Source organism: Arachis hypogaea, chromosome 6 (assembly GCF_003086295.3).
Source record: "Arachis hypogaea cultivar Tifrunner chromosome 6, arahy.Tifrunner.gnm2.J5K5, whole genome shotgun sequence".
Lineage (NCBI taxonomy): Eukaryota > Viridiplantae > Streptophyta > Magnoliopsida > Fabales > Fabaceae > Arachis > Arachis hypogaea.
The window spans coordinates 23,699,025-23,771,113 of NC_092041.1; the positions used below are offsets into that span (position 1 = coordinate 23,699,025).

The 72,089-nt window shown below is 38.4% G+C and overlaps 2 protein-coding genes across 2 annotated transcripts; one reads left to right on the top strand and one right to left on the bottom strand.

Moving 5' to 3' along the window:
• The first annotated feature begins 38,541 nt into the window (after positions 1-38,541).
• On the top strand, positions 38,542-40,267 carry LOC112696472 (mitochondrial import inner membrane translocase subunit TIM14-3). Its single transcript, XM_025749264.3, has 3 exons — positions 38,542-38,658; positions 38,859-39,031; positions 39,857-40,267. Exons 1-3 carry the CDS (start codon positions 38,566-38,568, stop codon positions 40,011-40,013), a joined length of 423 nt encoding a protein of 140 aa, XP_025605049.1. The 5' UTR covers positions 38,542-38,565; the 3' UTR covers positions 40,014-40,267.
• A 273-nt stretch (positions 40,268-40,540) lies between these two features.
• On the bottom strand, positions 40,541-45,060 carry LOC112696471 (uncharacterized). The gene is made up of 6 exons (XM_025749263.3): positions 43,777-45,060; positions 42,970-43,158; positions 42,584-42,823; positions 42,263-42,480; positions 41,902-42,156; positions 40,541-40,944 (listed from the first exon to the last, which is right to left on the bottom strand). Exons 1-6 carry the CDS (start codon positions 44,192-44,194, stop codon positions 40,687-40,689), a joined length of 1,578 nt encoding a protein of 525 aa, XP_025605048.1. The 5' UTR covers positions 44,195-45,060; the 3' UTR covers positions 40,541-40,686.
• Between the last annotated feature and the right edge of the window lie 27,029 nt (positions 45,061-72,089).

Below are 72,089 nucleotides of genomic sequence, written 5' to 3' on the forward strand. Positions count from 1 at the left end.
CCAATCCACGCATTCACATCAAGCACGCGAGCACGTCACTGCGATTTTCTCCATTTCGCGCGGTCGCGTGAGCCACGCGTCCGCGTTACTTCTCGCTGGTCATCTCCTTAATTTCTTGTGTTTCTTCCATTTTTGCAAGCTTCCTCTCCATTCTCTAAGCCATTTCTTCCCTATGAAGTCTGAAACACTTAACGCACAGATCACGGCATCGAATGGTATAAAAGAGAAATTAAAATACACAATTTAAAGCTTTAGGAAGCAAGTTTTCAATCATAGAATAAATTTGGGAAGGAATTGTAATATCATGTAATTCATATGAATAAGTGGGTGAAAAGCTGATAAAAACCACTCAATTTAGCACAAGATAAATCATAAAATAGTGGTTTATCAACCTCCCTACACTTAAACATTAGCATGTCCTCATGCTAAGCTCAAGGAGATAAAATAAATGAGTAGGGAAAAGGCAAGACTCATGCAATGCAACCTATGAATGTGAATGCAACTACATGCAAAATATTTTACCTACTTGGTTAAAAGCAAACAAGTTCTTCAAGACAAATACAAACCAAATTCCACTAATTCAAATCGTACAATAGAAAGCAAGTAAACTTGTAAGAAGATAGCTCATGAAAGCAGGAATATAGAATTAAGCCCTGAACCCTTACTGGTAGTGTATATCACTCTAACTCTCAAGTGTCTAGGGTCAATCACTCAACTCTTCCCTAGACATGAGAATATATATATATATATATATATATATATATATATATATATATATATATATATATATATATATGTGTGTGTGTGTGGCTAAGTGAGATAACAAAGTGAATCCTTGATTAGTCTAAGATCTCACCTAACATATACATACTTTATATGATTTAAAATGCTTTAACTAGCTACCCAAAATTTTCCCACTTTTGTATTACATGCTCATGTATCAAACTTATTTTTGAATTTTGTCCCATGTGCATTGATTCTTTTTATTTTGCAATTGGGGTAATATTATTATTTTTTTTTGTATCCCCTTATTTAATTACTTAATAAATTTTTGTTTATCAATGCACATGGTAATTTAATTATTTTGATTTCATATGAGCATGCTTCCAAATTTTTAAATAATTTATTCAATTTAATTCCCTACTTTTTCCTATCATCCCATGTTCCCATAAAATTCTCCACACTTAAATTGTACACAATATCTATCTTAAGTTAACCAAGGATTCAACTTGGAATTTTTATTTTGTTTTCTGCTTAAGGCTAGTAATGTGGTTATGAAATAGAAGGGGATTAAAAAAGTTCAAAGTGGCTAACAAGGGTGACATAAAAGGGTAGGCTTATTTAGGAGAAGTGAGCTAAAACAAGTAATGGCCTCAATTATATGCAAGCATGTAAATACACTAAATAATGGACATATAGACTGAAACAAAATAAAGATTGCAATCATGGAGAAGAAAACACACAAGAATAAAATATTTATGGTTAAATAATGTAACCATATAAATAGCTCAAAATCTCATAGGTTGTGTGTTCTTTGGCTCAAAAACCATGTTCCAAATACAACTTCAAACAAATTTAACACAGAAAATTTTAATTTTTAATTTAAATTAGTGAAATTTTTCAAAAATAGGGTCCTAGAAAGAAACTTATTATTTTTCAACCAAGTAGTATTTAAATGCAAACAATCAACTACACATGCAATCTATTATGCAATGCAACAATGAACTAATAAAGAAAATAAGACATTGGTGTTGAGAGAAGAATAACTAACCCATGGAGATCGGCATCGACCTCCCCACACTTAAAGATTGCACCGTCCTCGGTGCATGCTAAGATGTACAAGTGGACGGGCTACTCCAACTGATGCTTTTTCTCTAAAGAATATGCGATAGACTTGTTTACTGCTCCAGTTAAAAACTTTTCTTTTTCCCTCTTGGTGGCCAGCCTGAAAGAAGAGGAAAAAAAGGAAGGGACAGAACCCATAAGCAAAGATATGAAAAGAGATAAAACATATGTGGGTAGCGCCAAAAAATAAGGTGCTCAATTAAATGGTAGCTACAACATGTAAGTGAAAAAGCAATAGAAGCGCATGGCATGTCAACTGAATAGCAAACAAGTTAAGAAGCACCTAAGATAATGCAGGAAATATGCAACAGATGAGTAAGAAGATTTTAACACCAATGTAAAAACAACAAATATAGAAAAGAAAGGGAGAAGAAGAGGAAGAAGAAAGGAAGGAAGGAAGGAGGAAAGAGTAAAGAGAGAAGAAGAAAAAGAATGAATAAGATAAAGAATGGAGATAATAGAAGAAAGAAAAGAAGGAAGAAGAAATAATTAAGAAAGGGGAAAGAAAAAAGATTAAGAAAAGATAAGATAGTTGGCGCTGGAATGGATAAGCTGTGCGGCGCAGGTGACGCGGACGCATGCGTCACGCGATCGCGTGGACTGCGCTGGGCTCATGTGAAGCGAACGCGTGGGACGCGCGGTCGCGTGGTTTGGTTGGTGCTTCCAGCACCATTCTAGCAACATTCCAGCACAACTTTCTGTCTAAATACATTTTTACGTCGATTTCGCAGGCCACGCGTGTGCGTGGGTGATGCGGACGCGTGGGGGCTGGGCTTTGCAAATTGTGCGGACGCGTCAGTGATGCGTTCGCGTGGGCCAGTTTGTGCCTATGGCACGCCTCCAGCCACACTCCTGCGTAACTCTCTGTTTCTTTTCTTCATTGTTGCGAAGGCACTATGACGCGAGTGCGTCAACGACGCTGGCGCGTCGCATGCCTTAATCCCCCTGTTTGTTTTTTTATAATAATGCAGTATGCAGAATGCAATGCTAATATGAATGTTATGCATGATTCCAGGTCCAATCAAAACTAAAAAACAAACAAAATAGACTAGAATTAAAACTGAAAAAGGAACTATCATACCATGGTGGGTTGTCTCCCACCTAGCACTTTTAGTTAAAGTCCTTAAGTTAGACATTTGGCGAGCTCCTTGTCATGGTGGCTTGTGCTTGAACTCATCTTGAAACTGCCACCAACGCTTGGACTTCCAATAAGCTTCAACATCTCCAAATAAATTCACCAAGCATTGATGAAGTTCTCCATAAGCTTTGAGCTCCCAAAGTTAATCCTCATATATTCCCGGATCCCAAATCTTATTTCGACACCCGTCTTCAAGTTGATCATCATTGTTCCAGCCGGGTGGCAAGCAATTTGAATTCTCACTGAAGCGGCCAAACAACATCCTAGACCCATTCAATTGAGCTCTGCACCAACACTTGTATTTAAACTTTGAGCTTTCAGCCATAATGAACCTAGGATTGTGTTGTCCACCACTAACCATCTTCCTCTTATTCTTAATGCCAGAAAGAGCTCTAAGTTGACCATCCGTCTCCAGTAGCCCATATTCAAGTGGGAAGGTAAAGGTCAAGGATAAGAATTTTACCCACTTGAACATTGTGTTAGACGGTAATGGCCATGAGAGAGGTGTTTCTAATGAACTTGCAAGATCCACTCCCTTGTGCTCTTCTTTGACATCTTCCACCTCTTTGCAAGCTTCTTCAATTTCAACCTCTTCCTCTTGGTAGCTTTCTTCCAATTCAATCTCTTCTTCATTGCTCACCAAGGGCATGGGAGGTTGTGCCTCTTCTTCTTGAATCTCCATCTCTTAATCAACCTCTTCCAAGTCTTCAACCATGATATGCCTTGGAGGTTGTACACCCTCCTAAACATCAAATTCATCCGTCTTGGAAAGAGGCTCTATGACTTGACTTTTCCATGGAGGTTCAGCATCTCCTAAGTCTTTAACCACTTCTTCCTCTTTAATGGCAGGCGTAGCTTCTTCCAGTTGTTCCAATACAAAATCATGTTGCTCACTGTCCACCGGAGTTTCTAACTTCTCCTTCCTGCCACGTTCTTCAGTTGATTCTCCACATGAAGCCATGGGGGTTCTTTGAATGTCCAAACGTCGGAAAGGTAATCGATTTATCGCTTGATCCAGTTGGCGAAGGGTTGCATGAAGTTTTTCCACTGTTTTCTTGAGACGATCCCTTGATTCTTGTTGCGCTCTACTATCATAAGTGGGATCATAGTGCTCTTGGAATGATGGATATGCAGATGGTAAATATTGAGGTGGTGGTTCTTGGGAGTAATTGGGTTGAAAATGGGGTGGTTCTATATATGGTTCATATGGCTCATAAGGTGGTTGGTATGGTGGATATGGGTTAGGGTCATATGGAGATGAATGGTGGAAAGGGCCTTGTGAGTATGGTGGTCCAAAATCATGTTGAAGAGGGGCTTCATAGGCATTTGGTGGTGGTTGTTGATAATCAAAAGAGTGCTCACCATAGCCATTGCCTTGATATGCATCACAGAATGGTTGTTGATAGTCCATTGGAAGTAGTTGTTGCCATGAGGCTTGATCAAATCCTTGTGGCTCCTTCCATCTTTGATTGTTCCATCCTTGGTGCATGTTCTCATTGTAATCTCCTCTTTCTGCAACATAGTTGTAACCATACTCATAGCCAAAAGAGTGAGAGTTCATAGTAGTAGGAGAAAATAGAAACAAAACTAACCAAAAGAAAATTTTTTGAAAAAGATATGATTTTTTGAAAAAGGATAAGATAAGATTTTGAAAAAGATATGTGTTTATACCCTGGGTTGAGCTGTCCGACCCGGGATGTTCTACAGACAAAGCAACCGACCTCTTCAGGCTAGGACAACCCGACCTCTTCTTAAAGAGCTCGGCCAAGTCACAGGAAAGCCCAATAAAAAGGCCCAAGCAGAGGAACACGACCCGAATCCAAGGGTGGCCCAAGCCTACAAAGATAAAGGCGGTTCCCTTAAAGATAAGATGACCTCATTCGAAGATAAAGATAAAATAAGATAACTAACTTATCCTATCTAAGAAGGTCACTCTACGCCATCATAAATACACTGGAGCACCCAGGTATAACTCATACTCTGATACTACTCAATACCTGCTTAATGCCCTTGCTAACTTAAGCATCGGAGTCCCTTGCAGGTACCCCCACCCTCTGAGGACGAAGGATCAGCATTATCATCAAGTCTCAGACATCGGACACCGTGACTCCAAACACCCCCATAAGATCGGACTCAGCAGTTCCGATCAATATAAAAGATCTCGTCCGAGATCGACCTCTAGTTTCAGGTAACCCTCAGAACATTGGCGCCGCTGCCGGGGAACCTGGAAGTCATCCCATTACCATGGTGGACGACCATGACAACGATCACACCTCAGATCTAGAAGAAAGAACGCCGCACAAAAACGTGGGCACAATACCAAAGGATACTCCTCAAGTCAATGATAAAGCAACTTGAGGAAGACGATCTACATCAACGAGAGGCCAAAAAGGATCTACAAAGAGAAATAAGACGACGCCGGGAATTGGAGAACAAACTCCTAAAACTTGAGGCCGATGTCAAGACGAAAGCCAGCCATCCCACCCCCGAAGATAGCACCCACAAGGAACAAGATCCATTCACCAGGGAGATCATGAAAACAAGAATCCCAAAAGACTTCAAACTCCCAGACATGACCTTGTACGACGGCACAACGGATCCCAGCCATCATCTCAGCAACTTCAGAAGCAGAATGTACCTCACAGATGCCTCAGATGTAGTTCGTTGCAAAGCCTTTCCAACCACTTTAACAAAAACAGCAATTAGATGGTTTGACAACCTCCCTCCTAGGTCCATCTCAAGTTTCGACGACTTGGCTAAAAAATTCCTGGCCTGATTCTCCATCCAAAAGGACAAAGCAAAACATGCTCCGAGCTTACTAGGAATCAGACAAGGGGAGCGGGAAACCCTGCAAAACTACATGGAGAGATTCAACAAAGCATGCATGGATATACAAAACCTTCCAACAGAAGCTGCCATCATGGGTCTCATTAACGGTCTGTGAGAAGGAACTTTCAGTCAATCCATATCAAAGAAGTATCCCACATCTCTGAACGAGGTGCAGGAGCGAGCAGAAAAGTACATCAACATGGAGGAAAACTCTCGATTAGGAGAGACTTCAAAACCAGGGTTCACCCCTCGGGATAAAGACAAAGATTCCAGAAAAAAGGAAGATCGACATGGAGAAAAAATAAAAAAGTACCATAATTACACCCCTCTTCGGGTGTCTTTTGTGGATGTCTACAGAGAAGTTTGCAACACAGAAAAAATACCACCAGCTCGACCACTCAAAGGCAAAAAAGGAGGAGGAAACCGGGCTGAATACTATGAATATCATCGGATCCGCGGACACTCCACCAATGAGTGTTTTGATTTAAAAAACGTCATAGAAAAGCTCGTACGAGAAGGAAGGTTAGATCGATACCTGGTGATAAACCACTATTTTATGGTTTATCTTGTGCTCAATTGAGTGGATTTTATCAACTCTTTACCCACTTATTCATAATATTTGCATAGTTTTATATTTCCTTCCTGATTTTGTACTATGATTGAAAACGTGCTTCTTTGATCTTATATTTGCTTATTATTAATCCTCTCTTATTACCATTAGATGCCTTAATATGTGTGTTAAGTGATCTCAGAGATTACAGGGTAGGAATGGCTCAAAGGATGGAAAGGAAGCATGCAAAATTGGAAGGAATACAAGAAGTTGGAGAAATTGCTAAGCTGTCCAGCCTGACCTCTTTGCACTCAAACAGCTATAACTTTAGCTACAGAGGTCCAAACGACGCAGTTCTAGTTGCTTTGGAAAGCTAACATCCGGGGCTTCGATTTGATATATAACTTGCCATAGCTTCCCCGACGCCAGGTGACGCGAACGCGTGGGTCACGCGGACGCGTGACCTGGCAGGAACACAACCCGCGCGGCCGCGTGAGCCATGCGACCGCGTCACTTTTCTGTGACCTGTACGTACCAGAATACGCTGGGGGCGATTTCTGGGCTGTCTTTAACCCAGTTTGTGGCCCAGAAAACACAAATTAGAGGCTATAAAGTGGGGGAATCCATTCATTCATGAGGAGGCTCTCATATTTCACTTTTCATGTTTTAGATGTAGTTTTTAGAGAGAGAGGTTCTCTCCTCTCTCTTAGTATTAGGATTTAGGATTTCTCTTAGTTTTAGGAGTGGCTCTCAATCCCGGGTTCTTTATTTATTCTATTATTTTATTTCAGTTTGTTAATGTTGGTTTACGAACTTCATGTTAGAATTGATTTCTTTTATTAATGCATTTTGAGGTATTTTAGATTATGATTGTTTTATTCTGTTTAAGATTGCTTTCAATTCAATTTAGATTTATTTTTCCCTTTCGGCTTTAGTTAAATAATTGGTGACCCTTGAGTTATCAAACTCATTGTTGATTGAAAATTGGAATTCTTCAAGAATTAATTCAAGTTCCAATAACTCTAGTCTTTCCCAAGGAAAGACTAGGACCTGAGGAATCAGAATTAATTCATCCACATAACTTACCTTCATAGTTAGAGGTTAACAAAGTGGGAGAAGAATCCAATTCTCTTTACAATTGATAAGGATAACCAGGATAGGACTTCCTGTTTTCGTACCTTGCCAAGAGTTTATTTTATAGTTATTTATATATTTTATTTCTTCTTATGCGACATACTGCTCCCTAATTTCTAAAACCCCTAATTTACAAACTTATAACCAATAATAAGAACATACCTCCCTGTAATTCCTTGAGAAGACGACCCGAGGTTTGAATACTCGGTTATCAATTTCAAGGGGGTTTGTTACTTGTGACAACCAAAACGTTTGTATGAAAGGACTTTTGAAGGTTTAGAAACTATACTTGCAACGAGGAATTATCCGCAAATTTCTAGACCACGCAAAAGTTCTCTCATCAAAATGGCGCCGTTGCCGGGGAATTGCAAACGTGTGCCTTATTATTGGTTATTGTAAATATTTACTTTTTGATTTGTTTTTATTTTTTATTTTTATTTGCTTTTTCGTAAATTAAGAGGTTATTGATTTTTATTTTAAAATTTTTATCTTATCTTATCTTATTTCAAAAATCAAATTTAAAAATTTTCAATTTTTAAATTTCAAAAAAAAATTTTAAATTTCAAAAATTAAAAATTCAAATTTCAAAATTTAAAATTCAAATTTCAAAATTTAATTTTCAAATTCAAAATTTAAATAACCTTTTAATTTCAATTTGTTTTTATTTTTGTTTTTAATTTTTTTTATTTGCTATCATGAACTCTCACCCCTTTGGCTATGAGTCTGGTTACAATAATGTTGCAGGAAGAAGAAATTACAATGAGAATAGGCATCAAGGTTGGAACAATCAAAGATGGGAGGAGCCACAAGGACTTGATCAATCCTCATGGCAACAACCACCTCCAATGGACTATCAACAACCACCACCATATGCCTATGAACCCTTTCCTCAACATAACTTTGGACCACCAAACTCACAAGCCCCTTTCCACCATTCACCTCCATATGACCCTAACCCTCAACCACCATACCAACCACCTTATGAGCCATATGAACCATATATAGAACCACCCCTATTCCAACCCAATTACTCCCAAAAACCACCACTTCAATATTCATCATCTCCATATCCATCAATCCAAGAGCATTATGATCCTACTTATGAAAGCCGAGTACATCAAGAGACAAAGGATCGTTTCAAGGAAACAGTGGATCGATTTTAGGCAACCATTCAACAATTGGAGCAAGTAGTAATTCAATGGGTTTCTAGGCGCTCAAATATACAAGGATCAGCCACAGCTCCATGTGGACAGTCTACTGAAGAGCGTAGCATGACGGAGATACCAGAAACCCCAGTGGACAAGACAGAGAATGAATTCGTACTAGAACAAGTAGAAGACGCTGTCATTGTTCAAGAAGAAGAAGAAGTGGTTGAAGACTTAGGAGATGCATAACCTCCATGGGAAAGTCAAGACATAGAGCCTCCTTCCAAGACGGTTGAAATTGATGCTGAGGAGGGTGTACAACCTCCAAAGCATATCATAGTTGAAGACTTGGAAGAGGTTGATCAAGAGATGGAGATTCAAGAAGAAGAAGCACAACCTACCATGCCCTTGGAAAGCAATGAAGAGGAGATTGAATTGAAAGAGAGCTACCAAGAGGAAGAGGTTGAAATTGAAGAAGCTTGCAAAGAGGTGGTAATTATCAGAGACTACAAGGGAGTGGAGCTTGCAATTTCATTAAAAATACCTCCCCCTAAGTTGCCATCATCCTTCACAACATTCAAGTGGGTAAAATTCATATCCCTTAGCTTTCTAATCCCACTTGAATATGGGCTACTGGAGACAGATGGTCAACTTAGAGCTCTTTGTGGCATCAAGAGTAAGAGAAAGATGGTCAGTGGTAAGAATTGTCCTGCAAGGTTCATCATGGTTGGAAGCTTTAAGTTTAAATGCAAAGGTTGGTATAAAGCTCAACTGAATGGGACTAGGAAGCTATTTGGTCGCTGCAGTGAGAATTCATATCACCTTTCACCCGGCTGGAAAAATGCAGATCGAGACAAAAACGGGTGTAAAAGTAAAGTTTGGGATCCTGGAATCTGTTCTGGCATTTGTCACCCCGGGAGCCTAAGAATCTGTTTGAAGCTTCTTAAGGGCTTTACATGCTTAGTTTGGGATCCCGGAGGACACTGGAATCACAAACATTGGCGGAGATTCCTGGATGAGTTCAAGCACAAGCCACCATAACAGGAAGCTCACCAAATGTCCAACTTAAGGACTTTAACTAAAAGTGCTAGGTGGGAGACAACCCACCATGGTACGATCGTTCATTTTTCATTTTTATTTAGTTTTATTTGTTTACTAGTTTTATTTTATTTTATTATATTGAACCTGGAGTTTTGCGTCACATTCATATTAACACTGCATTCTTCATTTTTCAAAAAAAAAGGGATTTACGCACGCGACGCGGCAGCGTCGCTGACGCGTCCGCGTCTATGTGCATTAGGAGGAAAAGAAATTGAACAGAGAGTTACGCAGGAGCAGGGCTGGAGGCGTGCCAAGGGCACAAATCGTCCCACGCGACCGCATCGCTGATGCGGCCGCGTCATTTGCAAAATGGCTTCCCCACGCGTCCGCGTCACCCACGCGATCGCGTGGCCCTGGATTTCGACGTAACAAGGTGTATGGCCGAAAGTTGAGCTGGAATTGGGCTGGACTCGTGCTGGAAGCCCAAGCCCTACAACGCGACCGCGTGCCCTACGCGGCCGCGTCATTTTAAGAAAAAGGCCACCTGCGCGATCGCTTCGACCACGCGACCGCGTCACCCTGGATTTTGGCAATACTAAGTTTTGAACAGAGAGTTGTGCGACCGCGAGGCTGCACTCGCGCCACTAGCACAAATCAAGTCACGCGATCGCGTGCCCCACGCGTCCGCGTCGCCTAACCTTATTGCGCACCACGCAACCGCGTCACCCACGCGACCGCGTCACCCACGCGACCGCGTCGCCAGCGTCACACAACCTCTCCAGATTAGTGCCAATTTTCTTATCTTTTCTTCTCCGAATCCTTATTCTTCTTATCTTTTCTTATTTCTTTCTTCTTCCTTTCTTATTTTCTCTCACTTCCATTCTATTTTATTTAATTTATTTGGATACTTTCATTCATTGCATTTTTTTTTATTTTGTGCATATTTTTATTTTCTTTTCTAAATTTGTTATTTTGGTGTTAAAAATTTAATTGGGAAATTATTTTCTTGTAAATTATTATGAAATTGTTTGACAATTATATATTACTTTTTGAAGGGTTGCTTGCATGTTCAATTTAATACTTTCAATAGCTTATTTACCATACATGCTATGTGTTTGTGAAAAAGCCCATATGGCATTATGCACTTCTTTATTTACTTTATACTATTCAATGCTTGCTTTTCATAAACTCCCTTTACTATTTTATTAATTGAATATAATTTTCAATACAAACATGGTGATTTATTACAAGTAATGCTTGGTCTATGCTACTCATGCCCTTTGCCGGCATGCCAATAAACACCTTGCATTCACTTGTCCTTATATGCATTAGCTATTTTCAATTGATGGCTTTTCACATGTACTCGCGAGCATGTGTTAATGTCAATTACATCCTAATGTGCATCCATCACCACTCTTCCGTTCTCTTCCTTGCTATATATCTATTTGAATTTAATTTACTTTCTATTCCCTTCTTCAGGATGGCCATCAAGGAAGGAAAGGAGAAAGCTACTCCCAAACCGCCGGCAAGGAAAGGAACAAAAAGAGCTCAGCTGAGAAACCACAACCCTCATCCACTTGCACATCTCAGCATGCACCGAGGACGGTGCAATCTTTAAGTGTGGGGAGGTCGATACCGATCTCCATAGGTTAGTTATTTCTTGACTCAACACCAAAAATTTTTTATTTTATTTGTTTGTTCATTGTTGCATTTGCATAATTAATTGCATATTTGTTTGATTTTTTACATATTTTACCACTTGGTTGAAGTAATATTTTCTTTTCCAAGAAACCTTTTAAAGTATTTCACTAATTTGAATAAAATTTTTTGTTACACTTGTTTGAAGAAATATTATATTGCATTTTATCAACCAATAATTTATTTTTGATGTGTGTTTTTCTCTCTAAAATTGTGATCTTTGTCTTGCTTAATTCTATATTTCTATTATTTGATGTATACATGCACTTACATGATTGAGGTCTTTGTTTCACTGAGCTCACATACCCATATGGCCTTACCTTTCATTATCCCTTGCAAACCAATTTTGAGCCTATTATACCCATTTGTTCTTTATTTTAGCACATCATCAACTCTAAGCGAAAAACAATAATGTCCTTAATTTGAATCATTGGTTAGCTTAGACTAGTGAAAGTGCTTATGATTTAAGTGTGGGAAAATTGTGTTTGGAAACATTTGGTTTGAGAATTGAGTATGTTAGAAATTTCTGAAAATGTGAAAGAAATGTTTAGGACATGTTTATGCATTCAATAATTTAATCATATGCATTGAGAAAAACAAAAGAAAAATAATATAAAAAAAGAGAAAAAAATAAAAGAAAAAGAAAAGAAAAAAAAAAAGAAAAAGAGCAAATAAAAGGGGACAAAATGCCCCAAAGTGAGTGGTGAAAGCAATGCATATGAGTTGTACTTGAAATTAGAATGTATGAATATGTGGAAAACATAGTTAATGGATGGTTAGATGTTGTATTATGATTACATGGATTGTCTAAGTTAGGTGGAAAAGTTTAAGTTAATTAAGGATTAAGATTTTTAGTCCACTTGGCCAAATACAATCCTACCTTGACCCTAACCCCATTACAACCCTTAAAAGACCTCTTGATATGTGTATTTATGCATTAAATTTTTGTTGATTGTTAGATGAAGAGCAAGCCTTAGAAAGCAAGGTTAGTAGAGAATTGAGAGAGTCGAACCTTAAACACTTGAATGATTAGAGTGTATACACTTCCAATGAGGGTTCGATGCTCGATTCTTTGTTCCCGGCTTTCATGAGCTATTTTCTTCTGCAAGTTTACTTTTACTTCATTTTTATGATTTGAATCAGTGAAATTCAGTTCATATATGTTCTTGAAAGATTTATTTATTTTTAACTAAGTAGGTAGAAACATTCTGCATGTAGTTGCATTCATATAGATAGGATTGCATTTCATATTAATCTACCATGCCTCTTCATCTTTATAGTTTCTCTTGAGCTTAGCATGAGGACATGCTAGTGTTTAAGTGTGGGGAGGTTGATAAACCACTATTTTATGGTTTATCTTGTGCTCAATTAAGTGGATTTTATCAACTCTTTACCCACTTATTCATAATATTTGCATAGTTTTATATTTCCTTCCTGATTTTGTACTATGATTGAAAACGTGCTTCTTTGATCTTATATTTGTTTATTATTAATCCTCTCTTATTACCATTAGATGCCTTGATATGTGTGTTAAGTGATCTCAGAGATTACAGGGCAGGAATGGCTCAGAGGATGGAAAGGAAGCATGCAAAAGTGGAAGGAATACAAGAAGTTGGGGAAATTGCTAAGCTGTCCAGCCTGACCTCTTTGCACTCAAACGGCTATAACTTTAGCTACAAAGGTCCAAACGACGCGAAAGCAAACGTCCGGGGCTTCGATTTGATATATAACTTGACATAGCTGCCCCGACGCCAGGCAACGCGAACGCATGGGTCACGCGGACGCGTGACCTGGCAGGAACACAACCCGCGCGGCCGCGTGAGCCATGCAGCCGCGTCACTTTTCCGCGATCTGTACGTACCAGAATACGCTGGGGGCGATTTCTGGGCTGTTTTTAACCCAGTTTGCGGCCCAGAAAACACAGATTAGAGGCTATAAAGTGGGGGTATCCATTCATTCATGAGGAGGCTCTCATAATTCACTTTTCATGTTTTAGATGTAGTTTTTAGAGAGAGAGGTTCTCTCCTCTCTCTTAGTATTAGGATTTAGGATTTCTCTTAGTTTTAGGAGTGGCTCTCAATCCCGGGTTCTTTATTTATTCTATTATTTTATTTCAGTTTGTTAATGTTGGTTTACGAACTTCATGTTAAAATTGATTTCTTTTATTAATGCATTTTGAGGTATTTCAGATTATGATTGTTTTATTCTGTTTAAGATTGCTTTCAATTCAATTTAGATTTATTTTTCCCTTTCGGCTTTGGTTAAATAATTGGTGACCCTTGAGTTATCAAACTCATTGTTGATTGAAAATTGGAATTCTTCAAGAATTAATTCAAGTTCCAATAACTCTAGTCTTTCCCAAGGAAAGACTAGGACCTGAGGAATCAGAATTAATTCATCCACATAACTTACCTTCATAATTAGAGGTTAACAAAGTGGGAGAAGAATCCAATTCTCTTTACAATTGATAAGGATAACCAGGATAGGACTTCCTGTTTTCGTACCTTGCCAAGAGTTTATTTTATAGTTATTTATTTATTTTATTTCTTCTTATGCGACATACTGCTCCCTAATTTCTAAAACCCCTAATTTACAAACTTATAACCAATAATAAGAACATACCTCCCTGCAATTCCTTGAGAAGACGACCCGAGGTTTGAATACTTGGTTATCAATTTCAAGGGGGTTTGTTACTTATGACAACCAAAACGTTTGTATGAAAGGACTTTTGAAGGTTTAGAAACTATACTTGCAACGAGGAATTATCCACAAATTTCTTGACCACGCAAAAGTTCTCTCATCACCTGGCCACCCACGAAGATGAACAAAGAAAAAGAAGAGCAGAAGATGTCGGACCTACTATGCAATCATCCCGAACACCAGAAATACATGTCCACATGATACACGGCGGATTCGCCGGAGGAGGAATCTCCAAGTCATCCCGCAAAAGACATCTCAAAGACATATATCACGTCGCAGAAATGAAGGAAGCACCCGACATCCCGGCGATCACTTTTACCAAAGAAGACGCATCTGGCATCACATCAGGACATGACGATCCCATGGTCATCACAATCATACTGGCAAACGCAAATCTCCATCGCACACTGATAGACCAGGGGAGCTCTGCCGACATTTTATTCAAAATCGACTTCGACAAACTTGGCTTGGAAGAAAAGGAACTTAGAGCATATCCGGACAGCCTGTTCGGGTTAGGAGATACCCCGGTTCAACCAATGTGATACATTCCGCTCCACACAACTTTTGGAAAGGGAAGTCAGTCAAGAACACTCAAAATAGACTACATCGTCGTTGACGTAAGCTCAGCCTACAATGCTCTAATAGGTCGAACAATGTTAAATCAACTCGGCGCAATAGTCTCGACTCCGCATCTATGCATGAAATTCCCAACCGCCGAAGGAATAGCCACAGTAAAGGCGGACCAGAAAATGGCACGCCGCTGTTACAACGAAAGTCTAAACCTCAGAGGCAGAGGTGAAGAATTCCACACAATCGAGCTTGGTGGAGCTCGGAGGTGGGAGGAGCTTCGCCCACAACCTGAAGGAGAAATAGAGAAAATCCAGATCGGAAACACCCCGGATCAAATAACCAACATCGGCACACTCCTAAAAGGGGACACAAGAGAATCACTCATACAGTTCCTACACGATAATGCCGACCTCTTTGCATGGAAGGCCGCAGACATGCCAGGTATAGATCCCAAACTAATGTGCCATAAGCTAGCAGTCTACCCAGGATCTCGGCCGGTACAACAAAGGTGCAGAAAGCTAGGACCAGAACGCTCTCAAGCAGTGGAAGAACAGGTACGAGCTCTACTGGAGGCAGGCTTCATAAGAGAAATCAAATACCCGCTATGGCTTGCTAATGTCGTTTTGGTAAAAAAGACAAATGGGAAGTGGAGAATGTGCACCGACTATACCGATCTCAACAAAGCTTGCCCAAAAGATCCTTATCCGCTCCCAAACATCGACACACTGGTAGATGCCTCCTCCGGATACAAATACCTCTCCTTTATGGACGCATACTCGGGATATAACCAAATCCCAATGTACCCACCCGACCAAGAAAAAACCTCTTTCTTAACCCCAAAGGCAAATTACTGTTACATTGTTATGCCTTTCGGTCCCAAAAATGTGGGAGCCACTTACCAAAGATTAATGAAAAAATTTTTTTCGGATCACATCGGAAAAATCATGGAGGTCTATGTAGACGACATGCTAGTGAAGACGCAAAATGAAGAGATGTTACTATCCGACCTGACACAAGTATTCGACACCATAAGACGACATGGCATGCGACTCAATCCCATAAAATGTACCTTCGCAGTAGAAGCCGGTAAATTCTTGGGTTTTATGATCACACAGAGAGGAATCGAAGCAAACCCAGACAAGTGCAGGGCCGTACTCGACATGAAAAGCCCGACTTGTATCAAAGAGGTGCAACAACTCAACGGGCGGCTGGCAGCCTTGTCCAGATTCCTGGCGGGATCCGCAATAAGATATCTCCCCTTCTACGCCACTCTAAGGAAGGGAAAGGAATTTGAATGGACAGTCGAATGCGAGCAAGCCTTCCAAGACTTTAAAAAGTTTCTGGGACAACCACCTATATTAAGTCGGCCTCGGAAGGGAGAACCGCTCATCTTGTACCTCGCAGTGGGAAATCGGGCAATAGCTTCAGCACTGGTCTGAGAGGACAACAGCGGATAGCAACTCATATACTTTATCAGCAAAGCATTGCAGGGATCCGAGCTGAACTACCAGAAAATAGAAAAATTTGCTTACGCTCTCATAATAACATCTCGCCGACTTCGCCCATATTTCCAGTCTCACACCATTAAAGTTCGAACTAACCAGCCCATAAAAGGGATCTTACAGAAAACAGACTTGGCAGGAAGAATCTTGCAATGGGCAGTCGAGCTGTTCGAATTCGACCTTCAATACGAAACTCGGACGGCAATCAAATCTCAATACCTGGCCGATTTCATTACGGAATTTACGAACACACCGGAAGTCCCCACAGAATGGAATCTATACGTGGACGGATCCTCAAATAAAACGAGAAGTGGGGCAGGTGTAATAATCGAAAGCGACCAGGGGACCCAGATCGAACTCTCCCTCAAATTTGGGTTCCCCGCCTCGAATAATCAAGTGGAATATGAGGCACTACAAGCAGGTTTGAAGATGGCTAGGGAGGTCGGAGCTCAAAAACTTATCATCTTCAGCGATTCACAGGTAGTCACTTCACAAATAACAGGCAGCTACCAAGCCAAGGATCCCACTATGAAAAAGTACCTGGATAAAACCAGGGAACAACTCGGACAACTCGGAGAATATGAGATTCGACACATACCCCGAGAATAGAATGCCCGGGCCGATGCACTCTCAAAACTATCCAGCACCAAACTAGGAGGTAACAATAGAAGCCTTATCCAAGAAACTCTACAGAAGCCATCAATCTCAGAAGAAGAAAAGGTCCTAGCCATAATAGGTCGCGATCAGGGATGGATGACCCCCATAATTAATTACCTCACAACTGAGGCCTTCCCTACAGATGAGAAAGAGGCAAAGAAGTTAAAACGGGAAGCACAATACTATACCATCATAAAGAACACTTTATACAAAAGAGGGATTTCAACACCATTGCTAAAATGCGTGCCGAATTACAATACTAAGGACATCTTAGAAGAAGTACACAGTGGCATTTGTGGCAATCACCTCGGAGCACAAGCACTCGCCAAAAAAGTACTACGAGCCGGATTCATAAGGATATGTTTGCCATGTCAGAAGCATGCCAACTTGCACACTGCTCTGCCCGAGGAACTCATCAACGTAACATCACCATGGCCATTCGCAAAATGGGGACTCGATCTCCTCGGACCCTTTCCCCAAGGATCCGGACAGGTCAAATTCCTCATAGTAGGAATAGACTAATTCACAAAATGGATCGAGGCAGAACCCCTAGCCAACGCCACAGCTCAAAGAAGTCGGAAATTCCTGTATCAAAATATTGTCACAAGGTTCGGAGTTCCATACTCTATCACTACAGACAATGGTACCCAATTCACAGATGCAGGCTTCAAAAAACTAGCGGCCGACCTGAATATAAAACAACAATTCACCTCTTTTGAGCATCCCCAAGCCAACGGGCAAGCCGAAGCTGCCAACAAAGTTATATTAGCAGGGATAAAACGAAGATTACAGGATGCAAAGGGAGCCTGGGCTGAGGAGCTCCCATAAGTCCTATGGGCATATCGAACGACCCCACATTCCACAACAAGGGAATCACTTTTCCGATTAGCTTACGGAATGGAGGCTATGATCCCAGTAGAGGTTGAAGAAAGATCCCCTAAAGTGATCTACTATAGTGAAGAAGCCAATCCCCAACTTCAAAGGGAAGAGCTCGAATTACTCCCAGAAGTCCAAGAAAGAGCTCGGATAAGGGAAGAAGCATTGAAACGACGAATGGCTTCCAGATGCAATCAAAAAGTAATACAGCAGACCTTCATGAAGAATGACCTCATTCTAATCCAAAATGACATTGGAACAACTCGACCTAGAGAAGGAAAGCTGGCTGCAAATTGGAAAGGACCCTACCAAGTCATAGAAGTGCTAGGGAAGGGCTACTACAGGCTTTCCGAACTCGACGGGCGAGAGCTGCCAAGGTCATGGCACGCCTGCAACTTAAGAAGGTACTATAGTTATGGAGGATAAGGGACCTTGGGACAAGGCACACTCTTTTTCCAGAAAAGGTTTTTTAACGAGGTGCCAGGCCCAATGGTGGACGAAATTGTGATACAAGAGTTCCAGGTACTGTTAGAGAAGCTTTTTCTTTCCACAACTCCGTTCAACTAACCAGCAAGTGTACTGGGTCATCCAAGTAATACCTTACGTGAGTAAGGGTCGATCCCACAGAGATTGTTGGTATGAAGCAAGCTATGGTCACCTTGTAAATCTCAGTTAGGCAGATTAAATTGGTTTATGATGAGTTCAAAAATTAATAATAAAAAGAAAATAAAAAGGGATAGAAATACTTATGTAAATCAATAGTGGGAATTTCAGGTAGGCGTATGGAGATGCTGTGCTCCTCTTGAATCTCTACTCTCTTATTACGTTCATCCAATCCTTCCTACTCCTTTCCATGGCAAGCTGTATATAGCGCATCACCGTTGTCAATGGCTACATCCCATCCTCTCAGTGAAAACGTTCCTATGCTCTGTCACAGCACGGCTAATCATCTGTCGGTTCTCAATTAGGTTGGAATAGAATCCCTTGACTCTTTTGCGCTTGTCATCACGCCCCAGCCTTCAGAAGTTTGAAGCTCGTCACAGTCATTCAATCCCAGAATCCTACTCGGAATACCATAGACAAGGTTTAGACTTTCTGGATCCTCATGAATGCCGCCATCTATCTAGCTTATACCACAAAGATTCTGTTGGGGAATCTAAGAGATATGCGTCCGGCCTAAAGTAGAACGGAAGTGGTTATCAATCACGCGTGTTCATAGGTGAGAATGATGATGAGTGTCACGGATCATCACATTCATCAAAGTTAAGTATAACGTATATCTTGGAATAAGGATAGAAGAGAATTGAATAGAAAGTAATAGTAATTGTATTGAAACTTGAGGTACAGCAGAGCTCCACACCCTTAATCTATGGTGTATAGAAACTCCACTGTTGAAAATACATAAGTAAAAGGTTCAGGCATGGCCGAATGGCCAGCCCTCTCCATGATCAAAAGACCGAATGATCAAAGACTACAAAGTCCAAAGATTAAACTGTCAAAAGATGTCTAATACAATAGTAACTTATCCTATTTATACTAGACTAGCTACTAGGGTTTACAAGAGTAAGTAATTGATGCATAAATCCACTTCCGGGGCCCACTTGGTGTATGCTTGGGCTGAGCTTGATCTATCCACGAGCTGAGGCTTTTCTTGGAGTTGAACTCCAAGTTATAACGTGTTTTGGGCGTTCAAATCCGAATCATGACGTTTTTCTGGCGTTTAACTCCAGACAGCAGAATGTACTTGGCGTTCAACGCCAAGTTACGTCATCAATTTCCGAATAAAGTATAGATTATTATATATTGCTGGAAAGCTCTGGATGTCTAATTTCCAACGCCGTTGAGAGCGCAACAATTGGAGTTCTGTAGCTCCAGAAAATCCATTTCGAGTGCAGGGAGGTCAGATTCCAACAGCATCAGCAGTCCTTTTGTCAGCCTTTTTCAGAGTTTTGCTCAAATCCCTCAATTTCAGCCAGAAATTACCTGAAATCACAGAAAAACACACAAACTCATAGTAAAGTCCAGAAATGTGAATTTAACATAAAAACTAATGAAAACATCCCTAAAAGTAGCTTGAACTTACTAAAAACTACCTAAAAACAATGCCAAAAAGCGTATAAGTTATCCGCTCATCACAACACCAAACTTAAATTGTTGCTTGTCCCCAAGCAACTGAAAATCAATTAGGATAAAAAGAAGAGAATATACTATAAATTCCAAAATATCAACGAATATTAATTCTAATTAGATGAGCGGGACTTGTAGCTTTTTGCTTCTGAACAGTTTTGGCATCTCACTTTTTCCTTTGAAGTTTAGAATGATTGGCTTCTCTAGGAACTTAGAATTTCGGATAGTGTTATTGACTTTCCTAGTTAAGCATGTTGATTCTTGAATACAGCTACTTTTATGAGTCTCGGCCGTGGCCCTAAACATTTTGTTTTCCAGTATTACCACCGGATACACAAATGCCACAGACACATGACTGGGTGAACCTTTTCAGATTGTGACTCAGCTTTGCTAGAGTCCCCAGTTAGAGGTGTCCAGAGCTCTTAAGCACACTCTTTTTGCTTTGGATCACGACTTTAACCACTTAGTCTCAAGCTTTTCACTTGGACCTTCATGACACAAGCACATGGTTAGGGACAGCTTGATTTAGCCCTTAGGCCTGGATTTTATTTCCTTGGGCCCTCCTATCCATTGATGCTCAAAGCCTTGGATCCTTTTTACCCTTGCCTTTTGGTTTTAAGGGCTATTGGCTTTTTCTGCTTGCTTTTTCTTTTTCTTTCTATAATTTTTTTTCGCCATTTTCTTTCTTTTTTTTTCAAGCTTTTTACTTTTCACTGCTTTTTCTTGCTTCAAGAATCAATTTCATGATTTTTCAGATCATCAATAACATTTCTCTTTGTTCATCATTCTTTCAAGAGCCAACAATTTTAACATTCATAAACAACAATATCAAAAGACATATGCACTGTTCAATCATTCATTCAAAAAACAAAAAGTATTGTCACCACATCAATATAATTAAATTAAATTCAATGATAAGTTCAAAATTCATGTACTTCTTGTTCTTTTGAATTAAAACATTTTTCATTTAAGAGAGGTGAAGGATTAATGGATTTTATTCATAGCTTTAAGACATAGTTACTACATACTAATGATCATGAAGTAGAGACACAAAATATAGATAAACACAACATTAAAAACCGAAAAATAGAAAGAAATAAGAACAAGGAATGAATCCACCTTTAGTGGCGTCTTCTTCTTGAAGGACCAACAATGTCCTTAAGCTCTTCTATGTCCCTTCCTTGCCTTTGTTGCTCCTCCCTCATTGCCCTTTGATCTTCTCTTATTTCTTGGAGAATGATGGAGTGCTCATGATGTTCCACCCTTAATTGTTCCACATTGTGGCTCAAATCTTCTAAGGAAGTGTTGATTTGCTCCCAATAGTTGTTGGGAGGGAAGTGCATCCCTTGAGGCATCTCAGAGATTTCTTGATGATGAGCTTCCTCATGCATCTCTTGAGAACCGTGAAGGGTCTCTCTTGCTTGTTCCATCCTCTTCTTGGTGATGAGCTTATCCTCTTGAATGGAGGTGTCTCCTTCTATGATAACTCCAGCTGAGTAACATAGATGGCAAATAAGGTGAGGAAAAGCTAGCCATGCCATTGTGGAGGACTTGTCGGCTATTTTGTAGATTTCATTGGAGATGACCTCATGAACTTCTACTTCCTCTCCAATCATGATGCTATGAATCATGATGGCCCGATCCACAGTAACTTCAGATCGGTTGCTAGTAGGAATGATGGAGCGTTGAATAAACTCCAACCATCCTCTAGCCACAGGCTTGTCCAGTCTTCTTAGTTGAACTGGCTTGCCTTTGGAGTCTATTCTCCATTGAGCTCCTTCCACACATATGTCCATTAGGACTTGGTCCAACCTTTGATTGAAGTTGACCCTTCTAGTGTAGGGGCGTTCATCTCCTTGCATCATAGGCAAGTGAAACGCCAACCTCACATTTTCCGGACTAAAATCTAAGTATTTCCCCCGAACCATTGTGAGATAATTCTTTGGATTTGGGTTCATACTTTGATCATGGTTCCTAGTGATCCATGCATTGGCATAGAACTCTTGAACCATTAAGATTCCGACTTGTTGCATGGGGTTGGTTATGACTTCCCAACCTCTTCTTCGGATCTCATGTCGGATCTCCGGATACTCATTCTTCTTGAGCTTGAAAGGGACCTCAGGGATCACCTTCTTCTTTGCCACAACATCATAGAAGTGGTCTTGATGGCTCTTGGAGATGAATCTTTCCATCTCCCATGACTCGGAGGTGGAAGCTTTTGTCTTCCCTTTTCCTTTTCTAGAGGATTCTCCGGCCTTAGGTGCCATTGATGGTAGTGGAAAACAAAAAAGATTGTGCTTTGACCACACCAAACTTAAAATATTGCTCGTCCTCGAGCAAGAGAAGAAAGAAGAGAAGAAGAAGAAGAAGAGAATATGGTAGAGAGGGAGAGATGTGGGTTCGGCCAAAGTAAAGAAGAGGGGGTTGTGTTGTGTGAGAATGAAGTAGAATGGAAGGGTATATATAGGGAGAGGGGGTAGTGTGTATTCGGCCATTTAGGGTGGGAATGGGTGGGAAAATGTTTTTGAATTTTTGAAAGTAGGTGGGGTTTATGGGGAAGAGTGGATGGATTTGAGTGGTGAAGGGGGTGATTGGGAAGAGGAATTGAGGTGATTGGTGAAGAGTGTTGGGAAGTGTGACATGGGGAAGAGTAATCACAAAAATAGGATTAGGAGGTAATGTGGGAATATAGTAGGTGGGGATCCTGTGGGGTCCACAGATCCTGAGGTGATCCTATGGGGTCCACAGATCCTGAGGTGTCAAGGAATTCCATCCCTGCACCAATTAGGCATGTAAATTGCCTTTGCACACCATTCTGGCATTTAAACGCCGTGTGGTGCACATTCTGGGCGTTCAACGCCCATGTAAAGCATGTTTCTGGTGTTGAACGCCAGTTTCATGCTTGTTACTGGCGTTCAGCGCCAGCTTTTCTTCTCTAGGCACATTCCTGGCGTTCAGCGCCAGAATGTTGCTTGTTTCTGGCGTTCAGCGCCAGGTTGATGCTCTGTTCTGGCGTTGAACGCCAGCCAGATGCATCTTACTGGCGTTGAACGCCAGCCTGTGCTTCCTCCAGGGTGCGAATTTTTTTCTGCTGTTTTTGCTTCTGTTTTTAATTTTTATGATTTTTTCGTGACTCCTCATGATCATGTACCTAATAAAACACAAAATAAAAATAAAATAAAAATTAGATAAATAAAATTGGGTTGCCTCCCAACAAGCGCTTCTTTAATGTCAATAGCTTGACAGTGGCTCTCATGGAGCCACAAAGGTGATCAGGTCAATGTTGTATAGTCCCAACACCAAACTTAGAGTTTGGATATGGGATCTTAACACCAAACTTAGAGTTTGGTTGTGGCCTCCCAACACCAAACTTAGAGTTTGACTGTGGGGGCTCTTCTTGACTCTGAACTGAGAGAAGCTCTTCATGCTTACTCTCTTTTGTCACAGAGAGATGGCCATGTGCCTTAAACACAAGGTAGTCCCCATTCAATTGAAGGACTAATTCACCTCTGTTGACATCTATCACAGCTCCTGCTGTGGCTAGGAAAGGTCTTCCAAGGATGATGCATTCATCCTCTTCCTTCCTAGTGTCTAAGATTATGAAATCAGCAGGGATGTAAAGGCCTTCAACCTTTACTAACACGTCCTCTACTATTCCATAAGCTTGTCTCAATGACTTGTCTGCCAATTGTAATGAGAACAAGGCAGGTTGTACCTCAATGATCCCCAGCTTCTCCATTACAGAGAGTAGCATAAGATTTATCCCTGACCCCAGATCACATAGAGCCTTTTCAAAGGTCATGGTGCCTATGGTACAAGGTATTAAGAACTTGCCAGGATCTTGTTTCTTTTGAGGTAGAGTTTTCTGAATCCAGGTATCTAGTTCACTAATGAGCAAGGGAGGTTCACTTTCCCAAGTCTCATTGCCAAACAACTTGGCATTCAGCTTCATGATAGCTCCTAAATATTGAGCAACTTGCTCTCCAGTCACATCTTCATCATCTTCAGAGGAAGAATAGTCTTCAGAGCTCATGAATGGCAGAAGGAGATTTAATGGAATCTCTATGGTCTCTGTATGAGCCTCAGATTCCTTTGGATCCTTAATAGGAAATTCCTTCTTGCTTGAGGGACGTCCCAGGAGGTCTTCCTCGCTAGGATTTTCGTCCTCCTCCTCCCTTGTGCATTTGGCTACATTGATCACATCAATGGCCTTGCACTCTCCTTTTGGATTCTCTTCTGTATTGCTTGGGAGAATACTGGGAGGAGTTTCAATGACTTTCTTACTCAGCTGGCCCACTTGTGCCTCCAGATTTCTGATGGAGGATCTTGTTTCATTCATGAAACTGAAAGTGGCCTTTGACAGATCAGAGACTAGATTGGCTAAATTAGAAGTGTTTTGTTCAGAATTCTCTGTCTGTTGCTGAGAAGATGATGGATATGGCTTGCTATTGTTCAGCCTATTGCGTCCACCATTGTTAAAGCCTTGTTGAGGCTTTTGTTGATCCTTCCATGAGAAATTTGGATGATTTCTCCATGATGGATTATAGGTGTTTCCATAAGGTTCACCCATGTAATTAACCTCTGCCATGGCAGGGTTCTCAGGATCATAAGCTTCTTCAGAAGCTGCCTCTTTAGTACTGTTGGATGCATGTTGCCATCCATTCAGACTTTGAGAGATCATGTTGACTTGCTGAGTCAACACTTTGTTCTGAGCCAATATGGCATTCAGAGCATCAATTTCAAGAACTCCTTTCTTCTGAGGTATCCCATTATTCACGGAATTCCTCTCAGAGGTGTACATGAATTGGTTGTTTGCAACCATGTCAATGAGTTCTTGAGCCTCTTCAGGCGTTTTTTTTAGGTGAATAGATCCACCTGCAGAATGGTCCAATGATATTTTCGAAAATTCAGATAGACCATAATAGAATATATCTAATATGGTCCATTCTGAAAACATGTCAGATGGACATCTTTTGGTCAGCTGCTTGTATCTTTCCCAAGCTTCATAGAGGGATTCACCATCTTTTTGTTTGAAGGTTTGAACATCCACTCTCAGCTTGCTCAGCTTCTAAGGAGGAAAGAATTTATCCAAGAAGGCTGTGACCAGCTTATCCCAGGAGTCCAGGCTATCCTTGGGTTGTGAATCCAACCATATTCTAGCTCTGTCTCTTACAGCAAAAGGGAAAAGCATGAGTCTGTAGACTTCAGGATCAACTCCATTCGTCTTTACAGTCTCACAGATCTGCAAGAACTCAGTTAAAAACTGGTAAGGATCTTCAGATGGGAGTCCATAAAACTTGCAGTTTTGTTGCATTAAGGCAACTAGCTGAGGTTTCAGCTCAAAATTGTTGGCTCCAATGGCAGGAATGGAGATGCTTCTTCCATCAAACTTGGACGTTGGCTTTGTGAAGTCACCAAGCATTCTCCTTGCATTATTATTATTTTCGGCTGCCATCTCCTTCTCTTGTTCAAAATTTTCTGAAAGGTTGCTTCTGGATTGTTGTAACTTAGCTTCTCTTAATTTTTCTCTTCAGAGTCCTTTCAGGTTCTGGATCAATTTCAACAAGAGTGCCTTTATCCTTGTTCCTGCTCATATGAAAGAGAAGAAAACAGGAAAAGAAGGAGGAATCCTCTATGTCACAGTTTAGAGATTCCTTTATGTTAGTAGAAGAAGAAAGGGGAGAAGAGAGTAGAAGAGGGGATTCGGATATTAGGTGAAGAAGGGTGAGGAGAAGTGTTAGTAATTAAATAAATAAATAGAATAAGAAAAGAAGGGGAGAATTTTGAAAATAATTTTGAAAAAGGGGTTAGTAATTTTCGAAAATTAAAGATAAGATAAGATTAAAATTAAAATTTAAAACAAAAAGAATTTTTTAAAAAGAGAGAAGTATTTTCGAAAATTAGAGAGAGAAGAGTAAATAGTTGGTTTTGAAAAGATAAGAAACAAACAAAAAGTTAGTTAGTTGATTGAAAAAGATATTAAAATCAAATTTGAAAAAGATAAGAAGATAAGAAGTTAGATAAGATATTTTGAAATCAAATTTTGAAAAAGATAAAATTTTTGAAAAAGATAAAATAAAAGATAAAAAGAATTAAAATTTTTAAAATGACTTAACTAACAAGAAACTACAAGATAAGATTCTAGAACTTAAAGATTGAACCTTTCTTAACAAGAAAGTAACAAACTTCAAATTTTTGAATCAATCACATTAATTATTAGTGAATTTTCGAAAATATGATATAAAGATAAGAAAAAGATTTTGAAAATATTTTGAAAAATATTTTTGAACTTTTCAAAAAATAGAAAAAATGAAAAAGATATAATTTTTGAAAAAGATTTTTGAAAAGATAGGATTTTTAAAATTGAAATTTTGACTTGACTTGTAAGAAACCACTAATTTTAAAAATTTTTTGACCAAGTCAACCCAAAATTTCGAAAACTTGGAGGAAAATAAGGAAAAGATAATTTTTTTATTTTTGAATTTTTAAAGATGAGAGAGAAAAACATAATCATGACCCAAAACATGAAAATTTTGGATCAAAACACTTAATGCATGCAAGAACACTATGAATGTTAAGATGAACACCAAGAACACTTTGAAGATCATGATGAACATCAAGAACATAATTTTGAAAAATTTTTGATGCAAGGAAAACATGCAAGACACCAAACTTAGAAATCTTTAATGCATAGACTCTAACAAACGAAAAATGCATATGAAAAATAACAAACAACACAAAACAAGAAAACATCAAGATCAAACAAGAAGACTTACCAAGAACAACTTGAAGATCATGAAGAACACTATGAATGCATGAATTTTCGAAAAATGCAAGGAAAAATTTTTAAAGCATGCAATTGACACCAAACTTAAAAATTAACACAAGACTCAAACAAGAAACACAAAATATTTTTGATTTTTATGATTTTCTAATTTTTTTGTATTTTTATTTTAATTTTTTCGAAAAACATCGTTAGAAAAACGAAAAAGAAAAGAAAATTTTGAAAAAGATTTTTGAAAAGAAAATTACCTAATCTGAGCAACAAGATGAACCGTCAGTTGTCCATACTCGAACAATCCCCGGCAACGGAGCCAAAAACTTGGTGGACGAAATTGTGATACAAGAGTTCCAGGTACTGTTAGAGAAGCTTTTTCTTTCCACAACTCCGTTCAATTAACCAGCAAGTGTACTGGGTCATCCAAGTAATACCTTACGTGAGTAAGGGTCGATCCCACAGAGATTGTTGGTATGAAGCAAGCTATGGTCACCTTGTAAATCTCAGTTAGGCAGATTAAATTGGTTTATGATGAGTTCGAAAATTAATAATAAAAAGAAAATAAAAAGGGATAGAAATACTTATGTAAATCAATAGTGGGAATTTCAGGTAGGCGTATGGAGATGCTGTGCTCCTCTTGAATCTCTACTCTTTTATTACGTTCATCCAATCCTTCCTACTCCTTTCCATGGCAAGCTGTATGTAGGGCATCACCGTTGTCAATGGCTACATCTCATCCTCTCAGTGAAAATGTTCCTATGCTCTGTCACAGCACGGCTAATCATCTATCGGTTCTCAATCAGGTTGGAATAGAATCCCTTGATTCTTTTGCGCTTGTCATCACGCCCAGCCTTCAGGAGTTTGAAGCTCATCACAGTCATTCAATCCCAGAATCCTACTCGGAATACCATAGACAAGGTTTAGACTTTTCGGATCCTCATGAATACCGCCATCTATCTAGCTTATACCACGAAGATTCTGTTGGGGAATCTAAGAGATATGCGCCCAGCCTAAAGTAGAACGGAAGTGGTTGTCAATCACGCGCGTTCATAGGTGAGAATGATGATGAGTGTCACGGATCATCACATTCATCAAAGTTAAGTATAACGTATATCTTGGAATAAGGATAGAAAAGAATTGAATAGAAAGTAATAGTAATTGTATTGAAACTTGAGGTACAGCAGAGCTCCACACCCTTAATCTATGGTGTGCAGAAACTCCACTGTTGAAAATACATAAGTAAAAGGTTCAGGCATGGCCGAATGGCCAGCCCTCTCCATGATCAAAAGACCGAATGATCAAAGACTACAAAGTCCAAAGATTAAACTGTCAAAAGATGTCTAATACAATAGTAACTTATCCTAGTTATACTAGACTAGCTACTAGGGTTTACATGAGTAAGTAATTGATGCATAAATCCACTTCCGGGGCCCACTTGGTGTATGCTTGGGTTGAGCTTGATCTATCCACGAGCTGAGGCTTTTCTTGGAGTTGAACTCCAAGTTATAACGTGTTTTAGGCGTTCAACTCCGGATCATGACGTTTTCTGGCGTTTAACTCCAGACAGCAGCATGTACTTGGCGTTCAACACCAAGTTACGTCGTCAATTTCCGAATAAAGTATAGACTATTATATATTGCTGGAAAGCTCTGGATGTCTACTTTCCAAAGCCGTTGAGAGAGCGCCAATTGGAGTTCTGTAGCTCCAGAAAATCCATTTCGAGTTCAGGAAGGTTAGATTCCAACAGCATCAGCAGTCCTTTTGTCAGCCTTTTTCAGAGTTTTGCTCAAATCCCTCAATTTCAGCCAGAAATTACCTGAAATCACAGAAAAACACACAAACTCATAGTAAAGTCCAGAAATGTGAATTTAACATAAAAACTAATGAAAACATCCCTAAAAGTAGCTTCAACTTACTAAAAACTACCTAAAAACAATGCCAAAAAGCGTATAAGTTATCCGCTCATCACCCAAGACCTACAAACTAACCCCCACGTGTATATATTTGCATTTCTCTTAATAAAATTTTTTTAGATTTTCTACAAACGTTCAAGTCGTATTATTCTAAAAACAATCATCGCCCGATTATAAAGCTACAGATCGACAGAAAGTGAAAACCAAATTCACTGTGCGATCACGATAAAAACGAGGGTTAAAACCCAAAATTCTACAAAATCGGCAAAGATGAAAATAGAAAAATACAAGAAGCTATAGAAAGTGATCCATAGAAAGGACCTAACGAGGTCCTAATAAAATGGATTGTTATAAAATAGCTTAAAGACTGGCCGACACCTAAAGTCGGCCAGCCCCAACAAACCAAGTTATAAGTAAAGCCCTAGAAAGAGGTCTGGCCAACCCTATAAAAGAGAATTACTATAAATTCGAAGAGCCCGACGTGACGAAGTCGGACTCCTACAAAAGGTTACAAAGATAATCCCTGAAAGATACCTGAACAAGGTCCAAGAAAGAGGATTATCAAGTAACTCGACAGAGCCCGACGTGACAAAGTCGGCCCAGAAAGATAAAGTTACAAAGATAATCCCTGAAAGAGACCTGAACAAAGTCCAAGAAAGAGGATTATCAAGTAACTCGACAGAGCCCGATGTGACAAAGTCGGCCCAGAAAGATAAAGTTACAAAGATAATCCCTGAAAGAGACCTGAACAAGGTCCAAAAAAGAGGATTATCAAGTAACTCGACAGAGCCCGACGTGACAAAGTCGGCCCAGAAAGATAAAGTTACAAAGATAATCCCTGAAAGAGACCTGAACAAGGTCCAAAAAAGAGGATTATCAAGTAACTCGACAGAGCCCGACGTGACAAAGTCGGCCCGAAGAGATAAAGTTACAAAGATAATCCCTGAAAGAGACCTGAACAAGGTCCAAGAAAGAGGATTATCAAGTAACTCGACAAGGCCCGACATAACAAAGTCGGCCTGGGCAGATAAAAGCTACAAAGATAAATCCCTGAAAGAGACCTGAACGAGGTCCAAAAAAAGGATTATCAAGTAACTCGACCAAAAGTCCGACATGATAAAGTCGGCCCAAGACACAAAACCACAAAGGTAATCCCTGAAAGAAAGGGCTTATTACGATCGATGAGAGCAACGTCAGGCCAAAGGATCAAGTTAATCATGTCAGATAGAAACTTACGAAGGCGCCAAGACAAGTGCAAACAGACATAATATAGAAACTACCGAGTTACGACAATAAACTCCAGAGGCCATCAAAGACCAGCCCCGGAAGCCCGAGAAATACTTTGTTTTTCAAAAAGAAAGTTGCTAAACGAGCAACCCTAGAAAGTGTCAATAGTCAAACAAAAGACCATTTACAAAAAGTTCAAACGCCCACAGACCGGGCTATGCACAAATTTATCAAGAATAATCAAAGAGAGTCCAAAGGCTTCCCAGTAGCAACATCAATAGGAGGTGAAGGAGGATGAGTCTGGAGAGGCACCGCATCCATTGTCCCGTCGCCTCGATTCAAAATCTGACAGTCAGAGTCCGGCTCAACTACGGTCGAGGGGGCTGAAGGAACCGGCATGGTAGAAGCTTTCAGAGGAGGCACAGGAGGTGGCTCAACATCATCATCGGGATCATTCGGGACAATCTTGCCATCCTTTACTACGTTATCAAGACTAACGAGAGTCAAATCGGCATCAGGGGCAACAATTCGGAACTGCTCCATCAGATTCTCACAGGCGGCAGTCACGCTGCCCACAAGGTGACCCTGGAGCTCGGCATAATCAGTCCGAGCAGTTTCCAAGTCATCACGGAGATGCACCAACTCCCTATAAGTCGAGACATAGCTATTTTTGTGCTTCAGTGCCATGTCCTCAGCCAACTTCAAAGAAGCAGCCAAGGCAATAGAGCTGGCCTTCTCACCCTCTAGTTCCTTCTCTACCTTTGCCAACTTCACCTCCAACTCATCCTTCAGACCCTTGATCCGATCAAATTCTGATTTAGCCTCCTCCATGAAGGAATTTGTGGCATGAATCGGGATCCCCTGAACAGTTCGGAAAATAGCCGCACCCATATGTGCCATTTTCACACTACTTTTGGTGATAAAATCCAGATGCTGAAGAAGAGACACATCATCCATGGAGAGCCCACCATAGGGGGCAATTTGCTAGTCAACAAACTCGACAGCATCAAAATCCGGGGCATCCAGATTAAAGGGCTCAGATGTTTTTTGCTTTTTAAGGGAGGAGCACCAGAAGCAGCAACAAAAGTTTGTGGGGGATCTGCCAGTCGAACCCGAGGAGTAGGGATCACCCTCCTCGGCCTAGGGGAACTCGGCACGGGTGGCTTCAGGATGGTTTGAGAAGACCCCTCCCCAGCCGCCCTGACCGAGATATTCTGTGCAGCGGCTGCCTTCCTAGCCTTTTTAAAAGCCTTCATGGAGTCGTTGTTCTTCGACATTTCTGAAAAACAGGAAAGACAGAATCAACAAACAAAGTCATGGAGCATAGGGAAAAATAGAATAAACTAAAAACACGTCAGTCAGTACCCAACACATTTCGGACTAAAGATGGGTCCCCCAAAAATTTCTTAGTATCCAGATGCGGGGGCTCCCCCCAAATATCCTCCAGCACACTCACAAAGGCCTGTTCGATCTCATCCAACATCTCCCAAGTATGCCGGGACACCATGACATTCTTTTGCCACTCAAGAGGAAAAGCGGGTTCATCATTTTCATCAAGAAAAAAGGGGCGAACACCCTCAACAGCTCGAACTTTAAAGAAATAGTTTTTGAAGTCCTTAAAAGATTCGTCATACATGGCAAAGACTTTGTGCCCCTGAGCAGATCTAAAGGAAACCCAAGAAGCTTTCTTTTTTGAAGAGGCCCCAGGTTTGGCCGAAACAAACAAATAGAGGAAAAGAGTTAGAGAAGGCTTGATGCCTAACTCTTGACACAGCAGCTGAAAAATCTTTATAAAAATCCACGAATTGGGATGAAGCTGGGATGGAGCAATGTTACATGCCCACAACAAGTCGGTCTCAAAGGCAGAAAAAGGAAAAGTAACGTTCAACTGACTAAAGAAATACTCGTAAGCATAGAAGAAGGGACGCTCCCCCTCGAGTGAAGTGGGAAAACAAACTCTCTCGTCAGAACTAGGCGCTACAAGCTCATAATCCTTCTCCTGGGCATCACTACCACAAACCCTATGATGCTTTCGCAGCTCTATACAAAAATCTGAGTCCACCATAGAAATACACAGAAGAACCATAGAATCCACCCAATCAGCCATGCCCTCAGGGACTTGGGAAGACGTCTCAACAATATTTTTATGAGAAGCCATGAGGCCAACTAGTCCTACAATAAGAAAAGAATATTGGATTACTAAAATACATCTCGGACAACAGCAAAACAACTCGGCTACACAATCAAGCACGGTATGAGGAACAAAGGAGACCCAGGACCTACATGAAAGATCCAAGGGTGTCCTTTGGAGGCAACCACAGAACAAGAACTCAAGGGACCTACAAATTCACACCCCAGCAACGACCCTTCATTCTTAACCAGAAACCATCAAAAAATCATCATCTCCGTCAAAAAGAAAAACTATCGACAAAACAAAGCCACCAAAGGAGCAACCTTTTTTCAAAACGGAGCAACTTGCAAAACTCTAAAGGCACTAAACTACCAGGAAATCCAGCTGAAAGCATATAGAAAGACGAAAAGAAAATCAGAAACATACATCATAACGACAGTCAAGCATAGTGGTACGAAAAGATTCAAGCTTTCCAATAACAAATCAGGCAAAATCAAAACTTTATTGAAGAATGACATTCCAAAGTAAAAATAGAAACGAAGAAAAGGTTCAAGCTTTCCAAGCATACAAAATCAAGGCGTCATCAAAAGGATCAAAAGCAAAAGTAGCAGAAATAAAAAGGTGAGGAAGAAAGCAAAACCAACCTGGAAAAAGAAAGAAAACTTTGAAAAGCGAGTAGCAGAGAATCGATCACAAAGCAGAAGCACCAAGCGAAGGCCAAAGCTTCACAGAGAGACGAGAAGTGCAGAACAGGAAATGGCGAAAGAAGAGGGAAGTTACAGGGAAAGGAAAACCATCTCTTGGATACAAAAATTTGAAAAGAGAAAATCAAGAGAAACGGAACAAGTTAATGGGGGCATTAAAAACCCTCGCACATTCCCAAGGAAAACGCTAAAAGGAAAAAGCGCGCGCTTTTAGAAGAAACGGAACAGAAATATTCCGCATTCAAGAAAGAGCTCTACGGAAGATAAAGCGACAAAATGCTCAAGTTTGGCTTTAGCCGAGAAGGCTCGAAGTCCTAAAACCAAGACTCGACCGCCAGATAAAAGACCAAGCTCGAGCAGGGGCACTGTTCATACCCTGGGTCGAGCTGTCCGACCCGGGATGTTCTACAGACAAAGCAACTGACCTCTTCAGGCTAGGACAACCCGGCCTCTTCTTAAAGAGCTCGGCCAAGTCACAGGAAAGCCCAATAAAAGGGCCCAAGCAGAGGAACACGACCCGAATCCAAGGGCGGCCCAAGCCTATAGAGATAAAGGCGGTTCCCTTAAAGATAAGATGACCTCGTTCGAAGATAAAGATAAGATAAGATAACTAACTTATCCTATCTAAGAATGTCACTCTACGCCATTATAAATACACTGGAGCACCCAGGTATAACTCATACTCTGATACTACTCAATACCTACTTAATACCCTTGCTAACTTAAGCATGGAGTCCCTTGCAGGTACCCCCCACCCTCCGAGGACGAAGGATCAGCATTATCATCAAGTCTCACATGTCGGACACCACAACTCCAGACACCCCCGTAAGATCGGACTCAGCAGTTCCGATCAATATAAAAGATCTCGTCCGAGATCAATCTCTAGTTTCAGGTAACCCTCAGAACAATATGATTTTTGAAAAATGATAAGATAAGATTTTGAAAAAGATATAATTTTTGAAAAAAGATTTGAATTTTGAAAAATAAGATAAGATAAGATAAAAATTTTAAAATAAAAATCTGAAATTTTTTTTTGTAATTTTTGAAAAAAAATCAATTAAAAAGCAAATATTTACAATAACCAATAATAAGGCACACGTTTGCAATTCCCCAGCAACGGCGCCATTTTGACGATTGGATCAATTGATGGTAAAGAAATTCACAAATATAATCGCGTTGTAGGTATAGTTTCTAAACCAACAGAGAATCGTTTCGTACAAAAGTTTTGTTTTTCACTTAAGCAAACCCAATAAAAATAAATAACCGAAGTATTCAAACCTCGGGTCGTCTTCTCAAGGAATTGCAGGGAAGTATGATTTATTATTGGTTATGGAAAAAGGTATGTTTTAGGTTTTTGAAATTGGGAACAGGTAATGTAAAATAACAAGTCGTTAAAATAATAACTAATAAAGCTCTTGGCAAGGTATGAGAATTGGAAGTCATATCCTAGTTATCCTTATCAATTGTGATGAGAATTGGCTTTTGCTCTCACTTGGTCACCCTCTAACTATGAAGGTATGTTAAGTGGATGAATCAATTTGATTCCTCAGGTCCTAGTCAATTCCTATGGAAAAGACTAGAGTTATTGGAACTCAAATCAATTAGCAAAGATAACAATTATCAATCACAAGGAGTTTGATAACTCAAGTGTTACCAGTTACTCAACCAAAGCCAAAAGGGAAGAAAATATATTTGAATGAAAATAATTTGGATAAAGCGAAAGCATCAATAACATAAATTAAAGAAAGCAATCATAAGTCTGAAATACTTCAATGTGTATTAATAAAAGAAAATCAATCTAAACATAAAGGGTTCATAAACTAAATTGAGAAAATAAATAAAAGGAACATTGAACCTGTGATCAAAGAAGATGAAATCCTAATTCCTTTAAGAGGAATCCTAATCCTAAATCCTAAGAGAGAGGAGAGAACCTCTCTCTCTAAAAACTACATCTAAATTATGAAAAGTGAATTATGAGTCATCCTATATGTTAAGTCTCTGCATGTTCCCGACTTTAACTGTGTTTCTGGGCCGAAATCTAGGTCAAAACACGGCCCAAAATCGTCTCCAGCATTTTCTGTTAATTCTGCAGATCGCGCTTGTCACGCGTACGCATCGTCCACGCGTGCGCGTCATTCAGCGTTTTTCCTTGCCACGCGTACGCGTCGTCTACGCGTTCGCGTCACTCATGCAGCTTCCAATCCACGCATTCTCTCTCTAAAAACTACATCGAGCGCGTCACTGCGATTTCCTCTATTTCGTGCGGTCACGTGAGCCACGCGTCCGCGTCGCTTCTCGCTGGTCATCTCCTTAATTTCTTGTGTTTCTTCCATTTTTGCAAGCTTCCTCTCCATTCTCTAAGTCATTTCCGCCCTATGAAGCCTGAAACACTTAACGCACAGATCACGGCATCGAATGGTATAAAAGAGAAATTAAAATACACAATTTAAAGCTTTAGGAAGTAAGTTTTCAATCATAGAATAAATTTGGGAAGGAATTGTAATATCGTGCAATTCATATGAATAAGTGGGTGAAAAACTGATAAAAACCACTCAATTTAGGACAAGATAAATCATAAAATAGTGGTTTATCAGTGCTCTGTATGTACTTTATGATTTTTGGACTTCTGTGTTCTTTATTTGTTAAGTTGAATGTATTTTGTTGCTTGTTGCTGTTGGCTAATAATAGTAAAATGAATTTAACTTCTAATCCTGACCCTACTAAGAACTCCCCATTCTTACTCTCTCTTTCCAACCCAATCAGCTATAGGTGTGGATGCTTATTGTGAAGTTGTAGAAGCATAGAAGATTTTGTTTACAAATTGATCAGTTGTTGCTAGAATTTATTTTTCTCTCACCTTGTTAGTTAAAGCTTTTATTTCAGTGGGTTAGGCTTGTATATGTTGTTCATTGATTAACTATAATGTATTACTAGTAATTATGTGATTATTATATATTGGAAGTTTTTGTCGAATGGTTATTAATGAATAAAAATAAAATTTACTAGCTTTCATATGATAAAACTAGGAATGTGTTAATGTCGTAAATGTTTAATATTAAATAGATAATAAAGAAAACAGGTCAGTAACACCTTACTTTTTATATGATTATGACGTACTAGAAATTGGATCGTTACATATATAACCACAGGGGTAAAATAGTAATTTTATCCCTCATTCAATGACACACACAATTACCAAGATAACCAAAACGATGCACGAACGATGACGAAAAGACGTAACATTCAGATTTAAATCACCTCGAGTACCCAACTTATTTTCTAAGACAGATCGTAAACCCGACTTGAATGAATGAAAGTTACAAGAGATCAGAACCGACTTAAAAATGCTTGAGCCCGACCTAAAGAAGCTCGGCCTCAAGTAAGGACACTGTTCATACCTTAACCCACAACTAAGCCAGGCCCAAAATGAACGAAGTTCAACCAATACTCTGCAGATATCAATATTCAGATCTACATAAATACCTACCCAACTTCGTGGAGGTCGGATACATCAACATGGGCTTAGCCCTACTCATTGAAATAAGTAACTAACTCCTATAATATCTCCTATTAATCTAAAAAGATCTCAAAAACCTCCCTAATAAAAGAGAATAATTATCCACCATCAAAGGTGGAACCACTTTATAAAGTGGTTATCTACTCACCACTTACAACTATAAATACCTTCACACTGTTAGGTATTCTTTGAACTATAATCTACATAAAAAATTTGCCTAAAACTTTGCTAACTTAAGCATCGAAATTTCTTGCAGTACCACTTTCTACCTTCATCAAGATGTCGGACCACAACACCTCAACACCAAAAAATGTCAAACGCTACTTCAAAAAGAATTTGGACCTCACGTTCAAACTCAAATTCCAATTTAAAATAATCCTCGAAACACTATTATTTTGGTAACTACTTTTTTTTATAATGGTTTATTTAAAAAAAATCACATGAAAATAATCACAGTTATTTTTAAGGAAAAATGCAAGCTCAACAATTAACATGCATTATATTGCAGTTACATATAAAGTATACTTTTTGTCTTTAAAGTTTGAGAAAAATTTTAAAAATACTCTTGAATTTTATTTTGTTTCAATTTTGTTTCAGAAATTTTTTATTTGCATCAAATATACTCTTATTGGCTAATTTTTCAAAAAATTTAAGACCGATTCAACAACAATTTCATAAGAACAACCCCTCAATACAAGCAAATCAAGCATAATTTTCATGCATTATTATTAGATTGGTTTTAAATTTTTTAAAAATTTAACCGTCGATGGTATATTTGATGTAAATCAAAAACTTTAGGGACAAAATTGAAACAAAATAGAACTTAAGAGTTTTTTTAAAATTTTTACCAAAATTCAGGGACAAAAGATATATTTTACCTAAAAAAAAGTTGATTTCAAAAAGTGGTTCAATTAAATTTATCCAAACTAGAATATTAATGTGTTTTAAAAGAAGAAAAGTATAGTATTTTTTGAATTCTAAGTCTAAATCGTAAATTTTGAAATTCGAAGTCTGAACCCTAAATTTTAAATTTTAAATCTTACCTTCTAAATTTTAAATATAAAATATTGATATAAAATATAATAAACAAAGAATTAATATTTTTTAAATAGTATTTTTTTTATAAGGATTTAAAGATGAGTTCAATTTTTTTTATATTATGCGTTTATTTGAATGTCATTCTTTTTTAATTATTGTGTTTGACAAAATTTTAATAATAAGAGTAAACATCTTAAAAATAATTACTAATATTTTTATATAAGAGTTTTTTTAAAAAAAAATTTACTTAAAAGATATTTTTAATATAATAAATAAATAAAAATATTTATATATTATTATATTTAAATATAATTACTAATAAAAAGATATTTTTATATAAAATATTTAAATATAAAATTATTTTTATTTCTTTAAAAAAATTTGTAAAAAAAACCTTAAAAAATTCATAAAAATTCATAAATTTTATATCCAAATTGTCCCTTACAAATATATATATATTTTTTCTAAACTGCAACATGACACATCTAAATCACTGAACCTACATTTTCATTTTCAAGTGAAGACAACTAGCCTTCTTTACATGGATAACCGCCTTTTTCTTTCATGAATTATCTTAAGCATTTCACTTCAAATACTAAATTTTTGTTTTCCTTTGATTATGAAAACATTCTATTGGGCTTTTGCAAAAGTAAGTGATATATCATTCATAATGCTTTTTTTTTATATGAGAAAAAATCTTAAACGATTCTCACCATTACTTCAAAAAATACTAAAATTCTTAATATGAAAAATATATATTTTTTATTTTTGATATTTATTTTTATAAAATTAATTAGTTTCTGTCAATATTTTTTATCGATATTAATTGAATAAGTTTACATAACATGTTAAACTGTTAATTTATTAATTAAGAACCAACTAGAATTAATAATTTTTTTGAAAATTTTATTATTTTTTAATGATAATTATCAAAATTATTTTAATTTTAATTTTAATTTTTTTATTTTTTAAATATATTAGTTAAATTTATTGTATAAAATTAAAAAATATTAGTAATTTTTAAATTATTTTTATTTATAAAAATTAAATAGAGAATATATTACGTAAGTATATTTTGAAAAAAAATCATTGATACAGAAATTAATTAGTTTTACAAAATTAAATATCAAAGACTAAAAAATTATTTTTTATTTAAAATTCTTATAATCCTTCAAAACAATTATCAGATTGGTATTCACTTTTTTTTAATCAAATATATTTGTGTTGAAGGTTAATTAAGTTCAATTTTGAAGAGATTAATGTATATTTCTACGGAAAATATCGTATCCAATTTAATATTATGTAACTACCCGGATGTAACTTGTAAGTGTAATTTACTGTTGAAATTGTATTTAAAAATAAAAATAAAAATACAGTAATTCTTCCAGTACAAAAGCAACATTGAAAATTATTTTCTTTTTACGTGTTGCCAAAGAAAGAAATGAATGCGTCAATGCGAAACAATAAAAAACGAAGCGAAAGGAAACGCAAACACAAGCCAGTTTCCGTTGCAGAAGGGTTTAACAGTTTTCGGAATGGTAAGTTTCTCTCTCTCTCTCTCTCTCTCTCTCTCTCTCATTTCGCTTTTCAGTTTTCACATAAAAAGCAAAGCCATGATTTCACAAATGTTGCACAATTTCTCTGCCATGTTTGATTGATAAAGGGTTTATGGTTGTTGAACAAAAGTTGTATGTTAAAAAATGTTCTAGTTTACTGAATTCATTAAATTTTGGAGAAGGCTACACCTTTTCTGGCAGGCCTTGCTGTGGCAGCTGCTGCAACTGTTGGTAGATATGGTATCCATGCCTTGCAAGCATTCAAGGCGAGGCCACCTCGAGTGCGTAGATTTTACGAAGGCGGTTTCCAAGCTACTATGAATAGAAGGGAAGCTGCTCTGGTGCTTGGGGTTAGGTAATAGTAATACACAACCATTTTTGTTCAAACAAAGAGTTGATTATCATTAAGTATCCTGCTTCTGCAATGATAATTTAAGTAAGAAAAGGACCTAAAGGATTATAACTTTTGGTTAGAATTCATTTCTTGATGAATGCAAAATATTGGACTTTCTACCTAATTGCAATAATGGAATTGGAACAAGGATTGTTAATGTAATTTTCGGTGAATATTACCTGCAAATTAAGACTTTGGAAAAGCTTCATCTATCACATTAGTCCCTTGGAGTTAGTCCCACAACTATATCTCTGTGACCCTGCTGATATGTGTTTTCCATGAATAACAGAGTCTACGGAAATGAGTGCTAAATTCAGTTAAACAAAATGTGAGTGTTAGCAGTTTTGGATTTTTGGCTGATGATTCAAAATTAGGGACAGCTGCAGCCGTTTATATAATGTTAGACAGAGGCCATTCACTGAATGCGCTGCTCCCTTGCCGGTGGTTGCATTAAGTTCATATAAGCTATTTTATGTTGCTAAGTGTGGGTCATTTTCTTTGGCAATGCCAGCTCTCATGAATTCATGAGTACTCCTAATTTTGATTGATTAGTTCAGGAATCAACTCAACAGACCTCTGCCTATGCCGTGGTTTGTTGCAAATCTTTACATATTATGTCCCAAACCTGGACGAAGGTGGAGAGAGCAGAGTTAAAACTTAAAATCTTCATGATAACTTGGATCAACAAAGTGAACCACAACATTTTTTTTTTATCTATGTACTTAACAATCTTCATGCATTTTGGTACAATTTTTCTCATGCTGTTCCAAAATTTGATAATGGCAGAGATCGAACTCCGACAGATAAGATTAAAGAAGCGCATAGGAGGGTGATGATTGCAAACCATCCGGATGCAGGTGGAAGCCATTACCTAGCATCCAAAATCAATGAAGCAAAAGAGGTCATGCTTGGAAAGATCAAGGGTGGTGGGTCAGCATTTTGAAGCTAAAGAGTGTAATCTTTTCTTTCTTTCTGCTCTTGACCCCAGTATCGACAACGCTCCTTACTACAATTATGTATCGATTATAATTATTTGAGTCTTCCAAGTAGATTAGTGATTACCTAATGATAAAATTTTAACCTGCAAATAAATTAGTCCATAAGAGGAGCCTGTGTATCTTGGCTATGTTTAGACTTCAGAGGATTAAAAACAATGCACTTCTTTTCTATGATGTTTAATACCTTACTTGTCTATGATATCCATGTTTCTCCTCATTCTTTGTAGATAAAATCCGTAATATACTATGTTAAATAAGGCTCTTAATATTTCCAAAAATGCCTTTCAAAGCTTTAATGGCATGATTAAACAATTTTTTTTAAGATAACAATTTAAAACAGCTCCAATCAGCCAAATTGAAGAAAATACAACTCCATTCCGGTGAAGAACATCATGCCATAATAATGCTTGTGGAAAAGGGGAGAGGTTAGGTAAAACAACGTAGGTAATAATTCTACATAAGTTCTTATGACTTGATTTTGAAGTTCTTGTCATCTTATGATTCCAAAATTTAAGAATCGTAACAAATATTCTCCTTTCAAGCTCCATGGTGAATAGGAGCTGCCTGTGTTTATTATTTACATGCAACTAACTAGTGGTGTATATCAGCAGTTTCGTGTCATGCCGTATCAGAATCAGAAGTACGTTGTTGGATAAGATCTTCTGTATTTTCCTCGTATGCAATTTCCTCTTGTGGTTCTTGTATAGGACCTTGAGGGGTTCCAAACACAGTGGAAAATATCTTACTATGACACTCATCACAGAAAAAGAAATAGGAAAAGTGGCCCTCATTTTGTAGCTTGTGGATTATTGCCTCTGGTAATACCCGTCCTATGTATTCCATCATTGATGGTGGGACCACTCTATCATCCATTCCCTGTTCAAAATTCAAGAAGGAAACGTCAGACCCGCATGTAACAAGTTCAACTGTAAGAAAGTTAAGACAACAAGAAAAACAAGGAAACAACAAAAAAAAAAAAAAGAAGAAACGAAAGAAAGGAGGGCGTTTATGAGTTTGTTCTGTAGTACAGATTAGTTAATCCATGAACAAGTGTCATCTAAGTTCTAAGACTGTAGTAAAAGAATTTAGAAGTCATTAAATTGGCTTAATAGTAGGATAAAAAATTATTTTATGTTAATTACAGGATTTGTTTGGATGAATTTTTAAAATAATATTTTTTTTGAATTTTTTTTTTAAAAATTAGAAAAATAAAAATAATTTTATGTTTAGATATCTTATGTAAAAAGATTATTTTATTTATGTTTGGATATAACAATATAAAAAATATTTTTTTGTTTATTTATTACATAAAAACATCTTTGTTTTAAATAAAAAAGATTTTTTAAAAAAGGAAAAAATTATAACTAATAAACAAAATGTTTTTTTCTAGTAGTTTTATTTTTACTATTAAAAATTTAACAAACACGCTAAAAAAATAAAAAAATCATTGAAAAAAGATTTTTTAGATTTTTTCAACAACTTAATGACACACAAACAAGCTTATAGTATCCTCTGATGTCTCTTTCCATTAAATTATGATTATTATTTTTTATCGGAATAATAAATATAAAAGTAAAGTTAGAATAAAATAAGTATCGAAAGCATCATTAAATAATATTGAGCAACAAATTTATAGCTAAAAAGACACTTATTTCGACCACCAAGAAGACTTGGTTGATCAAAACTCAATTTTGAGGTACTGGTCATGCATAATGAAATAACCTTGAATACCATAGTTTACTGATAAGAAGATCAAGTTCCTGATATATAACAGAAATGTAGAACATGATAGCAGCAATAGCCAATGAAGGTTATGACTTATGAGTTTCAAACCTGCCATATGTGTATAAGGCCAGGAAATCCTTCTAACTCACATTCTGCCTGACTGTACATGGACTTCAACCAAAGAAGTAAACTTCTTGTTTGACACTTCCTCTGCACACGAAGTTCTTCTATGCCAAAACCCCATTTCGATACCTGAAGAATAACTTCCTCTATAAATGGCTGCACACTTCCCTGACGAACCGACTCCTCCACATCACGCTGCCAAAATTCTTCAAATTCTGGTTCTTCAATCAAAATCTCATCCTGAACATATGAAAAAGATCATGACAGAAATCCATTTCATTACACTGCAGCTTAAAGTCAATGCTCAATAATATTTGATCATGATCTAATGTTATCACACAATCACCTTCTTTCCTAATGAATAATATAGCTGCTTATCAATTTGATCATGATTTTCCGGCAAGAAGTTCTTCTTGTAGAAAAAAGAGAGAAGTTTCGGAAACCTATGAGCCAATATATACATAAATTTCCTCTTTGGCAGCCACTTCACCCAAGTTCTTTTCATCTCGTCTTTAACCATGCCAGGTTCATATGGATTAATCATAGGAGCTAGCATCACTGCACCTGCAATCTCAGGTAAGACCATAAATCACATTATTAGATGACAAATGTACGAGGAGCACTATAAAGGTAACCAGACACTATACATTTTATCAAGGCTAACAACCTGCGACTCTGTCAGGAATATATCTGAGTGATGCCCAGGCATGAACACATCCACTTGAATGACATAGCACCCAGAACTTATCAGTAACATTGACAGCATTGGCTAAATGTAACATGTCAGTGGCTGATGAATTGAGATTTCTGGTGGGATGAGGGTCACTTTCCCCAAAACCAGGAAGATCATATGTGACCAAATGGACACCGTAATCTTCAAGCAATGATGCTTTAACCCCAGGTATACCTTGCATAGGTAGGGAGCAAGACAACAGAACATAACAAAAGATTAGAACTCTAATTGGCAGTGTATGCTGTTGATAAGAAGATGCATGAAATACAATTGAAGCCCTTTTCTCTGATTATTAAGAAAAACTAAATTACTTCTTATACCTGCTAATCGAGATGAAAGTAAAGAATGTGGAGCAACAAGAGAAAATCTAGCTCTGCCAGCTGAAACACCTTGCTCATAATAAGACATGTTTCTACCGTCTGGAAGTAATATGCGTCTAGCACTGGGAGGGTGTGTGCGAACCTTCATCACCTCGGTTAGAGCATCATGATTGGGATCTACACTTATAGCTGCAAATAACTTGCATAAAGTTAGTAAATCCTGTAACAGATTAATTTAATAAATTACAGAACTTGTTCCAAAATCTGATAGAATAGAATGTACACGAGGATTGATTGACTGCAATGGCATAGATATAGAAAATCAATTATAGGCGAACACGCAAGTTCACTGAGGCATGGATAGTCAACCAATGATCCCATTGCAACAAGTTTCAAACTAGAGTGCATAGCGTTGTAACTGATAACTAACAACAATGAACAATTTTACTAATTATATCATTCCGATCATCCTTCTAATTCCTAAATAAAGTAAAAGTCAAATACTTCATGAAATGAATAATATAAAAACTTAAAAAGTAATTAAAAATTTTTTAAAAATTAGAAGGGTATTTAGAATGACTATTTCGGAGTATGTCATTATTTTTGAATAACAAAAGAATATTTATCCTCACAATTAGTAAATAGTGGCCGCATTAAATATTTTTTTTAACATGTTCAAGACAATGATGGTGATCGAAGACTAACATGTATAAACTATAAAATATAAATTGTTCTCGGAAACAAATTCATCACAACCGTGGAAATCCAATAGAAATATATGAGATGGAATTAGAATAAGAAACGAACCTGCGAGGGCAAGAACAAAGACGAAGACGACGATGGACCAGGCATGGAAGGGATCGCGATCCTCGGGCAAGAAATCGTTGAGGAAACTCAACCTCTTTGAGACCTTAGCGCAAGGCAGTGCGAAGTTTCTGAAAAGGAAGGAATCTTCGTTGAGAAAGTTCTGCCGCAGTATGTCCCTGCATCCCCTACCTAACTCCATCAGTATCTCACACCATGCCATCAAGAACCCCATCGCCTGCTCCTTCAAGCTCTCCTCCCCCTCCGCCACCACCACTGGCTCCTCCACGCTCGGCTGAGGCGGCGCGTACACCGATCTCCTCACCTCAAACGTCGTGGAAGACGAGAAACCGACCGGATCGTCGTCCATGAGACTCGCTAGCTCATCGCTCCACGAATTCGTCACTCTCATTTCCGCCATTAATTATTTATTTCCCACTCACACTCACTCACTGGAAGCAGAGTTTCATAACTCGTGAAACGGTTTATGACATCACAAAATGAATTGCAGTGGAGATAATGATGGTGATAGAACACGAATCATTCGATTAACTGCTACTCTCTCTCTCTCTCTCTCTCTCTCTCTCTCTCTCTCGGATGCGTGATCTGGAAGCGAAGTGTTGAATAAAAACAAAAGGAAAAGATTAAAAAGAAGAGGGAGATAGGAATAGTAGTACTAAGTCTAACCAACCAAATAAAGAAAGAAGGAAAATGCAAAAAGTAAGTATGGAATGGAATGTGGAGTGGGTAGTGGTAACTCTCTGTTATTCTGACAGTGGTGAGACATGTGCCCCAGTGAAAATCACAAGGCCTATGCGAAGTGTTAGCATTTTCCTTGATTTTCTACTGCTACTTACTGTTTGGTTTGCCAAGCAAGAGAGAGTCAACTAAGACGGTCAAGGAAAAATAGAATAATAAAAGGGTGACCTATTCCACTATTCCATTACAGATGACAAGGAATTTTGTAAGCAGCAACAATTTTGTTTAGTCTTTCCATTAAAGGTATTTGTCTCAAATTTTGATTTATGTAAACTTTTTTAGTTCATAGAAAAAGGAGAGAGGTTTATTATATTTGAATTAACAAAATCTCATTAAATAATTCAGAGGGAGCAAATGTGTTGTACTAGGAAGTGGAAAGGAGTGAGGGAAGGAGATTTGGTGGGCAGCTGGGGGCGGGCCAATTGTTTAGTGGGGACAGTTGTTGGTGGCAGTGTCAGATAATCAGCAATTCAGCATCACATGTGATGAGTTGCCTGGATCAATTCAATGTCATCGGGATCTTTTCTTTCTCGTCAATCTTCTCATGTGCTCATCTCCCATTATTTTTATTATTAGATAATTGCTATTAAAATTTATTTATTTTTTATTATGTTTAGTTTTTTTATCTATTTCATTTCTTCATTTTAAAATTTAATAGATATTTTAACTTTTTTTAAAGAAAAAATTTCAAGTGTAGATACATCATTATTTTGATTATTTTCCTTCTATCCTCAACCTTCCCGTTTTTTCGGTAAACGACCTTTCATTTTTTTTTTCAAGTGAATAACAAATGAAGAAAACCCATACCGTTTTTTCTTTTGGGTAGCCCTAGCTCTGGTTATTGGGCTTTACAAACAGAAGATCCAGGCAATATTAGAAAACTTGGTACTTTCTTCTTCTGGAAGATGACTTAGCATTTGGGTTTAATAATTGGACTCCGTAGCCCAATATAGTAGCAGTGAGGAATGAATATTTAGCGTGCTTGAAACACATTAATATTCTAATTTGGATAAATTTAATTGAACCACTTTTTGAAATAAAACTTTTTTTTACGTAATTGCAATATAATGCATGTTAATTGTTGAGCTTGTATCTTTCCTTAAAAATAACTGTAATTGTTTTCATGTGAATTTTTAAAATAAGTCATTATTAGAAAAAAGTAGTTACTAAAATAATAGTGTTTTGAGAGTTTTTTGAAATTGTAATTTGGGTTTAAATATAAGATCTAAATTTCTTTTGGAATAGCATTTGATGTTTTTTGATGTTGAGGTGTCCAACATCTTAATAAAGATAGAAAGTGGTACCTGCAAGAGACTCTAATACTTAAGTTAGCAAAATTTTAGGCAAATTTTTTTATGTAAAATAGAGTTTGAAGAATACCTGACGTGTCAGCGTATTTATAGTTGTGAGTGGTGAGTAGATAACCACTTTATAAAATGGTTTTACCTTTGATAGTGAATAATTATTCCTTTTTATTAGGGAGGTTCTTGAGATCTCATTTCTAAATTAATAGGAGATATCATAGGGGTTAGTTGCTTATTTAAATAAGTAATGCTAAGCCCATGTTGACGTGTCCAACATCCACAAAGTCGGGTAGGTAGTAATGTAAATATGAATACTTATATGTAGAGTGTTGGTTGGATTTCGTTCATTTTGGACATGGCTTAGTTGTAGGCTCAGGTATAAACAGTGCTCTTACTTGAGACCGAGCTTCTTTAAGTCTAATTCAATCAATTTTAAGTCGGTCCTGATCTCTTGTAGTTTTCTTTCATTCAAGTCGGGTTTACAATCTGCCTTGAAAAATAAGTCGAGTACTAGAGGTGATTTAAATATGAACGTTACGTCTTTTCGTAATCGTTCGCGTGTAGTTTCAGTTACTTTGGTAACCGTGCGAGTCATTATATAGGGGATAAAATTACCGTTTTGTCCCTAGTGGTTATATATGTAACGACCTAATTTCTAATACGTCATGATCATACTAAAAGTAATGTGTTATTGACCTATTTTTTATTATCTATTTAATATTAAGCCTTTACGACATTAACACATTCTAGTTTTATCAGATGAAAGCTAATAAATTTATTTTTATTCATTAATAACCGTTTGAAAAAGACTTTCAATCAATAATAATCACATAATTACTACAAATACATTATAGTTAATCAATAAACAAAATATACAAGTCTAACCCTCTGAAATAAAAGCTTCAACTAACAAGGCGAGGAAAAATAAATTTTAACAACAACTTAACTTGCAAACAAACTCTTCTATGCTTCTACAGTTTCACAAAAGCCTTCATACCTGTAACTAAAAAAGTTGGAAAGAGGGGGTAAGAACTGGGGAGTTCTTAGTAGGGTCGGGGTTAGAAATCAAGTTCATTTTACTATTGTTAGCCAACAGCATCAACAAGTAACAGAATACATTCAACTTAACAAATAAAGAATACAGAAATCCAACAATCATAAAGTACATACAGAGCACCTGCACACATACACAGAAAATACATCACAGAGGAATACGTACAAACAAGCATGATGCATGTCTAGCCCTACGCAAGCCATGAGATGATGTGTCAATTGCCTATCCGCTCCCAACATTACCCGGACAAAAGTTTCAGATATGACTTTCCATATGCATACAGTGTATATATACGTCTTATGGCCAGACCGCATACAATATGACTTTTAAATGTGTTATAATATGCTTACATTCGAAAAATAGTTCATAATATGTAAGCATCTCCACTATACATTTGGCATTAAGGCCCAAACAACAATCATGCTTCATCTGCTCTCATGAGGCAAATAGTCTTTATAATTTTTTTTTCATCTTTGACACTTTTACTCTCCTGTGGCAGAGATCTGCTCTTATGTGATAGACATCTCTTTAGTTAATATATTATTTTCTTTTCTATTTCCTACTCTCCTGTGGCAAAAGTTCTTTAAATTCTTTTAGTCTTTATTCTTTACTCTACTGTGACAGAGATCCCTTTAATCTATTTCTTTTCTTATTTTTTCTTTTCTTTCTTCTTTTCTATCTTATCTTTCTCTTTTACTTTCTTACATTTCAACAATATAAATTATCTACGCACTCCTTTTTCGCCATTCCCTGAGTATCTTATGAATAAAGAATCAAAGATTTTTAACTTAACTTTGTTTTTCTAAATCTTTTAAAGGGTATAGCTATTTTATCTTCTTATAATATTATAAATAGATATAAAATAATATTTTTTAATCAGAATACTAATATATTATATTAATATAAGAAAATTATTATTAATAACAAAAGAATAATATCATTATTGCTTTACTATTATTTAAAACTTGTTAACTAAAGTTTTATACTTAGACTTTTAAGAATAATATTTTAACCTTAAACTTTAAAATAGTTTTACTTTTAACCCAATAATTTTATAAATTATTAAAATAATCTTACATATTTTAATATTTTTAAAAATATCTTTGAACTTTATAAAATATTCATTTTATTCCTGAACTTCTGCTTATTACCCAAAATACGCATAAACTTATAAAATTACTATTTTTAACTACGATCTTTTATCAAAATACAATCTTATTCTAAAAAATAAACTGTGTTGGTGATCACACCTCCTCTTTAAAAACTGAACCTTCTTTTAATTTTTTCAAATTTTTTATTTAATTTTTAATAAATTTTTGAACTTCTTGATTATCGATTTTCACAGAGTTCACCTTAGCCTTTCAACCACCAAATCTTATCATCAATTTTTCATCGAGAACAAGCTTATAAACAACCTTTAAATCAACCAAAACAGTTCGGTTCTTGCTGTCCTCTTGAAGCCGAACTACAAGTCAATTTTCTTGAGCTGCTGCTTGTAGAGAGATTGTCTCAATCCATTGTTGAGTTTGTTTAGTAAACCCAAAATTTTATGTAAAAAATAAGAATAAACTTCAAAAACCATAAAATTTTTATCAAGAATTTAGAAGTGAAAGTGGAGCATATCTCCAAGCAATTGACAAAAAAGCTTTCAAGTAAGACAATGCTAAATCCTATAGAAGAATGCAAGGCAATCAATGTAAGGGGTTTATGATGAGCGGATAATTTATACACTTTTTGGCATTATTTTTAGTATGTTTTAGTTAGTTTTTATTATATTTTTATTACTTTTTATTTAAAATTCAATTTTCTGGACTTTACTATGATTTTGTGTGTTTTTCTGTGATTTCAGGTATTTTCTGGCTGAAATTGAGGGACTTGAGCAAAAATCTGATTCAGATGCTGAAAAAGGACTGCAGATGCTGTTGGATTCTGACCTCCCTGCACTCGAAGTAGATTTTCTGGAGCTACAAAAGCCCAATTAGTGCGCTCTCAACTGCGTTGGAAAGTAGACATCCTGGGCTTTCCAGCAATATATAATAGTACACACTTTGCCCGAGATTTGATGGCCCAAATCGGCGTTCCAAATCAGCTCAAGACTGCCCGGCGTTAAACGCCGGAACTGGCACAAAAGTGGGAGTTAAACACCCAAACTGGCACAAAAGCTGGCGTTTAACTCCAAGAAAAGTCTCTACATGAAAATGCTTCAATGCTCAGCCCAAGCACACACCAAGTGGGCCCGGAAGTGGATTTTTATGTCATTTACTCATTTTTGTAAACCCTAAGCTACTAGTTCTCTATAAATAGGACCTTTTGCTATTGTATTTTCATCTTTGGATCACTTTAGATCTTCAGATCATCTTTGGACGTCTAGTTCTTAGATCATGGGGGCTGGCCTCTCGGCCATGCCTAGATCTTGTTCTTATGTATTTTCAACGGTGGAGTTTCTACACACCATAGATTAAGGTGTGGAGCTCTGCTGTACCTCGAGTATTAATGCAATTACTATTGTTCTTCTATTCAATTTAGCTTATTCTTGTTCCAAGATATTCATTCGCACCCAAGAACTTGATGAATGTGATAATTATGTAACGCTCATCATCATTCTCACTTATGAACGCGTGCCTGACAACCACTTCCGTTCTACAAGCAAACAAGGCTTGAATGTTTATCTCTTGGATTCCTTAATCAGAATCTTCGTGGTATAAGCTAGAATTGATGGCGGCATTCTTGAGAATCCGGAAGGTCTAAACCTTGTCTGTGGTATTCTGAGTAGGATTCAAGGATTGAATGACTGTGACAAACTTCAAACTCGCAATTGTGGGGCGTTAGTGACAGACGCAAAAGAATCACTGGATTCTATTCCGACATGATCGAGAACCGACAGATGAATAGCCGTGCTGTGATAGAGCGCGTTGAACATTTTCACTGAAAGGACAGGACTGTAGCCATTGACAACGGTGATGCCCAACATACAGCTTGCCATGGAAAGGAGTAAGAAGGATTGGATGAAGACAGTAGGAAAGCAGAGAGACGGAAGGGACAAAGCATCTCCATATGCTTATCTGAAATTCTCACTAATGAATTACATAAGTATCTCTATCTTTATTTTATGTTTTATTCATCTTTTAATTATCAATCCTCCATAACCATTTGAATCCGCCTGACTGAGATTTACAAGATGACCATAGCTTGCTTCATACCAATAATCTCCGTGGGATCGACCCTTACTCGTGTAAGGTTTATTACTTGGACGACCCAGTGCACTTGCTGGTTAGTTGTGCGAAGTTGTGATAAAGAGTTGAGATTGCAATTGAGCGTACCATGTTGATATCGCCATTGATTATCACAATTTCGTGCACCAAGTTTTTGGCGCCGTTGCCGGGGATTGTTTGAGTTTGGACAACTGACGGTTCATCTTGTTGCTTAGATTAGGTATTCTGTTTTTAAGAATGAATTCTAGAGTTTCAAGGTGATGTTCTTATCATCACCAAAGCTGATTGATTTTCATCAATTTAGCTCTTGAATGTAATGTTCTGCTGAAGCTTGGCTAGCCATGTCTAATCTTTTTAGACTAAAGCTTTAGACTAACATTGCATGATTCTTGGAATTCTTATTAAAAATTTTGAATCTCTTTATTTTCTTTTCCATATAATTTTCGAAAAAATCCAAAAAAAATTATAAAATCTTAAAACCAAAAAAATAATTTTATGTTTCTTGTTTGAGTCTAGTGTCTAATTTTAAGTTTGGTGTCAATTGCATGTTTCTGTTCTTCTTGCATTTTTCGAATTCATTCATGTGTCTTCATTGATCTTCAAGTTGCTCTTGATGATTTCCTTGCTCTGATCTTTAAATTCTCTTGTCTTGAGTGTTTTGTTGTTTCTCATATGCATTCTCAATTTGTTAGTGTCAATAGTATACAAACTTCTAAGTTTGGTGTCTTGCATGCATTGTTTATTTGATCTTAGGGACATTTTGATTATTCCTCATCATTAAAAATTCAAAAAATATTTTTAATTTGTGTCTTTTCAAGTCAATAATACAGAGAATTGAAGATTCAGAACATACAGCAGAGGAATTACACAGAAAAAGCTGGGCATTCAAAACGCCCAGTGAGGAAGGAAAACTGGCGTTTAACGCCCAAAAGGGTAGCATTTTGGGTGTTAAACGCCAGAATGGATACCATTCTGGGTGTTTAACGCCAGGATGGCACAAGAGGGAAGATTTTGTTTTTAATTCAATTTTTTCAAGTTTCCATAATTTTTCAAAATCAAATCTTTTCAAATCATATCTTTTCAATCTTATATTTTCAAAATCAATTTCTTTCATTTTTCAAAAATACTTGCTAACAATTAATGATTTGATTCAACATTTCAAGTATGTTACCTTTTCTGTTGAGAAAGGTTTAATGTCTGAATCATATCTTTTAAATTTCTTGTTAGCCAAGTCATTAATTTTAAAAAAACTCAAATCTTTTTAAATTGCTTTTCAATCATATCTTTTCAATCACATCTTTTTCAAAATTAATTTTCAATAATATCTTTTTGATTTCTAATTTCAAAATCTTTTTCAAAATCACTTTATTTCTTTCCAAACTTTAATTTTCGAAAATTCTTCCCCTCTTCTCACATCCTTCTATTTATGGACTAACACTCCTCCTCAATGCACAATTCGAACTCTATCCCTCTTGATAAGTTCGAATTCTTCTACCTCCTCCTTCTATTCTTCTTTTCCTTTGACACCTCAAGGAATCTCTATACTGTGACACAAAGGATTCCATATTTTCTTGTTCTCTTCTCTTTCATATGAGCAGGAGCAAAGACAAAAGCATTCTTGTTGAGGCTGATCCTGAACCTGAAAGGACCTTGAAGCGAAAGCTAAGAGAAGCTAAAGCACTACCCTCTGTAGAGGAGCTAACAGAAATCTTCAAACAAGAAGAAGACATGGCAGCCGAAAACAACAACAATGTCAACAATGCAAGGAAGGTGCTGGGTGACTTTACTGTACATACTCCCGACTTCTATGGGAGAAGCATCTCTATCCCTGTCGTTGGAACAAACAACTTTGAGCTTAAGCCTCAATTAGTTTCTCTAATGCAACAGAATTGCAAGTTCCATGGACTTCCATTGGAAGATCCTCATAAGTTTTTAGCTGAATTCTTGCAAATCTGTGACACTGTCAAGACCAATGGGGTTGACCCTGAGGTCTACAAACTTATGCTATTCCCTTTTGCTGTAAGAGACAGAGCTAGGATATGGTTGGACTCACAACCTAAAGAAAGCCTGAACTCTTGGGAAAAGCTAGTCAATGCCTTCTTGGCAAAGTTTTTTCCACCTCAAAAATTGAATAAGCTTAGAGTGGAGGTCCAAACCTTCAGACAGAAAGAAGGTGAATCCCTCTATGAAGTTTGGGAAAGATACAAACAATTGATCAGAAAGTGACCTTCTGACATGCTTTCTGAATAGAGCATCATAGGTATCTTCTATGATGGTCTATCTGAACTGTCCAAGATGTTATTGGATAGCTCTGCTGGAGGATCTCTTCATCTGAAAAAGATGCTTGCAGAAGCTCAAGAACTCATTAAAATAGTTGCAAATAACCAATTCATGTACACTTCTGAAAGGAATCCTGTGAACAATGGGATGAATCAGAAGAAAGGAGTTCTTGAGATTGATACTCTGAATGCCATATTGGCTCAGAACAAAATATTGACTCAGCAAGTCAATATGATTTCTCAAAGTCTGTCTGGAATGCAAGCTGCACCAAGCAGTACTAAGGACGCTTCATCTGAAGAAGAAGCTTATGATCCTGAGAACCCATCAATGGAAGAGGTGAATTACATGGGAGAACCCTATGGAAACACCTATAATCCTTCATGGAGAAATCATCCAAATCTCTCATGGAAGGATCAACAGAGACCTCAACAAGGTTTCAACAACAATAATGGTGGAAGAAACAGGTTTAGCAATGGCAAGTCTTTTCCATCATTTTCTCAGCAACAGACAGAGAATTCTAAGCAGAGCCACTCTGACTTAACAACCATGGTCTCTGATCTAATCAAAACCACTTAAAGTTTCATGACTGAAACAAGGTCCTCCATTAGAAACTTGGAGGCACAAGTGGGTCAGCTGAGTAAGAAAGTTACTGAACTCCCTCCTAGTACTCTTCCAAGCAATACAGAAGAGAATCCAAAAGGAGAGTGTAAGGCCATCAACATGGCCGAATTTGGAGAGGAGGAAAAGGCAGTGAGCGCCACTGAGGAAGACCTCAATGGACGTCCACTGGCCTCCAATGAGTTCCCTAATGAGGAACCATGGGAATCTGAGGCTCACACTGAGACCATAGAGATTCCATTGGATTTACTTCTGCCATTCATGAGCTCTGATGAGTATTCTTCCTCTGAAGAGGACGAAGATGTCACTGAAGAGCAAGTTGCCAAGTACCTTGGAGCAATCATGAAGCTAAATGACAATTTATTTGGTAATGAGACTTGGGAGGATGAACCCCCTTTGCTCACCAAAGAACTGGATGACTTGATGGTGCACGAATTTGCAATCCGTACAACTAACCAGCAAGTGCACTGGGTCGTCCAAGTAATACCTTACGTGAGTAAGGGTTGATCCCACGGAGATTATTGGTTTGAAGCAAGCTATGTTTATTTTATTAATCTTAGTCAGGATGCCAATAAGATTATTTGGATTTAATTGTAAGAAGTAAAAGTGTTTGGAATAAGTAATTGTTACTTTATTAATGGAGGATATGTTGGAGTGTTGGAGATGCTTTGTCCTCTGAATTTTTGAAATGTAACATTCAACTCAATTGTTTGTAAAGTTCCATCCATGGCAAGCTGTATGTAGGGTGTCACCATTGTCAGTGGCTACTTCCCATCCTCTCAGTGAAAACGGTCCAGATGCTCTGTCACAGCACTCGATCATGTTGGAATAGGATCCATTGATCCTTTTACGTTTGTCATCACGCCCAGCAATCGCGAGTTTGAAGTGCGTCACAGCCATTCAATCCTTGAATCCTACTTGGAATACCACAGACAAGGTTTAGACTTTCCGGATCCTCAAGAGTGGCTGCCATCAGTTCTAGCTTATACCACGAAGATTCTGATTAAGGAAGCTAAGAGATGCTCATTCAATCTGATGTAGAACGGAGGTATTTGTCAGGCACACGTTCATGGATTGAGGAAGGTGATGAGTGTCACGGATCATCACCTCCTTCACAATTAAGCGCGAATGAACATCTTAGATAGGAACACACACACATTTGAATGGAGAAATAGAAACAATTGCATTAATTCATTGAGACGCTGCAGAGCTCCTCACCCCCAAAAATGGAGTTTAGAGACTCATGCCATCAAAGTGTATAAAATTCAGATCTGAAAATGTCATGAGATACAAAATAAGTCTATAAAAGTTGTTTAAATAGTAAACTAGTAACCTAGGTTTACAGAATATGAGTAAACTAAGATAATTGGTGCAGAAATCCACTTCTGGGGCCCACTTGGTGTGTGCTGGGGCTGAGACTTAAGCCTCTCACGTGCTTGGGTTGTTTCTGGAGTTGAACGCCAGGTTGTAACGTGTTTTGGGCGTTGAACTCCAACTTGTAACCTGTTTCTGGCGCTGGACGCCAGACTGCAGCATGGAACTGGCGTTGAACGCCAGTTTACGTTCTTTATCTTTGCGCAAAGTATGGACTATTATATATTTCTGGAAAGACCTGGATGTCTACTTTCCAACCCAATTGAGAGCGCATCAATTGGACTTCTGTAGCTCTAGAAAATCCATTCCGAGTTCAGGGAGGTCAGGATCCAACAGCATCAGCAGTCCTTTTTCAGCCTAAATCAGATTTTTGCTCAGCTCCCTCAATTTCAGTCAGAAAATACCTGAAATCACAGAAAAATATACAAAATCATAGTAAAGTCCAGAAATATGATTTTTGCCTAAAAAATAATGATATTCTACTAAAAACTAATTAAAACATACTAAAATCTACATGAAACTACCCCCAAAAAGCGTATAAAATATCCGCTCATCACAACACCAAACTTAAACCGTTGCTTGTCCCCATGCAACTAGATAAATAAAAGAGGATAGAAAGAAGTCAAGAAGAAATAATATCTCAGAGTTTTAAGTGAAGCCCAGATTCTAATTAGATGAGCGGGACTAGTAGCTTTTTGCCTCTGAACAGTTTTGGCATCTCACTTTATCCTTTGAAATTCAGAATGGTTGGCATCCATAGGAACTTAGAATTCAGATAGTATTATTGATTCTCCTAGTGTAGCATGTTGATTCTTGAACACAGTTACTTTATGAGTCTTGGCCGTGGCCCTAAGCACTTTGTTTTCCAGTATTACCACCGGATACATAAATGCCACAGACACATAATTGGGTGAACCTTTTCAGATTGTGACTTAGCTTTGCTAAAGTCCCCAATTAGAGGTGTCCAGGGTTCTTAAGCACACTCTTTTGCCTTGGATCACGACTTTAACCACTTAGTCTCAAGCTTTTCACTTGGACCTGCATGCCACAAGCACATGGTTAGGGACAACTTGATTTAGCCGCTTAGGCCTGGATTTATTTCCTTGGGCCCTCCTATCCATTAATGCTCAAAGCCTTGGATCCTTTTTACCCTTGTCTTTTGGTTTTAAGGGCTATTGGCTATTTTTGCTTGCTTTTTCTTTCTCTCTTCTTTTTTTTTTGGAAAAATATATTTTTTTCCTTTCTTTTTCACTGCTTTTTCTTACTTCAAGAATCAATTTCATGATTTTTCAGATCATCAATAATATTTTTCTTGTTCATCATTCTTTCAGGAGCCAACAATTTTAACATTCATAAAATTCAATATCAAAATTATGCACTGTTCAGGCATTCATTCAGAAGACAAAAAGTATTGCCACCACATATAAATAATTAAAATTTTCCTTATTAAGAACTCGAAAAAAATTAAATTGCCTCTTTATTCTAATTATCTACTATTTTACTCATGTTTGGTGATGATGAGAAAAATAAATTATAACTTAATTGGAAATAAAACCAGAATAGATATGCTAATTACTACTACTAATATATAACTTCTAAGGTAAATTCCTAATAAGAACAGTTATCACAGAGTTAAGGGCAAAGATTAGAACTCAACGACCTTTATTTTGGGAAGTGGATGTTCCTCTAGTCTGTGGGGTGCTTGGTCCTTCAAGAGATAATTTCTGACGCTTCAGTTCCTTTAAGTCACATCCTTGCTCTTCCTGTTCCCTTATGTGCCATGATCTTGATGAGTTTTAGCTCATTGATCATGGCGAATCACACCAAACTTAGAGGTTTGCTTGTCCTCAAGCAAAAGAAAGGAAAGGAGAGGAATAGTAGGAGAGGCAAATTCGAAATTCAAAAGATATGATGAGTTGAAAAAGATATGAGAAGAAATTAAAAATATTTGAAAAGAGTTCAAAAAGATAGATGAGTTTTGAAAAAGTTTTGAAAAGAAATTAAAGAAAAATCAAGAAATATGTTTAGAAAGAAAAAAATTTTTTGAAATTGAAGTTGAAAGATGAGAGTTTGTAACATGTTTATGCAATAAATCATGAATTGAAACGTGAAAATTGGAAAAAATTTGAATTGAAAACGAAATTACCTCCTCCCCACAATCCTAGCGTTAAACGCCCAAACGCTGCATGTTTTGGGCGTTTAACGCCCAATTGCTGCTTCTCCTGGGCGTTCGACGCCCACCTGTTGCTTCTTTCTGGCGTTGAACGCCAGGAAGTCCTGTGTCACTGGGCGTTTTTCTGAACGCCCAGGACGCTGTCAATCTGGCGTTAAACGCACAGAAGGTGCTTCTTTCTGGCGTTCAACGCCCAGAAGATGCTCCTTTCTGGCGTTTAACGCCCAGATGGCTACCCTTACTGGCGTTAAACGCCCAGTGGGTGCTTCTTTTGGGCGTTCAACGCCCAAAATGTTTCTTACTAGCTTTTTCACGCCAGTGAGGTTCCAAATTCCCTTGTAACTTTGTGAATTCAAGCAATTGCTATTTTACCTTGAAGATACTTTGACATATACTTGTAAAAATCAATTAATTAACAAATAAACTTTATAAATGGCTGGGTTGCCTCCCAGCAAGCGCTTTTTTATTTTCATTAGCCGGACTATTACTGAGCTTTAATCAAGCCTCAGTTTTGAGCATTCTTGCTCAAAATTGCCTTCAAAATAATGTTTGACTCTTTGTCCATTAACAATGAACTTTTTATTAGAATCATTATCCTGAAGCTCTACTGCCTTATAGTTTGCAATGTCTGCAAACCATGGCACTTCCTGGATGGCAAAGAGTTGCTCATCCGGAAAGGTTTCATAGATCTCAGTAAGAGGGAGGGACGCCCCTTCTACTGGTTCTATTCGGGACAGGTGATCTGCTACTTGGTTTTCTGTCCCTTTTCTGTCTCTTATTTCTATATCAAACTCTTGCAGAAGCAACACCCATCTGATAAGTCTGGGTTTTGAATCCTGCTTTGTGAGTAGATATTTAAGAGCAGCATGATCAGTGTACACAATCACTTTTGATCCTACTAAATAGGATCTAAACTTGTCAATAGCGTAAACCACTGCAAGCAGCTCTTTTTCTGTGGTTGTGTAATTCTTCTGTGCGTCATTTAAAACATGACTGGCATAGTAAATAACGTGCAGAAGCTTGTCATGTCTCTGTCCCAACACTGCACCAATGGCATAGTCACTGGCATCACACATTAATTCAAATGGTAATGTCCAGTCTAGTGCAGAGATGACTGGTGCTGTGACCAGCTTAGCTTTCAGAGTCTCAAACGCCTGCAGACACTCCTTATCAAAGATAAATGGCATGTCAGCAGCTAGCAGATTACTTAGAGGTTTGGCAATTTTTGAAAAATCCTTTATAAACCTCCTATAGAATCCTGCATGCCCCAGAAAGCTTCTGATTGCCTTAACATTGGCTGCTGGTGGTAATTTTTTAATTACTTCTACCTTAGCTTGATCCACCTCTATTCCCTTGTTCGAGATTTTGTGCCCAAGGACAATTCCTTCAGTCACCATAAAGTGACATTTCTCCCAGTTTAAAACTAGGTTGGTCTCTTGGAATCTCTTTAGAACAAGTGCTAGATGGTCAAGACAGGAGCTGAATGAGTCTCCAAATATTGAAAAGTCATCCATGAAGACTTCCAGAAATTTTTCCACCATGTCAGAGAAAATTGAGAGCATGCACCTCTGAAAGGTTGCAGGTGCATTGCACAGGCCAAATGGCATCCTTCTGTATGCAAATACTCCAGATGGGCATGTGAATGCCGTTTTCTCTTGATCTTTTGGATCTACTGCAATTTGATTATAACCTGAATATCCATCCAAGAAGCAGTAGTATTCATGACCTGCTAGTCTTTCTAGCATCTGGTCTATGAATGGTAAAGGAAAATGATCCTTTCTGGTAGCTGTATTGAGCCTTCTATAATCAATACACATACGCCACCTTGTAACTGTTCTTGTAGGAACCAGTTCATTTTTTTCATTATGAACCACTGTCATGCCTCCCTTCTTAGGGACGACTTGGACAGGGCTTACCTAGGGGCTATCAGAAATAGGATAAATAATCCCAGCCTCTAGTAATTTAGTGACCTCCTTCTGCACCACTTCCTTCATGGTTGGATTCAGCCGCCTTTGTGGTTGAACTACTGGCTTGGCGTCACCCTCCAGTAAGATCTTGTGCATGCATCTGGCTGGGCTAATGACCTTGAGATCACTGATGGACCACCCAAGAGCTGTCTTGTGTGTCCTTAGCACTTGAATTAGTGCTTCCTCTTCCTGTGGCTCTAAGGTAGAGCTTATAATTACAGGAAAGGTATCACCTTCTCCCAGAAATGCATATTTTAGGGATGGTGGTAATGGTTTGAGCTCGGGTTTGGGAGGTTTCTCCTCTTCCTGAGGGATTTTCAGAGGTTTTATTATTCTCTCTGATTCCTCCAAATCAGGCTGAACATCTTTAAAAATGTTCTCTAGCTCTGATTCGAGACTCTCAGCCATATTGACCTCTCTTACCAGAGAGTCAATGATATCAACACTCATGCAGTCATTTGGGGTCTCTGGATGTTGTATAGCTTTGACAACATTCAACTTGAACTCCTCCTCATTGACTCTCAGGGTTACTTCCCCTTTTTGGATGTCAATGAGGGTTTGGCCAGTTGCTAGAAAAGGTCTTCCTAGAATGAGAGTTGCACTCTTGTGCTCCTCCATTTCCAGCACCACAAAGTCAGTAGGAAAAGCAAATGGCCCAACCTTGACAATCATGTCTTCAATCACGCCTGATGGGTATTTAATGGAGCCATCAGCAAGTTGAAGACATATCCGGGTTGGTTTGACTTCTTCAATCAAACCAAGCTTTGTGATAATAGATGCAGGTATTAAGTTGATACTTGCCCCAAGATCACATAGAGCTTGCTTGGTACAAGTACCCTCTAATGTGCATGGTATCATAAAGCTCCCGGGATCTTTAAGCTTCTTAGGTAAGCTTTTCAGAATGACTGCACTGCATTCTTCAGTGAGGTAAATTTTTTCAGTTTCCCTCTAATCCTTCTTATGACTTAAGATCTCTTTCATGAACTTAGCATAAGAGGGTATTTGCTCAAGTGCCTCTGCAAACGGAATCTTTATTTCAAGAGTCCTGAGATAGTCTGCAAAGCGGGCAAATTGCTTATCCTGTTCCGCTTGGCGGAGTTTTTGAGGATAAGGCATTTTGGCTTTGTATTCCTCAACCTTAGTTGCTGCAGGTTTATTACCCACAGAAGTGAGTTGGGAAGCCTTTTTAGAAGGGTTGTTATCAGCACTTGTATGTGTCTGATCCCCCACTGGCATTTGAATGCCAGGGGTGGAAGCTGGAGTGGCATTAGACGCCAGCTCCTTGCCTGTTTCTGGCGTCTGAACGCCAGGACTATGCTCCCTTTGGGCGTTCAACGCCAAGTCCTTGCTTGTTTCTGGCATTGAACGCCAGGAATGAGCATGGTTTGCACGTTCAGCGCCAGTATTATTCCTCTCTGGGCTCTGATTGTCCTCAGAGAGATTTTGGGTAGCCATTTGTTCATTTTTTGGCTTCCTGCTGCCTTGAAGTGAGGTATTTAGTGTTTTCCCACTTCTTAATTGAACTGCTTGGTATTCTTCTGTTATTTGTTTTGACAGTTGCTTTTCTGTTTGCTTCAACTGTACTTCCATATTCATATTAGCCATTCTTGTTTCTTGTAATATCTCCTTGAACTCGGCTAGCTGTTTTGTTAGAAAGTCTAATTGTTGATTGAATTCATTAGCCTGATCTACAGGACTGAGTTCAGCAGTTACTGTTTTATCTTCTTCTTTCATGGAAGATTCACTGCTTAGGTACAAATGCTGATTTCTGACAACTGTATCAATAAGCTCTTGAGCTTCTTCAATTGTTTTTCTCATATGTATAGATCCACCAGCTGAGTGATCTAGAGAAATCTGAGCTTTTTCTGTAAGCCCATAGTAGAAGATGTCTAATTGCACCTACTCTGAAAACATTTCAGAGGGGCATTTTCTTAGCATCTCGCTGTATCTCTCCTAGGCATCATAAAGGGATTCATTATCTCCTTGTTTGAAGCCTTGGATGCTTAGCCTTAGCTGTGTCATCCGTTTTGGAGGAAAATAGTGATTCAGGAATTTTTCTGACAGTTGTTCCCATGTCCTTATGCTGTTCTTAGGTTGGTTATTTAACCACATCTTAGCTTGATCTTTTACAGCAAATGGAAAATTGGTTTATGATGAGTTCGAAAATTAATAATAAATAGAAAATAAAAGGGATAGAAATACTTATATAAATCAATAGTGGGAATTTCAGATAGGCGTATGGAGATGCTGTGCTCCTCTCGAATCTCTATTTTCTTATTACATTCATCCAATTCTTCTTACTCCTTTCCATGGCAAGCTGTATGTAGGGCATCACCATCATCAATGGCTACTTATAATCCTCTCGGGAAAATGGTCCTATGCGCTGTCACTGCACGGCTAATCGTCTGGAGACATCACCCTTGTTGATAGCTACATCCCATCCTCTCAGTGAAAATGGTCCAAATGCTCTGTCACAGCACGGCTAATCATCTGTCGGTTCTCAATCAGGTTGGAGTAGAATCCCTTGATTCTTTTGCGTTTGTCATCACGCCCAGCCTTCAGGAATTTAAAGCTCCTCACAGTCATTCAATACCGGAATCCTACTCGGAATACCACAGACAAGGTTAGACTTTCCGGATTCCCAGGATCTTACTCGGAATACCACAGACAAGGTTAGACTTTCCAGATCCCCATGAATGCCGCCATCTATCTAGCTTATACCACAAAGATTCTGTTGGGGAATCTAAGAGATATGCGCCCGGCCTAAAGTAGAACGGAAGTGGTTGTCAATCACGCGCGTTCATAGGTGAGAATGATGATGAGTGTCACGGATCATCACATTCATCAAAGTGTTGTGCAACGTATATCTTGGAATAAGAATAAAAGAGAATTGAATAAAAAGTAATAGTATTTGTATTGAAACTTGAGGTACAGCAGAGCTCCACACCCTTAATCTATGGTGTGCAGAAACTCCACCGTTGAAAATAAATAAGTGAAAGGTTCAGGCATGGCCGAATGGCCAGCCCCCTAAAACGTGATCAATAGTCTCCTAAGATGAAGAACAAAACTGAGACCAAAGATGTAACGTGGTCAAAAGACGACTAATACACTAGTAAAAAGTCTTATTTATACTAAACTAGCTACTAGGGTTTACATGAGTAAGTAATTGATGCATAAATCCACTTCCGAGGCCCACTTGGTGTATGCTTGGGCTGAGCTTGATCTATCCATGAGCTGAGGCTTTTCTTGGAGTTGAACTCCAAGTTATAACATGTTTTGGGCGTTCAACTCCGGATCATGACGTGTTTCTGGCGTTTAACTCTAGACAGCAGCATGTACTTGGTGTTCAACGCCAAGTTACGTCGTCAATTTCCGAATAAAGTATGGACTATTATATATTTATGGAAAGCTCTGGATGTCTAATTTCCAACGCCGTTAAGAGCGCGCCATTTGGAGTTCTGTAGCTCTAGAAAATCCATTTCGAGTGCAGGGAGGTCAGATTCCAACAGCATCAGCAGTCCTTTTGTCAGCCTTTTTCAGAGTTTTGCTCAAGTCCCTCAATTTCAGCCAGAAATTACCTGAAATTACAGAAAAACACACAAACTCATAGTAAATTTCATAAATGTGAATTTAACATAAAACTAATGAAAACACCCCTAAAAGTAGCTTGAACTTACTAAAAACTACCTAAAAACAATGCCAAAAAGCGTATAAATTATCCGCTCATCACAACACCAAACTTAAATTGTTGCTTGTCCCCAAGCAACTGAAAATCAAGTAGGATAAAAAGAAGAGAATATACTATAAATTCCAGAATATCAATGAATATTAATCATAATTAGATGAGCGGGACTTGTAGCTTTTTGCTTCTGAACAGTTTTGGCATCTCACTTTTTCCTTTGAAGTTCAGAGTGATTGGCGTCTCTAGGAACTTAGAGTTCAGATAGTGTTATTGACTTTCCTAGTTAAGCATGTTGATTCTTGAACACAGCTACTTATGAGTCTTGGCCGTGGCCCTAAGCACTTTGTTTTCCAGTATTACCACCGGATACATAAATGCCACAGACACATAACTGGGTGAACCTTTTCAGATTGTGACTCAGCTTTGCTAGAGTTCCCAGTTAGTGGTGTCCAGAGCTCTTAAGCACACTCTTTTTGCTTTGGATCACGACTTTAACCATTCAGTCTCAAGCTTTTCACTTGGACCTTCATGACACAAGCACATGGTTAGGGACAGCTTGGTTTAGCCGCTTAGGCCTGGATTTTATTTCCTTGGGCCCTCCTATCCATTGATGCTCAAAGCCTTGGATCCTTTTTACCCTTGCCTTTTGGTTTTAAGGGCTATTGGCTTTTTCTGCTTGCTTTTTCTTTTTCTTTCTATTTCTTTTTTCACCTATTTTTTTCGCAAGCTTTTTACTTTTCACTGCTTTTTCTTGCTTCAAGAATCAATTTTCATGATTTTTCAGATCATCAATAACATTTCTCTTTGTTCATCATTCTTTCAAGAGCCAACAATTTTAACATTCATAAACAACAAAATAAAAAATATGCAATGTTCAATCATTCATTCAGAAAATAAAAAGTGTTGTCACCACATCAATAAAATTAAATTAAATTCAAGGATAATTTCGAAATTCATGTACTTCTTGTTCTTTTGAATTAAAACATTTTTCATTTAAGAGAGGTGAAGGATTAATGGAATTATTCATAACTTTAAGACATAGTTAATAAACACTAATGATCATGAAGTAGAGACACAAAACATAAATAAACATGAAGCATAAAAATCGAAAAACAGATAAATAAGAACAAGGAATGAGTCCACCTTAGTGAGGGTGGCGCCTTCTTGAAGAACCAATGGTGCTCTTTGAGCTCCTCTATGTCTCTTCCTTGCTTCTGTTGAATGATTCCTAGTAATTTTGGTGCTCCTATCCTTAGTTGCTCCCAATAATTGTGTGGAGGACAATTTATCCCCTGAGGTATCTTAGGGATCTCTTGATTTGCAGTCAAATGTTCTACCACTGAGCTATAAACCCTTTAGATGAGTCTTTCCATCTCCCATGACTCAGAGGTGGAAGCTTTTGTCTTCCCTTTTCTCTTCTTTTTTTTTTGAGGTTTCTCTGGCCTTAGGTGCCATCAATGGTTATGGAAAAACAAAAAGCTATGCTTTTACCACACAAAACTTAGAAAATTGCTCGCCCTCGAGCAAGAGAAGAAAGAAAAGATGAAGAAAAAGAAGAAGATATGGAGGAGATGGAGGGATGTGTGTATTCGGCTATATGGGTGGGATTGGGTGGGAAAGAGATTTTGAATTTTGAAGGTAGGTGGGTGACGATTGGATTTTTGACGGTTTAGAATTTCTCAAATAAAATCTCGTTGTAAAGTATAGTTTCTAAACCAAGCAATAATCCTTTCGTACAAAAATTTGTTTGTCACAAGTACAAACCCCTAAAATCTATAAACCGAAGTATTTAAACCTCGGGTCGTTCTCCCTAGGATTTACAATAAAGTGTCTTGTTATTGGTTGTGAGTTATATTTGGGGTTTTTAAGATTTTAGACAAGAAATATAAATGGCAAAGAAAATAAACTACAACTAGCAAAGCTCTTAGCAAGATATGAGAACTAGAAGTCCTATCCTAGTTATCCTCCTCAATTGTGATGGCAAATTGTCCATTGCTCCCACTTAGTCAACCTCTAACCATGGAGGAAATTCAAGTGGATGAATCAATTTGATTCCTCAAGTCCTAATCAACTCCTAAAAGAAAGATTAGCTTTAGAGGTATTCAAATCAATTAGCGACTTCCAATTATCAATCAACAAAAGGATTAGATAACTCAAGAGTCACTAATTACTCAACCAAAGCCAAGAGGAACAAAAGCTACACTAAATTCCTACCAAGCATTTCATCAAACACTTGGGAGGCATGAAAGAAAAGCATAGTAAATTGATAACAAGAATAGAATATAACTACAATTATTGCAAAGAATTAACAACAATAAGCAAGGAAATCACAACTATCATGAATTACCTCAAATTGCATTATTGGAAGAAAACTAAGGAACAACAATTTATCCAAAATAAAATGAAGAATTACAATTATGAAAGCACATAACTAGAAAGAGAGAGATGAGAAGATTAAGAATTAATAAAGGAAAATTGAATCAAAGCATGAATTAAATCTAGATCTAAGAAAAGAGATTAACCTAAACCTAATCCTAATTCTAGAGAGAAGTGAGAGCTTCTCTCTCTAGAAACTACTTCTAAAACTAACTATCTATCTAATAATCCCCTAATTAGTCTATGGGTGTGAATGTGTATCAATCCCCTTCAATCCTTGACTCTTATATGCATTTTGGCGCCAAAGTTGGTTGCTGAAAACCTTCCAAAATCGCCAGGCACGTGTTACATTAATGAGGTCATGTGCCACCATCGGCGCGTGAGCGCACAGGACGCGTGCGCGTCCTTGTCCTGTTTCGCAATGTGCGCGCGAGCGCCTTGTGCGCGTGCGCGTGCATGGCCTGGATCAATTCTTTGGCTTTTTGTGCTTCCCTCCACTTGTATGCTTCCTTCCTTGCTTCCTTTGATCCATGCCTAGCCTATTTCAACCTGAGATTACTAGCAAACACATCAAGGCATCTTATGGAATCAAAGAGAAACTAGAATTCATCAAAATAAGGTTCAAAAAGCATGTTTTTACACTTAAGCACGAATATGGAAGAGATGACAAAACCATGCTAATTCATAGGCTAAATGTGACAAAAGGTTATCAAGACACTCTAAATTCAATACAAAACAAACCGTCAAATTGGGGTTTGTCAACCTCCCTACACTTAAGCCTTAGCATGTCCTTATGCTAAATTAAGAAGGAACTAAGGGTTATGACATTTATTAAATGCAACTAAACTATATGAGTCCTATCTAAATGCAACTACCTAAAGTAAATGCAAATGCTTAATTCAAACATATCAAATTGCCAAAAGAGCATGTGTAAGCACAAGGGCTAGGCAATAAGAATTAATTCCAAACCACAATTGTATTGAATTATCAAAAAGAGTTTAAACTTGCAAGAATATAGATAATATGGGTGAACACATGTAGTTGAACTTTTGAACCCTCACCGGATGTGTATCCGCTCTATTCACTCAAGTGTTTAAGGGTCAATTCACTCAATTCTCTTCTAATCAAGCTTTCCAAAATTTGATTTTCTTCTAACAGTCAACATTTATTCAATGCATGCATACATTCATCATGAGGTCTTTCATTTAGGTTGTAATGGGGTTAGGGTCAAGGTAGGATCATTTATGGTTAAGTGGACTAGGATTTGAATCTTTGATTAGCATAGACTTCCCCACCTAACTATATAATGACCTATACAAGTTCAAACTACTCTAACTACCCATTCTTCACTTTTTCTTACATATTCATGCATCCTTATTTGATTCATAACACTTATGCATTGATTCTCTTTTATTGAACTCACTTTGGGGCATTTTGTCCCCTCTTTATTATTTATTTTTTTTCTTCTTTTTCCATATACAATTGTTTTCTTTTCTTTTCTTTTGTTTTTCTCATTTTCACTTTTATTTCTCTTTTTTTTCTTTTCATTTCTTTTTCTTTTGTCAAACTATATACAAGAACATCAATGCATAAGGTCTATTCATTTAATCAATATATGAGTATGTACCCAATTCCTAAACATGAAAGTGTACTACCCCTTTTATCCCATCCAATGTTCCCAAGCCTCACCAACTTTGAATGATAAACACTCTCACTAGCCTAGGCTAATCAAAGATCCAAACAAGGACTTTTGTTGGTTTTCCGCCTTGGGCTTGTAATGTGCTAAAATGAGAATAAGTTGGTTAAGCATAGGCTCAAAATTGGCTAACAATGGAGAGTAAAAGGTTGGCTATTTGGGTAAGTGAGTTAATGAAGTAATGGCCTCAATCATACAAATGCATAAATACAAGAAATAAATGGACATATAAAATCAAGCAAATCAAGGATTACAATCATAGAAAGAGAACAATTTCACACAAGAATGGAAAATAAGTGGTTATAAAATGTAACCTCATCAATAGGCTCAAGTCTCACAAGCTTGTGTTCTTAATTCAATACATGCTTCACAAAGTATGTAATTCAAGCAAGTTTCACCAACAATTTTCTTTCAATCAATTGGGTCAATTGGAAAATTTCAATGTTTGACTAAGCATTGTTGTGATTGAAAAATTCAAAAATTTTCTTAGTTCACCCCTTTCTTTTACTTAAAATCAATTTCTTATGCAAAAGAAAAGGGTAACTAAATATTTGCAATTCAAGTATGATTTCTAATCACAACCACAACTAAAAGTAAAGATAAGCAAAAATGTATAAAGAAAAATCCAACTAAAAGTAACTAAAAGTACGGAATCTATCATCCAAAACATCTAGAAAATATCCAAGAGCATCAAAATATCTAAAATTCAAAATAAGCACTAAAAGTGTCCAAAGCAAACTAGAAATGCATCAAAATATATACAAAAATGTGCAAGATAAGATAACTAGGCCGAAAAATTCACCGGTTCCCAAATAATGCTACCGGTGCCCTCCCCACACTTAAAACCAAGCATCGTCCTCGATGCTAAATCGGAGGATCAGTGGGAGGTACAACGATAGGCTCTGGCTCGGGCTGTGGGACCGGCTGCTCCTGAGTCTGCAGTGGCTCTGTAATGTCAGGGGCATCCTGCTGAATCGGTACCTCCGCCTCCTCCTCCTGATGATCCTGCTCATCGGACGCTGGAGAATCGGGAAGCGGAGGTAGCTCAGCACCCAAAAAGATAAGTGCCTGGTCCATCCGATCTAAACGGCGTCTGACATGGCGTCGCTCACGCTCTAAGAACCGGAAAAGATGCTGGACCAGGAGATAAGTAGGCTCAGGGGCTGCTGGTGGATCCGTAGATGATGAAGGAGCTGCAGCGGTAGAGGATGATGGGGCAGCTGTAGGGGCTGACGGCGAAGGTGTCCCCACGACAGCTCTAGCCCGAGAGCGGCGTCTGGCAGGTGGCCTCTCGTGCACCCAACCACCCCAGGGGATAGTAACCTCCCTGTCATCAGCATCAGGGGGCGGTGGTCGCACATCATCATCCAGCCATGGGACCTTAGCTAGGGCCGCCATACTCGTGACCAATGTAGGAAATGGAAGTAGGCCACGAATATGCGCCCGCCACATACACTGTCGGATAAGTCTAGGGAAAGAGACCTCCTTCCCCTCCATAACACACCCAATAAGTAGGAGCATCTCCATAGGGATCTCGGAGAAGTGGGTGGTGGGTAGGACATAGCAAGCGAATATCATCTGCCAAGTCCTGGCCTCACGAGTCAGATGAGTAAATAGCATCCCTTTCGGCTTAGTATTACTCGCATCCATAACCCATGTGGCATCTGGTAACCCAATAACACTTCTGAGTGCCTCATAATCAAAAGTCATGATGTGTATGGCTAACTCAGCCTGCTGATGGGCACACAGCTCATCAGGGACATACCGGCACTGTAGTGCCTCCTCAATCACAGTCTCAGTAATCATAATCTCCCTACCTCGCACCTGAACCGAATCCAGTGTCGGACGGAAGAAGTTGCAGTAAAATTCCTTCACCCAAGATACATTGATATCCCCCAAATCTCGGTCAACAAAGTGAATACCCAACTCAAGGATCTGACCGGTAATAGACCGTCTCACATCAGTAGGGAGGAGCAACTTTTTCTCAATGTTCAGCTTTGTAGTTCGATATTTAGAAAACTGGAGCTCACAGTAGAGATTAGGGAATTTGTCAGGATTGGTAGAAGGTAACTGCTGATTTTCCTTGTCCACATCATTCAATGGGTTCTTGGCATAGTTCTTGTAGATGGAAGGAATGGAGGGGGTAGAGTGTTTTCTCTTCTTGGAGGTAGTGGCTATGGCTTTGCCTTTATCCGACATCCTGAAAAAATATGATAGAATATATAGAACATTTAGCATTTAACAAAGAAAGCATGTTCAGGATACAATTATCAAAGAAGAAGCATGATGTTGCAATGAATATGCAAAAGTGAACAAGTAAACCAAGAAAGCAATTTTCATGAAAATCAATAACTCATATTCAAAAGGCAATAATATCATCATATTTTTGAAAGAATTGTTAAAGTGGGTTAAAGGTGAGTGGAAGTTAGATGGTTAAAGAAATTAGTGAGTTAGAAAAGTGGATTAGTGATATGATGATATTTATGCGCAATGAAAAGAAAAGATATGGTTCATGTTCACAATGATTGTGCAAATCCGGGAAGTCAAAGGGAAATAGAAAGTTGCCCAAATTTGAAATAAAGCTCAAAATGAACTAATTTCCTTGAAAATCGGGCAGCATTCCGGCTTAAAATTGGACGTTCCCGGATAGCAAATTATCACAATTAGCATAGAAAACAACATCAAGTAAGTACAGCAACAATGGCATAGTATTCAGGCAGCAAGAAATACATAAAAAAAATAGTCCAAAAATCAGCATACAACATCCAAGTAAGCAGACAACAAATTATGCACGAACGGAGCACTTATCAGACCTAGAATCCTCTATCCAGCCCTAGCTACCTAACCGCAGTTATTTCTATCTAACCTAACATACAAAGTATGAATGCAAACTAATTAACAAGCAATACAGTAACTAGCAGAAATGAAAAAAATAAAAAGGAAAAACAGAAAAAATAACAGAAATGGAGCAGGAACCTGGGGGCAGAGAAGAACTAAGAAAGGAAAGGAAACTGGGGGGAAATAAGGGCAGCAGTCGCGCCGCCGTGAACGGTGGCGGTATGGCAGACTAGAGGCGGCGGTAGTTGCTGGCGCTGTGAAGGTGAGAGACGGGGCAGAGAGCGGATGAGAGAGTGAGTGGAGGAGAGAGAGGAGATGAGGTGAGTGAAGAAAGGAGAGAAAGAGTCGCCGACGGTGATGAAGGTGTGGCGGCGGAGATGGTGGCACGATGACTGTGGTGGTTGGTGTTCGGGCTGGGGTGGGTAGAGAGAGAGAGAGAGAGAATGTGGGTGATTGGGGTGATGGCAAGGGAAGGGGTTGGCCGTGCGGTGGCCGGTGCTGTGCTGCGACGGCGGTTGGGGAAGAGAGGAGGAAGAAGAAGATGGAGGCTGGGGAGGGAGCGCGACTGCGCAGTGTGCTACGCGTGCTAGGGTTATCCCGATTTTTGAATCGGCGCGCGCGCGCCATCTGCGCGTCCGCGTCCCTTGATGAAACTTGGGACCTACGCGTGCGCGTACAACGCGCCTGAGCGTGGATGAGCAAAGTAGGAAGGGACGCGTGCGCGTACAGTGCGCGCACGCGTGCAAGGAGTTGGGCTAGGGGCTTAGAGTTGGCCCAACTCAGGCCTAACTCTCTGGAAAATGGCCTAGAAGTCGCGCAATCAGATCGACGCGCACGCGGTATGTACGCGTCCGTGCGCAGTGAGAAAAATTGGGAGGCCCACGCGTGAGCGTGCAGTGCGCTCTAGCGTGGGTGGCAGAATAGGTATGAGCGCGTACGCGTACAGTGCACGCACGCGTGCATTAGATTGGGCCTGAGGCTTAGGAGGGGCTTGAGGCACGCCCAACTCTCGGGTCTGTGGCTTAGAGTGGTGGCAGCACGCATGGGCGCGCGCGCGGCAAGTGCGCGTCCGCGTACATTGTCAAGTTCTGAAATGGCACGTTAGCGTGATGCGTGCGTTCGCGCAGATCGAGTTGGGCCTGGGGCCTAAAGCTAGCCCAGAAATGGCTCAACTCTCTGGGGTGTGGCTCAATTAATTGCAACAGCAAATCGGCGCGGACGCGGCAAGTGCGCGTCCGCGCGAACATCCACGTTCTCATAAACGGCGCGCACGCACGTTGTGCGCGTCCGCGTGGGTCGTGTTGGGCTCAAGGCATAATGTTCGCCCATGAGAGGCCCAACTCTCGGGAGTGTGGCTCGTGGTGCATCCACGCAGGGACGCGTGCGCGTACATGGTGCGCGCGCGTCCACCCCCCCTTTTTTTTTTTCAGAAAACAAATTGCTGGATGCTCCCCTTAGGCTTCATAACTCTTATTCACTTAACCATCATACAATTCATAAAAATGCAATTTTGGTATTATTCATCTACTATTAAACACAACATGCATGTGACTAAGCTACAATTAAGTTGTACAAACAATTATGTATGAAACATCTACCTACAATGGTAACTCAAATCACTTATTAAGTAAATGTAAAAGATTGGAAAGAGTTTACCATGGTGGGGTGTCTCCCACTTAGCACTTTTAGTTTAAGTCCTTAAGTTGGACATTTTGAGATTCTTGTCGTTATGGCGGCTTATGTTTGTATTCATCCTTGAATCTCCAAGGATCCATGCTCCTCAATTGGTTGACAGAATTTCCAACCATTTTTATTAAGCTTGGGCAGAGGTCTCCCCAAAATACGAGTTCCCATAATTGGTCTTCACATAGCGAACCGGGATCCCATATCTTATTTTCGCATCCATCCGTTATTTGAGTTCCATGATTTTGTCGGATGGTTGGTTGACATAAATGTGGTGGACACACAGAATTCTCTTTACTCCACCAATGCTTCCTTCTAGATCCATACAAGGTGATCTTTGTCCCAACATCATCCCTATACCTTGAGGCCTTGACCTCAATGAGCTTAACACCTACTTTCCAACCACTACACAACTCATTCTTACTTTTAATTCCACAAAGAGTTCTAAGTTGACCATCATTTTCAATCAAACCATATTTAAGTGAGAAATTAAAGCTTAGAGATAGAGATTTTACCCACTTAATTGTTGTATTAGATGGTAACTTGGGAAGGGAGGCTTCCCCACACTTAGACAATGCAAGGTCCACTTCCTTGTGCTCTTCGTTGATTGTTTCCACCTCTTCACAAGCTTCTTCAATTTCAACCTTTTCTCTTTTGTTACATGGCTTGGTGTTGACATATTGTGTAATGGGGTGTATGGGGAAGAGTGGATGGATGTGAGTGGTGAATGGAAAACAGAAGGGATGACCATGAATGGAGAGAGAGAGGGCGAGGTAGGTGGGGATCCTGTGAGGTCCACAGATCCTGAGATGATCCTGTGGGGTCCACAGATCCTGAGGTGTCAAGGAATTCCATCCCTGCACCAAATAGGCATGTAAAATGCCTTTGCACACCATTCTGGCGTTTAAACGCCGAGTGGTGCACATTCTGGGCGTTCAACGCCCATATGTAACATGTTTCTGGCGTTGAACGCCAGTTTCATGCTTGTTACTGGCGTTCAGCGCCAGCTTTTCCTCTAGGCACATTCGTGGCATTCAAACGCCAGAATGTTGCTTGTTTCTGGCGTTCAGCGCCAGATTCATGCTCTGTTCTGGCGTTGAATGCCAGCCAGATGCTCCTTACTGGCGTTGAACGCCAGTCTGTGCTTCCTCCAGGGTGTGGTTTTTCTTCTGCTGTTTTTGATTCTATTTTTAATTTTTATATTTTTTTTGTGACTCCACATGATCATGTACCTAATAAAACACAAAATAACAATAAAATAGAATAAATTAAAAATTAGATAAATAAAATTGGGTTGCCT

What these genes read in the sequence shown, in the direction of transcription:
- LOC112696472 (XM_025749264.3), top strand. Translation starts at nt 38,566, where the DNA reads ATGCGTCAATGCGAAACAATAAAAAACGAAGCGAAAGGAAACGCAAAC. An exon ending in GTTTAACAGTTTTCGGAATG is followed by an intron (nt 38,659 to 38,858) that starts GTAAGTTTCTCT and finishes ATTTTGGAGAAG; the next exon opens with GCTACACCTTTTCTGGCAGG. An exon ending in GCTCTGGTGCTTGGGGTTAG is followed by an intron (nt 39,032 to 39,856) that starts GTAATAGTAATA and finishes TGATAATGGCAG; the next exon opens with AGATCGAACTCCGACAGATA.
- LOC112696471 (XM_025749263.3), bottom strand. Translation starts at nt 44,194, where the DNA reads ATGGCGGAAATGAGAGTGACGAATTCGTGGAGCGATGAGCTAGCGAGT. An exon ending in CTTTGTTCTTGCCCTCGCAG is followed by an intron (nt 43,159 to 43,776) that starts GTTCGTTTCTTA and finishes AGTTATTTGCAG; the next exon opens with CTATAAGTGTAGATCCCAAT. An exon ending in ACTTTCATCTCGATTAGCAG is followed by an intron (nt 42,824 to 42,969) that starts GTATAAGAAGTA and finishes TACCTATGCAAG; the next exon opens with GTATACCTGGGGTTAAAGCA.